Genomic DNA, 72,089 nt, shown 5'->3' on the forward strand with positions numbered 1-72,089 from the left:
AAAAAGGAGGAAATATTATTTATTTAGTGAAAAGTTCTCCTTCATATTTCATCTCAGCTTCCCAATTCTCTTTTCCAGAGGAAAACAATGCTACTAATTCCTGCTAATTTTGTGTGAATCTTTCCATCTCTTCTATGCACTTATAAGCATGTCTACGAAGTCTTTTCCCCCCAAAATGTAACATACTTTATATTCTATTCTAAACTTCACTTTTTCTCACTTAATATATCTTGGAGACTGTTCTACACCAGTAACAGAAGCTGCCTCATTCTATTAAATAGAGACATAGTAATCTAGTGCATGAATCCATAATTTATTTAACAAACGCTTGTTAGTACACATTTGGGTTTGTTTTCAGTATTTTGCTTTTAAAAGCAATAATGTAATTAATAGCCTTTTACATATGTGATTTCATATGTGTATGTCTGTTGAAAAACTCTAATACTTAAGGTCTAGGCAGAACAGAAAGAGCTGGAGAAGCAACTCATTGATTCAGTAATATGAAGGTCATGGATGATCCCCAAAATGGCAGCATAGATGGGGAGATTGTGGCAGACATATGACCAAAGTATCCCTTAGGATGGTTTTCATAAAGATTGCCTTAATAAAGGGAATTCATTGGCTCACCAACTAAAAGAAAAGTCTTTGGGCAGTTTTCAATTGCAGTTTACCCAGTTTCTTCTGCTGTTCTTTTGGCTCTGCACTCTGAATGACAGCTTTATCTTTTAGGTTGAATTTCCCTGTGGTGGCCTGATGACTTCAGGCATTACATTTCTTCGATATGTTATCATCTCTATCCACCAAATAAGATTTCTCTGCTCTCCTCTGATTGAGCTATCTTTGTTTATGGGCCACACGGAATCAATCTTCCACACGGAGGAAGAGAGAGCAGGACTACAACGACTGGCTTAGACCCCCAGAGGGTGGAGGTGTGCTTAATCCCACCTTAATCACGCTGCTGCTATTCAGTGGGTAAGGAGAGAATTAACAGGGAGGTAGCAACATTAACATTGTCCACTAAGAATGATTGCAAGATAAGAAAGTGGAAAGTGTGCACTGTCAATCTTGGGAAAGAAAGCACTCATGAAAATGTTTTCTGTTATGTTCAGATTTCCTAAAAGGCAAGAAACTCCCCCACGTACCTGGGGAGGGCAAAAGAAAAAAGAAAAAAACACAGACAAAAGAATATGGACTGGACCTGCACCAATGGGAGGGAGCTGTGAAGGAGGAAAAGTTTCCACACACTAGGAAGCCCCTTTACTGGCGGAGACGGGGGTTGGCAGGGGAGAAGCTTCAGAGCCACAGAGGAGAGCACAGCAACAGGGGTGCAGAAGGCAAAGCACAGAGATTCCCACACAGAGGATCACTGCCAACCAGCACTCACCAGCCTGAGAGGCTTGTCTGCTCACCCACCAGGGCCAGTGGGGGCTGGAAGCTGAGGCTCCAGCTTCAGAGGTCAGATCCCAGGGAGAGCACTGGGGTTGGCTGTGTGAACACAGCCTGAAGGGGGCTAGTGTGCCACAGCTAGCCAGGAGGGAGCCCAGGAAAAACTTTGGATCTGCCTAAGAGTCAAGAGACAATCGTACCTGGGTGCGTGAAGAGAGGGGATTCAGAGCACTGCCTAAATGAGCTCCAGAGACAGACGCGAGCCATGGCTATCAGCGCGGACACCAGAGATGGGCATGAAACGCTAAGGCTGCTGCTGCAGTCACCAAGAATTCTGTGTGCAACCACAAGTCACTATCCACAACTCCCCTCCTGGGAGCCTGTGCAGGTGCCACTGCCAGGGTCCCGTGATCCAGGGACAACTTCCCTGGGAGAACACATGGTGCACCTCAGACTGTTGCAATGTCACGCTGGCCTCTGCCACCGCAGGCTGGCCCAGCATTCCGTACCCCTCACTCCCCCCAGACTGAGTGAGCCAGAACCCCCTAACGAGCCTCTATTTTAACCCCATCCTCTCTGAGCAAAGTACAGATGCTCTTAGATGACCTACATGCAGAAGCGGGGCCAAATCCAAAGCTGAATCCCAGAAGCTGTGTGAACAAAGAAGAGAAAGGGAAATCCCTACCAGCAGCCCCAGGAGCAGCGGATTAAATCTCCACAATCAACTTGATGTACCCTGCATCTGTGGAACAACCCATAACTGAGGCGGCGGACATTGGGAGCAACGTTATATATTTTTTTTATTCCTTTTTCTCGTTTTGTGAGTGTGTATGTGTATGCTTCTTTGTGTGAGTTTGTCTGTATAGCTTTGATGTTACCATTTGTCTTAGGGTTCTGTCTGTCCTTTTTGTTTATGTTTTTTAGTATAGTTTTTAGAGCTTGTTATCATTGGTGGATTTGTTTTTTGGTTTTTTTGCTCTCTTCGTTCTTTCTTTTTTTATTATTACTTTTAAATTTTTTATTTTTAATAATTGTTTTTTATTTTTATTTTAATAACTTTATTTTATTTTATTTATTTTTCTTTCTTTCTTTCCTTTTTTCTCACTTTTCTTCTCAGCCATGTGGCTTACAGGGTCTTGGTGCTCCAGCTGGGTGGCAGGTCTGTGTTTCTGAGGTGGGAGAGCTGAGTTCAGGCCAGTGGTCCACCAGAAACCTCCCAGCTCCATGTAATATTAAATGGTGAAAGCTCTCCCAGAGATCTCCATCTCAACACTAAGACCCAGCTCCACTCAACAACTAGCAAGCTACAGTGCAGGACACCCTATGCCAAACAACTAGCAAGACAGGAACACAACCCCGCCCATTAGCAGAGAGGCTGCCTAAAATCATAGTAAGGTCACAGACACCCCAAAAAATACCACCAGACACAGTCCTGCCCACCAGAAAGACAAGATCCAGCCTCATCTTCCAGAACACAGGCACCAGTCCCCTCCACCAGGAAGCCTACACAACCCACTGAACCAACCTCACACTGGGGGCAGACACCAAAAACAACAGGAACTACAAACCTGCAGTCTGTGAAAAGGAGACCCCAAACACAGTAAGTTAAGCAAAATGAGAAGACAGAGAAACACACAGCAAATGAAGGAGCAAGGCAAAAACCCACCAGACCAAACAGATGAAGAAGAAATAGGCAATCTACCTGAAAAAGAAATCAGAGTAATTATAGTAAAGATGATCCAAAATCTTGGAAATAGAATGGAGAAAATACAATAAAAGTTTAACAAGGACCTACAAGAACTAAAGAGCAAACAAACAATGATGAACAACACAATAAATGAAAATAAAAATCCTCTAGAAAGAATCAATAGCAGAATAACTGAAACAGAAGATGGATAAGTGATCTGGAAGATAAAAGAGTGGAAATAACTACTGCAGAGCAGAGGAAAGAAAAAAGAATGAAAAGAATTGAGAACTGTCTCAGAGACCTCTGGGACAACATTAAAAGCAACAACATTCGAATTATACGGATCCCAGAAGAAGAGAGAAAGAAAGGGATTGAGAAAATATTTGAAGAGATTATAGTTGAAAACTTCCCTAATATGGGAAAGCAAATAGTTAGTCAAATCCAGGAAGTGCAGAGAGTCCCATACAGGATAAATCCAACGAGAAACATGCCAAGACACATATTACTCAAACTATGAAAAATTAAATACAAAAAGTATATATTAAAAGCAGCAAGGGAAAAACAACAAATAACATACAAGGGAATCCCCATAAGGTTAACAGCTGATCTTTCAGCAGAAACTCTGCAAGCCTGAAGGGAGTGGCAGGACATATTTAAAGTGATGAAAGGGAAAAACCTACAATTAAGATTGCTCTAACCAGCAAGGATCTCATTCAGATTTGACGGAGAAATTCAAACCTTTACACACAAGCAAAAGCTAAGAGAATTCAGCACCACCAAACCAGCTTTACAACAAATGCTAAAGAAACTTCTCTAGGCAGGAAACACAAGAGAAGGAAAAGACCTACAATGGTAATAAGAACAAACATAGCGATGATTACCTTAAATGTAAATGGATTAAATCCTCCAAACAAAAGACAAAGGTTGGCTGAATAGACACAAAACAAACATCCGTGTATATGCTGTCTACAAGAATCCCACTTCAGACCAAGGGACACATACAGACTGAAAGTGAGGGGATGGGAAAAGATATTCCATGCAAATGGAAATCACAAGAAACTTGGAGAACCAATTCTCATATCAGACAAAATTGACTTTAAAATAAAGACTATTACCAGAGACAAAGAAGAACACTACATAATGATCAAGAGACCAATCCAAGAAGAAGATATAACAATTGTAATATAGGAGCTCCAACATAGGAGCACCTCAATCCATAAGGCAAATGCTAACAGCCAAAAAAGGGGAAATTGACAGTAACACAATCATAGTAGGGGACTTTAACTCCCCACTATCAACAATGGACAGATTATCCAAAATGAATATATAAAAGAAACACAAGCTTTAAATGATACATTAAGCAAGATGGACTTAATTGTTATTTATAGGACATTCCATCCAAAAACAACAGAATACACTTTCTTTTCAAGTGCTCATGGAACATTCTCCAGGATAGATCATATCTTGGGTCAAAATCAAGCCTTGGTAAACTTAAGATTATAGAAATCACATCAAGTATCTTTTGGACCAAAATGCTTTGCGACTAGATATCAATTAGAGGAAAAAATCTGTAAAAAATAAAAACACATGGAAGCTAAACAATACACTACTTAATAACCAAGAAATCACTGAAGAAATCAAAGAGGAAATCAAAAAATACCTAGACACAAATGACGATGAAAACTCAAGCACCCAAAACCTATGGCATGCAGCAAAAACAGTTTCAAGAGGGAAGTTTATAGCAATACAATCCTACCTCAAGAAACAAGAAACATCTCAAATAAACAACCTAAACTTACGCTTAAAGCAATTAGAAAAAGAAGAACAAAGAAACCCAAAGTTAGCAGAAGGAAAGAAATCATAAAGATCATATCAGAAATAAATAAAAAAGAAATGAAGGAAACGAAAGCAAAGATCAACAAAATTAAAAGCTGGTTCTTTTAGAAGATAAATAAAATTGATAAACCATTAGCCAGACTCATCAAGAAAAAAAAGGGAGAAGACTCAAATCAATAGAATTAGAAATGCAAAAGGAGAAGTAACAACTGACACTGCAGAAATACAAAGGATCATGACAGATTACTACAAGCAACTATATGCCAATAAAATGGACAACCTGGAAGAAACAGAAAAATTTTTTAAAAAGCACAACCTTCCCAGACTGAACCAGGAAGAAATAGAAAATATAAACAGACCAATCAGAAGCACTGAAATTGAGACTGTGATTAAAAATCGTCCAAAAGACAAAAGCCCTGGACCAGATAGCTTCTCAGGTGAATTCCATCAAACATTTAGAGATGAGCTAACACTTATCCTTCTCAAACTTCCAAAATATGGCAGAGGGAGGAACACTCCCAAACTCATTCTATGAGACCACAATCACCCTGATACCAAAACCAGACAGAGATGTCACAAAAAAAGAAAATTACAGACCAATATCACTGATGAATATAGATGCAAAAATCCCCAACCAAATACTAGCAAACAGAATCCAGCAGCACATTAAAAGGAACATACACCATGATCAAGTGGGTTTTATCCTGGGAATGCAAGGATTCTTCAATATATGCAAATCAATCAATGTGATACACCATATTAAAATTTGAAGGAGAAAAACCATATGATCATCTCAATAGATGCAGAAAAAATTCGACAAAATTCGACAAAATTTGACACCCATTTATGATAAAAATCCTCCAGAAAGTAGGCATAGAGGGAACTTACCTCAACATAATAAAGGCCATATATGACAAACCCGCAGCCAACATAATTCTCAATGGTGAAAAACTGAAAGCATTTCCACTAAGATCAGGAACAACACAAGGTTCCCCACTCTCACCACTATTATTCAACATAGTTTTGGAAGTTTTAGCACAACAATCAGAGAAAAAAAGAAATAAAAGAATCCAAATCAGAAAAGAAGAAGTAAAATTGTCACTGTTTGCAGATGACATGATATTATACCTAGAGAATCCTAAAGATGCTACCAGAAAACTACTAGAGCTAATCAATGAATGTGGTAAAGTAGCAGGATACAAAATTAATGCACAGAAATCTCTTTCCTTCTTATACACTAAGGATGAAAAATCTGAAAGAGAAATTAAGGAAACACTCCCATTTACCATTTCAACTAAAAGAATAAAATACCTAGGAATAAACCTAACTAAGGAGACAAAAGACCTGTATGCAGAAAACTATAAGACACTGATGAAAGAAATTAAAGATGGTACAAAAAGATGGAGAGATATACCATGTTCTTGGATTGGAAGAATCAACATTGTGAAAATGACTATACTACCCAAAGCAATCTACAGATTCAATGCAATCCCTATCAAACTACCAATGACATTTTTCACAGAACTAGAACAAAAAATTTCACAATTTGTATGGAAACACAAAAGACCCTGAATAGTCAAAGCAATCTTGAGAAAGAAAAATGGAGCTGGAGGAACCAGGCTCCCTGACTTCAGGCTATACTACAAAGCTATAGTAATCAAGACAATACGGTATTGGCACAAAAACTGAAATATAAATCAATGGAACAGGACAGAAATTCTAGAGATAAACCCATGCACATATGGTCACTTTATTTTTGATAAAGGAGGCAAGAATATGTGATGGAGAAAAGACAGCCTCTTCAATAAGTGGTGCTGGGAAAACTGGACAGCTACATGTAAAAGAATGAAATTAGAACACTCCCTAACACCATACACAAAAATAAACTCAAAATGGATTAAAGACCTAAATATAAGGATGACATTATAAAACTCTTAGAGGAAAACATAGGCAGAACACTCTATGACATACATCACAGCAAGATCATTTTTGACCCACCTCCTAGAGAAATGGAAATAAAAACAAAAATAAACAAATGGGACCTAATGAAACTCAAAAGCTTTTGCACAACAAAGGAAACCATAAATAAGACAAAAATACAACCTTCAGAATGGGAGAAAATATTTGCAAATGAAGCAACTGACAAAGGATTAATCTTCAAATTTTACAAACAGCTCAATATCAAAAAAACAAACAACCCAATCTTAAAATGGGCAGAAGAGCTAAACAGACATTGCTCCCAAGAAGATTTACAGATAGCCGAGAAACACATGAAAGAATGCTCAACATCACTAATCATTAGAGAAATGCAAAACAAAACTACAATGAGGTATCACCTCACACCAGTCAGAATGGCCATCATCAAAAAATCTACAAACAATAAATGCTGGAGAGGGTGTGGAGAAAAAGGAACACTCTTGCACTGTTGGTGGGAATATAAATTGATACAGCCACTACGGAGAACAGTATGGAGGTTCCTTAAAAAACTAAATATAGAACTACCATATGACCCAGCAATCCCACTGCTGGGCATATACCCTGAGAAAACCATAATTCAAAAAGAGTCATGTACCACAATGTTCATTGCAGCACTATTTACAATAGCCAGGACACGGAAGCAACCTAAGTGTCCATTGACAGATGACTGGATAAGGAAGATGTGGCACATATATACAATGGGATATTACTCAGCCATAAAAAGAAATGAAATTGAGTTATTTGTAGTGAGGTGGATGGACCTAGAGACTGTCATACAGAGTGAAGTAAGTCAGAAGAGAAAAACAAATACTGTACGCTAACACACATATATGGAATCTAAAAAAAAAAAAAAAAAAAAAGAAAGGTTATAAAGAACCTAGGGTCAGGACAGGAATAAATACGCAGATGTAGAGAATGGACTTGACAACATGGGGAGGGGGAAGGGTAAGCTGGGGCAAAATGAGACAGTGGCATGGACTAATATATATTACCAAATGTAAAATAGATAGCTAATGGGAAGCAGCCACATAGCACAGGGAGATCAGCTCGATGCTTTGTGACCACTTAGTGGGGTGGGATGGGGAGTGTGGGAGGGAGACACAAGAGGGAGGAGATATGGGGATATATGTATATGTCTAGCTAGTTCACTTTGTTATACAGCAGAAAGTAACACACCGTTGTAAAGCAATTATACTCCAATAAAGATGTTTAAATTAATTAATTAATTAATTAAAAGTTAGTCATTGGAGAACACTCTGAGCTAATAAATACTGGGAAATTCAGACAGAGGGGCATGCCACAAGCACTTGGAAGTTTGGATGCGACTAGGTACCTGGGTCCCAACCTCTGGTTCAAGAATAAAGCCCCAAATTATGAGGCAAGGGTGCGGGTGGGATAGCTTAAATCTGAGGAGACCAGTCATAGCCAACCCAGTCTTAGAACAAGTATTTCTTAGAAGAAAGACAAGACAGACTATAAGTTACCCGAAGTAAAGTCAAAGACTATTCCGAACTAAAGTCAAAGTCTATTAAAGAGACTCGGACTCCCATGTTATGACAAGACCAGTACTAATGGTGAATTGAGAAGAATTCTCAAAAAGATGTGCAGTGGATATTTTAGTGATTCCTACCTCTGGTCAATTTTGGTTCCAGAAATTGGAAAATATATGGCTGCAACTTCAGGAAGGGATCAAGTGGTTCTAGCTTTGGAGAGATGGAAGGGTGTTGTGGTTGTGAATAGGCAGGGACTTGTCAATAAGTAGCCATAGGATGGTGGTGATGAGGCACAAAAGAAAGTAAGTAAATACAACCTGAGTGAGCTCAGAAGTGGGTTTTCCTCAGTCAAGTCTCCAGGTGACTCCTTGAGATCCTATACAGAAAACCCAGAAAACCCATGGTTCGACTTTATCCCAGAGAAATGGAAATAGTGTGTGTTGTTTTAATCCAATAAGTTTGAAGTAATTTTTAAACCAGTAATACATATCTAATACAGTGAGTGATCTTATTTGGAGTCACACATACATAATAATTATCCGATAATTCAGGTAAAATATCCTGCTCAAGAAGGTCTGAAGGCAGAAATGTCTCACCACTTTTTGGAGTTCCAAATCTGGCAATGGTACCTGTGACATAGAAAGATGTACGACTGCATCAAGGGTGAGCTCAAAGGCAAAATTTTATGGTAGGGAAAATTGGCCATTGATGCCCTTGCTTGGTTTGGGGTATTTTTGTTTGTCTTTCTCTATTTTACCTTCTTATCCAGGCACCAAGTGATACACAGTTTTTGTAGCCATTAATGAAATTATGAATGATAACAAGTCTGATGTGTTTGAGTTATAAAAGTCTTTTCTTGTTATTGACAAGTATTAGGGTTCAGATGTTAAATACACTTGTAAGAGACAGAGAAATAGTAGAGTCAGAGCAAAACACACACAGATAGAGAAAACAGAGACAGAGACAGAGAGACAGATGGACAGAGACAGAAGGAGAGACAGAGAGAAGGTAAAAGGTGACCTGGTGGCAGTAAGTACAGGTTTGGACAAGAAAGTGTGAACCACATTTGAAATGCCCTAAGATGATCCAGGTATGAACAAACCTAAGGAGGAGAAGTCTGTGAATTGGTGAAGGGGCAAAGTGAAGAAGGAAAAGACTAAGATGACATAATTAGGACTACATTAGGAAGTTACACTGGGCCAGGCCATCTAGGAAGCAACCTGGAGATAAGGGAGGGGAGAGCAGCCTGGAAAGCAGTTTTATCCTAAGCCCTGGAGTGAGACTGAAAACCTAGTGGAAGGGTCTTTATGCCTCAAAGACCATGAGCAGAGAGAGTTCAAGCCAATCTACCTAAGAAGCAAGGCCTGACTGCTCTCTAAGTGGAGAAAGAGGTGCTTGCATGAAACAGGTTCCTGGAGGTTGGATGGCAGTTGTTCCTCCTCTACTCCTTCATTCATTGACTAACCCACTCACTTAGATATTCAGTGAAGTCTACTGTACCGCGAGAATTATATTAGAGACACGGACATAGAGCTTTACAGACATGCCTCTGCTCTTCCAGAGCTTATATTCGCTAGAGGGAGACAGAGAAGTGAACAGTCTATGTGATACAATCACAAGTGCTTTGGCCATATGGCAGAAGCACACAGAGCTGTGGGATCACCTAGAAGAAGTTCCATCCCAATAGCCAATACTGATGAGTCATGGGAGGCCATCAAGAGGAAAAAACACTTAAGTGGAAAATCAAAGGGCAAGAATTTAGAAAGTAAGGGAGACGGAGGTGGTCAAGGTAGAGAGAAATTAAAGTATTAGAAGGTGTTTAGACCTTGTGGTCTAAAGCAGTGCTTCTCAAACCACTGGTTGTGAAGGACCAGTTTCTTAAATTTCCAATAAATTATCGACCAATACTTTTGTAAAATACAATAAAAAGTAATTACTAAGAAAATGAAATGACAAAGTTTTGAGTGCTCAATTTTTAGATTCAATAGACAGAAATCTCTGTCAAACTTCTAGAAGAGCGTCAAAGCACTTATTCCCCATTTTTGTACTTATCTCATTATAGAATAATAACAAGCCATTCCTGGACCAGCAAAGAGGACACTTTGAATAGCACTAGCCTATAATGTACAAGTAAAGATATGCATTACACAGAGGGGAAAAAATCAGGGAGCTCTACTGACTGAAGCACTTTCTGGATGTAGTTGGCATTCAGACTACTGAAAGTCAGGTCTAAAAATTAATTATGCACCTAACTGTATTGTAACAGATGAATCCTCAACACTCCTAACTGTTAACACCAAGGCTAATATTCTGATAGAGACAGTGAGATCCCAGCAACTGGAACAGGGAGAATTGGAAAAAGTTGGGAGAGGAGATGGGGAAACCTTCCCTTTCTACCTGTTCTTCAAAGTACTTTTATTATTTGTTGCCATGAAAACTTTTAACAATAAACCTTCTGTAGTTCAATTTGATTGACTTGGTTAAACAGAAAATCAAACAAACCACAAAAGCTCTCCCCTACACATTTTCTCCCTTGCTTTCCAGCTACCTCCTTGAGCTTGGGACTCAGCTCAGGAGCTACCTCTCTGAGATGCTCCCTTTGTTCTCCCAGATGTGTTACATCATGCCCAGGCGCTCACAAAATACTTTCACTCTCTATTATAACTAGTGTCTCAAATTTGTCTCATATCAGGATGCAACTTCCTTGAATTATTTACCACTCTAAATTGCTCAAGAGCACAATAGTTAACATGAAGTAGGTTCTCAATAAATGATTGTTGAATGAATGAATAAATGGGTCTCTAAGCCTAAGCAGGAAGTAGTGTTTGATCTTCGAGTAAAGAATGAGTGGGAGTTGTCAAGCCACCAGTTTGGAGAGGAAGGGTGTTCTAAGTGCAGGGAACCACATGAGCAATGGCATGGAGATATTAGATGACGTGTCATGTTTGAGGAGTCCCAAGATGTTTGGTTAGAGTCAAGAAAAGAGTAGGCAGGACTTCCCTGGTGGTGCAGTGGTTAAGAATCTGCATGCCAATGCAGGGGACACAGGTTCGAGCCATGGTCCGGGAAGATCCCACATGCCGTGGAGCAACTAAGCCCGTGCATGACAACTACTGAGCCTGTGCTCTAGAGCCCATGAGCCACAACTACTAAAGGCCACACGCCTAGAGCCTATGCTCTGCAACAAGAGAAGCCACCGCAATGAGAAGCCCACGCACAGCAACGAAGACCCAACGCAACCAAAAATAAAATTAATTAATTAATGTTTTAAAAAATATAAAAAAAGAGTAGGCACTTTTGATGTATATTTTGGAGAGAAGATTATGAAGCATTCAACTTATAATTAAGACCATGAAATTTTATTTAACATCTATGACAGTTGAGTTAGATGCCTCCACAGAGTTCATGACTAACCTTACCTTATTTATTTCATGATTCGTTTACACACTTATTAATTCAATAATAATTCAATCATGGCATCAAATCTATTTTTGAAGCAAGCAGGATATAAATTTTGAAATAATGTACTCAGTCAGCTAAGAAGCACACCAAACTACCCTCTACTACATGATACATTTCTTCAGCAACTCAGCAGACAAACATTATTCCAGTAAGTGAGCAGGGGAAGGAATGACCTGGCCTCCCAAAGATTTAATCAAGAGAGATTTTCTGGTTGTTTATTGCTGCATAACAAAAAACATTCCCAAACTTAGTGGCTTAAACTGACAATCCCTCATGATTCCGTGGGTTAACTGTTTACAGCTGTGCAGTTCTCACACGCTCTTATGTGGTTGTAGTCAGATGGTTACTGGCGCTGGTCATTGCAGGCTTCTTCACTCACATGTCCGGCGCCTGGCTGGAAGGGCGGAAACAGCCTGACCCCCCACCATGCAGCCTCTCCATCTGGTTGACTTGGTCTTCCTAATAGCATGTAGCCTCAGCAAAGGTAGATTTTTTTTAAAATTTTATTTATTTATTTATTTTTGGCTGTGTTGGGTCTTCGTTTCTGTGTGCAGGCTTTCTCCAGCTGTGGCGTGCGGGGGCCACTCTTCATCGCGGTGCGCGGGCCTCTCACTATCGTGGCCTCTCTCGTTGCGAAGCACAGGCTCCAGACGCGCAGGCTCAGTAGTTGTGGCTCACGGGCCTAGTTGCTCCGCGGCATGTGGGATCTTCCCAGACCAGGGCTCGAGCCCGTGTCCCCTGCATTGGCAGGCAGATTCTCAACCACTGCGTCACCAGGGAAGCCCCAAAGGTAGATTTTTGAGACAGAAAGTGAAGGCTGCCAATCTCCTAAGGCACTATGTCATTTTTGCTTTTTTCTAATGATCAAAGCAGTCATAGGATTCACCCAGATTCAAGAGGAAAGGACATAGACCTTTCAAAAGCTGGGGGGAATAGAATGCCAAAAATCTGAGGCCATATTTTTTTATCTGCCGCAGAGATATTTAAAGATTTGTACAAACTTGATACCCGCAAGGTCAGTTGTAAACACATCTCTTTGGGAAGAGTCTTCCCTGGAGCATGAACATGGCAGTGATAGATCGTTGATATCCCGAATTTGAATTCTAAGTGATTATATCAGTAAAGCTTTCCCAACAAGATTAATGGGGTGGTATTACATTGTCATTAGCTAAACCAAAATTTGATTATGCAAGATACTTGACTTTAGGGCACAGTTTGTTTCTCTTGGAGACATGCCATTTTAGCAATTATTCTTAGAATCACATTTAACTTGTGGTGATGATGACTGTGCAGGAACAGCTGACCACATGGCTGTCTCCTGGGCAAGGCTCCTAAATTAATAAAGGACATGATTCAATGTGTAGTTTATAATGTGAATTCAGCTGAAAATATTTTTCTCTTTTTCTCTCATTGCAGTTTCCTCAAGAGTTACATTCCTTTAGGAAGTTGAAATCCACTTTGAATGCTCTCACTCTATTCCTTGAATCATTTTCCAGTTGTTTTGTTTCTAAGAAGTAAAACAACTTAGCATTTCTCAATTTTCCCATCTTTCACGTGGAGTTTAATTAGATGATTTTTTAAAAGATCTCTTGAAACTCTAAGAAGAATGAGCACTCATTGAGAAATGTGTTTCAGTGTGACAAACTATGAACTACAGATACATCACACACATTTTTCCATTTAACTCTCCCGAAAGCCTTTTTTTGGAAGATATTATTATCATTCTTCCTATTCTCCAGTCAAGGAGACCAATCTCCATAGAGAGATTAACTGGCCAAGTTCTTCATACCTAGTTGAGAAGAGACTTAGGATTCAAAATTTTATCTTCCTCTCCCCAAAATCTTAATCCTCTTACTTCAAAGTGTTGCCTTCCATCCAACAAATTATGAGCCTATGATTATGAAATTATTCAGCATTTACAATGAAGCTACTTACAGTGTCAATCACTAAGGGGTTCTATGATACGTGTTCTATGTTTTTAGTACTTTAGTTTATATTCTCTCTTTTTATGCCAGAAAGACACCTTATGTACAACATTTCCCCTTTATATACCTGATCACAGAGAAAATCTATTAGGGAAATGATAATAATTATAGTTTTTATTAGCACAACTCGCAAAGGATTCATCAATGTAATTACGCTTTAAAAAATTTGGTGGGTGAAGCATTATAATTTCCTTTTTACAATTGAGCATCAGATAGGTTAAGGAACTTCTCCACATTTGCGAAGTATATAAATGGAGGAGCTGGAACTCAAACTTAGACCCTTTGACTCTAATCCTGTGCTTTTTCAAGGCTGCTGCTTGGAAGGTGTAAAAGAACCACCTCCATCCTCACACATGCACAGCTCTCCTCAGACCCAAAGTCATTACTTTAGGGAACAAAGCACAAACCCCGGAAAGAACATTGACTTTGAAGTCAGTTCAGCTGTGTCGCTCCCATCCCAACTGGGGAGGATAATCTAAGTCTTGACTTTTCCTTACCTGCCAAAAAGATCAACTGGTACCTTTCCTCTAGGTGCCTAGTGAGAAACAGGCTTCTCTCATCATGTCACAGATGTCCTCTGGATCTTGGTTTCCCACATATAGTTGCCACTGAGCTGGAAAGTGGAGCAGGATTCTCCAGACTGAAGGGCTGCTCCTCCTCCTCTGATGCTTTTCCAAAGCTTTACCTCAACCCTTCCACTGCAGGACATGGGGGATTAGATATTCAGGTGGTCTTGAGATTTCCAAAGGGCAGAGACATGTTACCTTGAGGGAGTTTTACTTCCTATCCTGGAAACCAATCTAAGTCTAGAGATGACAAAGCATCTAGCTTCCTTCTTGACAAATTTTGGAAAAATTAGAAGGCAAAGTAATACAAACTAGTATCTCAATAAATTATCCTGTTATTATGCTTTTAAATTCATATATCCCCAGAAAACAAAAATATATATGCATAAATATATGTCTGTATATATGTATACATACACACATGCACACACACACAGAGTGCCCACCTATATATTCATATATGTGTGTATGGAAATATAGAAATAGATATGCAGATACACAAATAAGTAGCCATTAATATACATATATGCAGAAGCTGAAAGTAACTATGATCTCAGATGGGGCTTACAAAGCCAGGGAGAATAATAAGCCACCAATCTGCTTGTGCAGTTTCATGGAGAGAGCCACTTGCGGGATCTTAGCCATGGCCTGGGAGGGGTTTTCTCTAAAAATCATTATGCCCTATTCACTCTTTCTATACATCTTCAGCTCCAGAACAGACTGCTCTTCCTTTGAGGAGAGCGTAGTCTGGGATCTGTTCTTCCTCAGGTACCATGCTTTGCCTGAGGTGGAGGGCACTGGCCTTTCTAGAGGTCCAATTTTACCCACTGTTAACAACTGATATTTTAAGATATAATTGTGGGTTTTAGGACTATGGGAATTCTCTGTCCTTTAGCTTACAATGTGATTACTTGGTAAATTAAAAATCATAATAATTACAAATTAAATAAAAATAGATGCAGATAAATAAAAAATTATTTTAAAATATTAGCATGTATTTGTGACAGGCACCATCTTGAATTCCTTGCATATAAACAATACCTATAGAAAATAATGGTAATATCATAAAAATAGTAATGAGAAGTTGGTAAACATTAGAAGTTAGTTCCCTTTTCAGTTGAACTTGGAGATAAAAATCACTCCATGGGAAACACAAAGACCATATTTAACCCACTTCCTGATATTGCATGAATCTCTAAAAATTTTACACAATGTGGGTTGTAGAACTAGAATTTCCTCTCCATGTCCCTTACCTTCTATCTCTAACCCCAAACCATATTTATATTTAATCAAGTTTCAGTGTTTGAAAAAGTTTGGAGATTATTCAATTTTATCATCTCTCCTGGATCCCACAGAAGAATGTCAGACAGATCACAGGAACTATTAGACAGCAAGTAGTATTTTCCAAAATTTAACGAACTATATAAACATGCAACTCCTTTAAGTTTTCTTTAGTTAAATCTCCAAAGAATGCCCAGTGGAAAACTCATGTCCATTTTGCCAAGATCTGTTACTGTTAATAAGAAACTAGCTAGCCAAGATAAAGTCCCCCAGAATGTGGCATGCTCAGGAGAATAGAGATAATGGATTTATGGAAATTAGTACTGTAAAGGCTGAACATGGCATTACCATTACTGTACTCTTGAGAAAATTTCCTGGAAAACATACACTTGTTTTATCAGTCAGGGTCCAAAGAGGAGACAGAAACTGTATAGTAATTTGAGCAGGGAAAGTTTAATATAAAGAATTATTAACTATAAAAGAGGGCTGAAGTCATGAAAGACTGGCCAGTGAGAAGTAAGGAGAACTCTGAAGAATACATGAATAACAGATACAATCTATGTCAACAGCTGAGATAGAGCGCCAAATGATTTCTCCCACTTGAAGACTTTAATCCAAACCTCACTGTAGAGGACGTGGCTGCAGCTTACTGGATGGTAGAGAAGTTGCTGAGGTGGTGCACCAGTAACTTTCTGGAACTTTCCAGGGACTTTCTAGAAAGCTGCCCAAGGGGGTGCCATGGGATACTGTTTACAAGGAGTAGCCTTGGGAGGCATTCTACAGCAAACCTAACTGAAGGAATGTCATGGAAAACTACTGGTCACTGGGTCATATCAGCAGGAGTCAGACTTGGAGAATGCACACACCGCAGGAGCTGGGCACTGGGGAGGACACACACACTGCAGAACCTGGAGAGAGAAGCACACCAGAAACAAGAAAAGAGACTGAAGAGGTCTCTTCCAATGTCCCTGCTGAGCCCACTACTGGCACAACTGAACATGATGCTAGCCAACAAAAGAGAACTATTTACTGGCATCATCTCCATTATTGTATAACAAGCACTGATGGGTAAATATGTATCTAACAAGCAATGAATTGATAAATGGCTCAGTCCGTTTCATTGGCTACTCAGGTTCCATATGTACTCTTCTACACATAGTTGAACTTTCATACGACAATGAAGCAACATTTTTATTTCCACCTAATAAGATGAAGTTATCCTTCTTGCAAGTGAAGAAGTACTTAACCTCTTCCCCAAAACGAGGAACTACACAGTCCCAACAGTAATTGTATCCATTGCTGTCTGTACGTGTTACTCCTGTCACAGAATATCTTTTACCTAAAGACTAAATGGTAAAGTTGACTTTCGACAACTTGTATTTAAAATAAAAAAGGAAAGGAGAGATAAGAAAAAATGGTTAGCATATACAAATAAACACACACAGACAATAAGCAAAGAGAAAACAGGCGAAGCTACTAAATCATCTATCTTCCCTTAACAATTCATTCAAAAGCCAAGATGTCTGCATTGTTTCCTGATATGTACTCAGAGCTTGGTTTCTTGTTTTGTGCTCCAAAGACCCGAGTTTCATTCCTTCCTCCACTACTTGCTGGCTGTGCAATCTCAGGCAAGTACCTTAATTACTGTGAGGGGCTACAGTTTCTTTATCTATCAAATGTGACTAATAGTATCTGCCCTAATTGCTCTATAGGATTGTTGCAAAGACAGACTTAAGATCATGTTTGTAAAAGGTGTAAAGCCCTACAGATGTTAAATATTTTTGCTTTCATCTAGTGCACATTTGATCAAGTGTTGAGTAATTGAAGAAAAACAATAGATCAAACCAGTTGGCATTATAATAAATTAGAACTGAGAAATGAATAGCCTAGAAAAATAAAAATAGAATGCATACAAATCTTGTAGTTTTTTTGTATTGTGTAATATTCCTCTTCGTCAAAAAACAGAAGCAAATTTAGCAAAACAGAACATAATCTGATTCGTCATCTAAACATGATTCACAGAAAACAGATCTGAAGATAAGAGATAATCATATGATCAAAGACACACAAACAAGCAAGTCATAGTCTGGTCATTGCAGCATGACAAAGATCTCAGAGGTGTCCTGAGCATCCTCACATATCTCAAACCCTTGTGCGCAGGGTTGGGGGCTTGTTCTGACTACTCCCAGCTGAACCATACTACAAGCCATTTTGTTTTGAAATTCTTAGGAAGAGCTACACTTAAGAGATATTTTGGCTTGTACGAGGACTGTGGTTTCTGTCTGTACTGATATGCCATAAATCTGCATATCTTACTGATTGTTTGATAAATTACACAAAAGAGGAAATATTGTTGGCATGAAAATGAACAAAGCGTGGAGTCAAAGCTGACATGAAATGATCTTGGGAAAGGATATCAATCCATATGTACAATGTCTCACTCAGACCATTCACTCAACATACACTCATTCTATCTATGATATTTTAAGTGATTATTTATCCTAAAGAAGATAAAATAAACTAATCTAATCATAGAGTAAGGTATTTTTGCAAGTAATTGAACCTGAAAAATCCATCCCTTCATCTGTTCCTTCACTCAGTCAATAGTTATGGATCATCTACTAAGTACCAGATGGGGAAATGGAAGGAGGGAGTATAAACTCTCCGTGCAAAAAAAATGTTGTTATGAAGGAAACAAGAGAGACAGAGAAGTAGCTTGAAGGGGAAGTACGTTCCTAGAAAGTTTCCTTTAGGATTAAAGAGGACAAGGATAAGAAGGGGAAGAAAGAGAAAAAATTTTCATTGAAAAGCTATTGATTAATGTAGCAAAAAGAGAAAATTACTAACAGATGGAGTGAAATACCAGAGCAAATGAAATAGCAATAATAAAATCTTCTGAAAGACTTCTGATTCCAGGTACAGACAAGCAACTTGCTTCTTATCATCACGTGACCACCCTGAGGCGCAAATGTGAATCCGAGGAGCACAAACATTTCTGATCTCAGGTGAATTTGAATGAGAAATCCTGGACAGTGGGAGACAATAGAGGGAGGAATGAGGTCCAGAGGATTCACATTAAAGTGGGAAAGTGAGGGTGACTCAACAGGAGTTGCAGTCCTTTGGGTCTCTCTAGTTTGGCTGCGACACACTTTAAACCAGTAGGGACCTTTCCACAGCAACCCTTGGGGATTACAGGATCCTAGAAGCAAGTAGCTCAATCATCGCACTTCCCTGTGGGACAGTGAGGCTTGAGTAAGAGCCCACTTTAAGGGCCCAAGGGTGATTTTATGGCACCTCTCCTTCCTTAAAAAAAAAAATCAGAGCTGGACAGCAGTCAACATGGTAAAATCAGATTTTGCTCAAGAGCTATTGCAATAGGGGGAGAGACTTGATATAGAACTAGGCTTGATTCTGAATACAGCATGGACAATGGGGGATTTATAGCCAAAGAGCAGTGTGGATGTCAGTGGATAGAAAATTATTAAAAGGAAGCATTAAGGTTGAGGGAGATTCTGGTTAAATTGACTTGACAGGATTCTTACTGAAGGCGGACCAAGGCAATCAAATACCTAGAGATATAGAGGGTAGGGTGTTCTGCTAACCTGACTTTAAGAAGATTCTTGCTACAACTGGACAATGCAGGCCCAAAAAAGAATGGACGCCAAGGTTGAGGCCTAGAGGGCTTAGTGGGGTCTGACTAGAGTAGGTCAAAGAGGGCCCTTTATCATCTTTCACGGCCAGTAGACAGAACATTTGCCTTGATTCTCAAGAATTGCAATATGGCTCCCTTGCACCAGGCTGCAACAGCATTGTTACAGTCTGCCCAATTTTAGCCAACAGTGACAATCAATTTTACCATCAATGGTGGTGGTGGCAGCAGACTAGCAGTGAGAGACAAATTCTGACCTCAGACAGCATCTTGTTGCAGTAGCTGGGTGAGGAGGGAGATGGTTCTCTCAGCTCCTTCATCTTCATGAAACTCCTCCCAGTGAGATAGTAATATCTGCAAATGTCTTAATGACCACTGCAGAGGAGTTCCTTTAGGGGAAAATCATAAAATGGAAATAAGAATGCTGTCCTTTAAGAAAGAAAACTGAAGAGGAATCTTAGATAATTAAATGAAATGTTTGCAAAGTGCTCCACTAATGAAAGCTATACGACAACATTTGGGCCTTTGAATTCAGGCAGAAAAAGCAAGGTAGAGCAAATATTGTACCCATGGGATACCCAAACGATACTGCATCTAGTATTAAGGTGAGGAGTGAATTTCCCAGGCAAGCAGAAGGATGATAAGAGCACTGAGACTAGGAGAATAAATCTAAACTGTGCCCATGTGTTTTTACAGTCTTAAGAAACCTGGAATGCCACACATTACACAAGCAAAGGCAAGGAGAAGGGGTCTACCACTTACAGCACACCTTCCACATTCTAAACTTTATGATCTGTACTTTACCAGCTAGTAACTTCCCCAAGGTCACAGAGCTGGTGAGCTGTGGAAACAAAATTTGAACGAAAGTCAATCTGGTTACAAATTCCATGTAGTAGTTTCATTTTGCCCTCCTGCCTCCCCTGGACCATGTCATCACATATCAAGTGTGATTTCATTTCTTAAGTAATCTCCTTCCAGCTGGAGATTTCCATGGTAAAATCTAAAAGGATGCCATGTGAAGTAAAGACCTGGTGAGGACTGTAGGGTAAGAACACATGGCATCAGACCTTTGGTGCCATGGGAAGTCTTCTTCCCTAGTCACATGGGAATGTGGGAGATAATTGTGCCAATTCTTATTCCTCGTGATATTTGCTGTCACTTAGGAGTGAGAACTTCTAGAATGTGCAAATGTGTTCAGGCCTGGGGACACTGGAGCATAATGAATGAAGACTACCAGAACTCTAGGGTCAGACTGACGAGGGTTCAGCAGCCTTTTCCACATCTCACCTGTGCTGTGATCTTGGGTTACTTACTTAACCTTTTTGAGCATCAACTTCCTACTATTTTTTAAATGGGATCAAATTCCATTTTCTACCAGCTGAGTCTTGTAAGGATTAAATGCACAAAATATACAAAGTCTCAGAGAGTGCACCCAGCACACAGTAGGTATTCACTAACTGTCAATTATCATGTGAAAATGATTGACTAAGGAGTAAATAAAATATGATGACATGGTATGGGGTGGAGCTTCCTCAACATGACACATCAAATGATGAATGCTTCTGATCAAAGACCATTGGCAAGATTTGCTTAAAACAGTTAGAAAAGAAACTCAACCTCAAAATGAGTTGAAAATTTGAAACAGAACCAAATTAAGTTGGATTTCTGAGCATAAAAGAACATTCTATAGTTGATATTAAGATGGAACGTATGGTATAGGAAGGAATGTAGCATGAGGGCTTCCACACTGTCAGCAGTGAAGAACACCAAGAGCAAGAATGGACTGGAGATTATTTAACTATTTAAGGAAAAAGTCAGCAGTCAGCACATGCCCTCACACATTAGAGCTCTCTAGCATGAGCAATTATCCCAAAGACTGTGGCAGCGGGGGAGTGAGGGACCAGAGGTTAGAAGTGGAGGACTAAGTATACCAACCTCCACTCCACCTCAATCAGAGTAAAACTGCTTTAATTTCATCTATGTGGAGGATACATACAAAGGATTTTGCTTGGGCAAAGTGTATAGCAATTAAAAAAATTAGTTGCCAAGCACTATACTGAATAACCCTTAGATTTATTATTGTATGAGTCTTTATTAAACCACAATCATGGTTTCCTGAGTTCACCAGGGGTCCCCTTTCTTATCACTGTGGCTACTGAGTGAGACTGGATATCCCTGGCTGGAAGCACCAGAAGAACTGAGGTGACAGCCTCTCCACTCAGTGCTCATACTCCCTCACCTTGGCTGGGAAAAATGGCTTGTGTGCCACCTGTCCTAGAAAATACCTCCTTTTCTGATGTCCCTTGCCTTTGCAGGCATCGGAAGTACTCTATAAAAAAAAAAGATTTCATTTCTCTTGAGAAATTCATTCACTTCCCCTTTTCTGCTTGCACTCATGTAATACTCCATTGAGATGAGGAAGTTGTGGTTAAACACTAAATTGACAGGGAGCAAAATGAATTCTTACCCATCATACATTGGAAGTCCACACGAGTCCATTACCTTGTACTTACTGTGTACAAGGTAATGTTGGGGTCACCAGTTTGAGGGCAGAGATTTGTAAAGCCCGTGGAATTCTGTGAAATCAAATGGGCTCGGAAGGAAAGAGGAGGAAGAGGAAGAATACAGCATGAATGCTCCCTCTACTTTGCCTGTTGAGTTCATGCTCTCAGAAAAGGAGGTTGGATTGCTGAGAAGGGAGGAGAAACCCTCAGGTTTTTCCCAAAGGGTGGAAAGCAAACCACTGTAGGCACAGATGATTGTATGTAGTACAGGGATAATATTGAATGTGAAATCAAAATACTAATCATGTTTCCATGGATATCATTGCTTAGAATGAGGTTATTTTTGAAGCGATTGAATTAAAAAAAAATAAAGATTAAAAAAGAGTATGGATATGTAGATCTGACAAACCTCCAAGAGGAGGAATGAAGGTAAATGCAGGTCAGGAATCACAGAGCCAGGCTAACTCTACTGTCTCCCCTTGCCCGAGTCTTCCAGGGGAACTAATGTCTGTCTTCCGTGGACTTTGTACAAATCTCTTATAGCACAAATTCAAAGTACCATGGAAAATGTACTGACCCATTTCTCCTCTCTCCACCTTAAGTGACTGGAACACTGAAGATATTAAGTAAATATCTGTTGAGTAGATGAATGTATATGTGAATGGATAATTAAATGCAATCTATCCCTGTGGATCAAATATGTTCAAGCATCTATGGGGAAAATGTTGTTAAAAGTAGTAACACAGGAAAATCTGACAACCCTGCCTCACATGAACTGGGCCATTCCCTTGTATTCTTTCACACTGATGACATTGGTTCTTTGATGTACCACAGATATATCTACCCTGATGATGTCCGCCTATCTCAGAAGGACATCAATTCAATGCCATCCAGGCCATCTATGGTGAGCACAAAGAAAAGCACCTTGCACAAGCGATTATTGGTTTATATATGCATTTCAAATAAACAGCTATTAGCTGTGTTTTCTAAGACAGAGCCTTCATTCAAAGTGTTTTTGTGTTAACATAATATGCCAGCTTAACATTACTTCAGAACCTTTATTCGTTTCTTGAGGACCTTCCAAAAATCCCATCCAGCCGCAAGAACCACTAGTACCACAAACCTGTGATAGCAAGTTAACATTTGATGCTGTAACCAAAATTCGTGGGGAATTTTCCATCTTTAAAGACAGGTATTAAGGGACTTCCCTGGTGGCACAGTGGTTAAGAATCTGCTTGCCAGTGCAGGGGACATGGGTTCAAGCCATGGTCCAGGAAGATCCCACATGCTGCGGAGCAACTAAGCCTTTGCACCACAACTACTGAGTCTGTGCTCTAGAGCCCGAGAGCCACAACTACTGAAGCCTGCATGCCTAGAGCCTGTGCTCCGCAACAAGAGAAGCCCCTGCTAGCCACAACTAGAGAAAGCCCAAGCGCAGCAATGAAGACCCAACACAATCAAAAATAAATAAATTAAATAAATAAATTTAAAAAATAAAAGCAGTTATTAAAAAAATCACCATTAACACTGACATATTTTTAGGTTATTCTGACATTTCATTAAATGTTTTATATGTCACTCTAGTAATATATTTTTGATTTTTAATTTTCATAATAGTGCATTTGCATTAAATGATTTATTCTTCAAAATATTTTTATCACAGGTAAGGTATTCAATCTTCAAAAAATTCATGAAGTAAAAGATATTATAAGGACTTCACTCAACTACTACCACACATACAAATATGTAGAGTTAGGCAGACAGGATTTGCCTTGTTAAAGACCACAGGCTTATTAGCAATGGGGTGAGAAATGATTTTGCAATTCTTTTCACTACTTCCCTCTCTAGGATGATAAACATGTTAGTGAGTTAGAGAAAATAGGTTGTTCTGTATAACACTACTTAGATAAGATCTCTACAATATGCTGAGGGCAATGTAGCCTGGAGCCCAGACAGGAAGGACACCATTTATGTATCTCCCCTTCCAACCTGGAAAAGATGACTATCCCAAAGCCTGTGATCCTGACAGGCCTCTGTCCCCAGAGAAGGGAAGAAGCCATTGCAAGGAGAATCCCCCTGAGTTCATGAGGACACCCCCTCAGGCAGATATGGGCAGTCACATATCATGCTTTCCTCCAGAGAGGAACAGAAATCCTGGAACTCCTTCTGAAGTGTGTAGACTCAAAAAGGCTGAGGTTCCCCCTCACACCTGTGGATCTGGCCTCCTCTTCCCACCAAACTGATACCTTGAAGGATTGAGAAACAAATTATGCTTTCTCATAGTTTTGGTCCTCCAAAAGATGAAAATTACTAGGAATTTGAAGGGAGTCAGCAAGTCTCCCTGATTCTATAAAATGTTTGATGATTTTTACTATTGTGTGTCAGTACCTACACAAGAAAGAAATGCAAGATAATGACAGATATTGCTGTAATACATTTACATTTGTATTGGTAAATATAGATATGCATGGATCAATACTGGAAGATGTTAAATTTTTCTTCCCTCCTTCCTTTTTTCTCCCTTCCTCCCTATCTCCCTTCCTTTCTTCTTTCCTTTCTTCCTTCATCTTCTGTTTTAATAGCAAGCTCTTAGTTTGTCATGAAAATCCTCTCTAAAATATTGTGTGAAGGAAAAGTTCCATTTGGCAGGAAGAGTTCAGGTACAGTTGGAATATGGCAATGAAAGGGACCCCTCAGAACATTCCCTGTGACCTTGACATTTACCCTTGAGGGAACTGAAATTTGGACATGGTCACAGATTTGCACAAGGTCCTTAGCCACTTGGGGGAAGATTGAAACAGGTACTGACACAAGGATTTGGGAGCACACAGTTGGTCTGGAGGTGATCCCTGAGGCATAGTCAAAGAGTAAGGAATTGAGACAGATAAGGGAGCAGAGACAACAGGGGTGTGCCCATAAGTGGGTTACCACTGTGGCCAGCAGTGGCCCAGTCCCACTTCAGACCCTTCGAAGTCCTCACAGGGCATACTTCAGAACTGTCCCACCAAAGGGCAAGGGACCTGAGGTGTTTTCACCAACATTTTCCCTCTCTGTTTGAGGATGTTCCTGAAAGTGTCAACTAGTCAGCACCTTGGCTGGTGCTGCACTGGCCCAGCCTGCTCCTGGGGCTGGGGAAAACTCAAGACTGAGAGGGATTTATGGGGGCCATCTGCTGAAGCTGTAACTTTGGTGGTGGGTCCAGGGATTTGGACATCAACGGTGTCTGCTACAGAGACTGACAAGGACAGTTCTTTCCATGAATCAGTCTTTGTAGAATCCTTTATTATTGCCCAGGGCTGGCTTGCTATGATGCTTCCATTTGGTTTCTGTAGTTTTGGAAACACTTCCGTCAGCCCACATGGAAGTCTCTGCTGTGCTGTTACTCCAGTATCTATGATTGTGAAATGAACACAACAAAACTCCCAGCTGAAAGATCATAAAAAAGAAGAGCTTATTCTGAGCAGCCTTTGCCTTTTACTAGCCTTGAACACCACCTCTAGCCTCCTGAAATCAATCTAACCTCAATTTCTCATCCACTTCCATGTAGGACTTTTGTGAGACAGGATATAATGTAGGTAAATGGCCTATATATATAGTGAGAGAGAGAGAGGAAAAGAGAGTACAAGAGAGTGATACCAACTCAGGACACATTTACAAGAAGTAGAACATATATCTAGATGGATGCTTGGCCTGGGTCAGTGGGTCAGTATATCTATATGCATGTATCAATACCTCTATTTCTGTGTCTATCTATCTACCAACCCAGGCCAAGTTTCCATATCTATATGAATGTCTATATATACCTATATCTATATCAACTCAGGCCACATTTACAAGAAGTAGAACATATATATATGGAAATTTGGCCTGGGTCAATATACACATCTATATCTATAGATCTATATACAGATTTGTCTATATAGATATAGATATGATGCCACATTTATAAGAAATAGAACACAAATACTTGTTCTTTGGTATTCTGAGAGAGTCCATAAATATACGTTACCACTTTAAGGGAAGAATGGAGTGACTCCCCCACCCACTGTCCACATGGATAGATGAGCTACAGTGAATTGGTGGACAAAATGCTTGGATTCTGCCATATCCAATCATATTCCAATAACCAACACTGGCTTTGTGTTCATTATGCTAAACATTCAGCTCTTTAAAAATATTCAGGAGTTTGGCTTTTATATGCACAAAATATAGAGACATTTGACCCTATCACCAAAGTAACATGAATAATTTAAAATGGTTTAAATAAGTAAAGAATCTTGAAAAAGATCGGTTTAACATGTATATCATGAAAATAAGGATTTATATATAAAGTTTCAAACTGCCTTTTTGTGAGGTGGTAATGTGTATTTGTGCAGAGATACTCTGCCTTCATGATGTAAGATAAATTAATATTCTGGGGTAACTAAATGAACAAATGTAGAATCCTTTGCCAGGACCCAGCCTAGCCAAGAGCTCGGAGGTGTCTTCCAGTCAGATGTAGAAGTGTGCATTGTCCTCCCACCCCTGCAGGACCACTCGTGCTCACCCACACTCCCTGTGCAGCTGGAGAAGTGAGCCAGTCACACTAGAGAGAAATGCCCTACTCAGGTGCACCTCACTTTGGAACAAAACACTCCATCCCCTTCTTATTATTTTAAAATAAATTTATTTATTTATTTGTGGCTGCATTGGGTCTTCGTTGTTGTGCGCAGGCTTTCTCTAGTTGTGGCCAGCTGGGGCTACTCTATATTGCGGTGCGTGGGCTTCTCATTGCGGTGGCTTTTCTTGTTGCGGAGCACGGGCTCTAGGCATGCAGCCTTCAGTAGTTGTGGCTCGCGGGCTCTAGAGCACAGGCTCAGTAGTTGTGGCACACAGGCTTAGTTGCTCCGTGGCATGTGGGATCTTCCCGGACCATGGCTCGAACCCCTGTCCCCTGCATTGGCAGGCGGATTCTTAACCTCTGCGCCACCAGAGAAGTCCCCCCATCTACTTCTCATAAAGTGAACATCTGGAGGAAACCCTGCCTGGTGTCTTCCAGAGTCCCAGGCAAATCGTTTCTTAGCCATTTTTTGTTTGACAGGCAATAAATACTGGGTTGCTGAGGTGGGTTAGATACTGTCCAGATACCCCAAGGACATCTACAGCTCCTTTGGCTTCCCTGGAAGGGTAAAGAACATCGATGCTGCCATTCATGCTTTTGTCCCCAGTGAGTATTGGAGGTAAAGACAGACACTTGGAGCTCTTAGGGCATCAGATCCCTCCTTAGTGGAAGGAGAGTTGCCTTTTAAAATTACTCTCAAATTGTGCTGAAACTCCATCCTCATTCTGTGAAAGGATGCAGCCAGGCTGTGTGTCACTTAGTCCCCTGCCTGTTTTCATCACACCACGCCTGTCCTTGGAAGGCAAGGGACTTGTAGGATTGAGTTCAAAAAGGAGATTTTTTTAAAAGGATGGAGGCTGAGATAAAATTTGAATCAGATTTTTAGAGCTGATGCCTCTTTAGGGATGGTCTAGTCTGTCTGAGTCTCCCATAACCCTACTGAAACAGGACCCTTTCCAGTTAAAAGTTCCTATTAATTTATACCAATGATGCACCCACCCACAATTGTTTTAAGCAGCCATTGGATTTCAGCAAAGTGGAGATAAAGGTAGCATCTACCTCCCAGATTTGTTGTGAAGATTAAATGAATCAGTACACTCAAAGCACTTAGAACAGTGACTGACACGTGAAAAGCTCTTTGTGAATGCTAAGTGTTATTTTTTGTTATTACATTTATCACACATCCCAACATATATTTTTTTAACCAGGTATGATGAAAACATGCAGTCCATGGGTGCAGGTTATCCCAGAGAGATAATTCATGACTTCCCTGGAATTGGCAAAAAAGTTGATGCTGTTTTCCAAGATAGAGGTAAAGACTATCCAGTTTCTCCATTTTGTTACCATTGACATAGCATATGTGCTGTTACTTAGATATGAAAGTAAATTGCATTCATGGAAACTTGTATTTTTTTTCAAGTGTTCATGTAGAAAAATCGCTATTTGTCTAACATGATCATTATCTTTCATTTTATTTCCAAGATTTTTCTATTCCTTTCATGGAAAAGGGCAGTACAAATCTGATCCTAAAACTAAGCAAATTTTGGCCTCCTGAATACTAACAGCAGGTTCAAGTGCAGAAATAACTGATGGTTGACTCTCACAAAGGAGCTGGAAAAAATATTTCTACTCAGCCCAAAGAAGATGTTTTTCTTAGAAACCAGATATTTCAGTATTTTATTTGAATCTCTGGGTAATAACAAGGCACAGACATATAAGTACAACCTTATTTAACCTCAGTCTGGACATATTCCATGTTAACTATGTCGTACTGCTTCATGAACTTACACAATTTAGCTTTAAGTGAGTGCTGAGGATGTCAAGGTCATAGTTCATCTTTAGGTTTTCATAGAGAAAAGCTCTTTACCAATATTCTATGATATTTTCAGTAATTACATTTCTCATAGTAACCACATTCTCAAATATTTTGTCTCTAGGTTAGGCATATTCACAATGCAAGTGTGTGGGAAAATATTTAGGATGTATAGAATTTCAAGTACTCACCCTTCTCATGGAATATGCAGAACATAAGGGAAGGAAGACTAGTTATTGATCCTCTTCACTTATTTTAACTTCAAATTAAGCCTTAAGTCAAATAAAGGAAGGAATTTATTGAGCTTTGGTTAGGGGTTCTGGAGGGAGCACTGGATTAGGTAGCTTTATGTGTTCCCTCAGCTCCATTTTGGGGAGTTATCTCCAATTTCTTAGTGAGAAAAGTCAGAGATTGATGCCAGCACGACTCTGCACCCTCACTTTTACTGCATAACTATGAGTAAACTGCTTAGATTTCTCAGCTATTCTCCTAGCTATCTTCATAAAGTTAGCTCTTATCCCTGAATATTATTGTTGGGTCTTGTCCCCCTGGTAGCTTTCCTTACAGGACACTCTGAGTGCACTTCAGGTTACATTTTGCAGGTGTAAATTTGCAGAAGTTAACTACTGCTGCTGAAAAAATATCAGTACTACACAGATTGTCTTTTTTGTTCATCCAGTCAGATTATTTACCATAGGTTTCCTGTGGTGCTCTGTGATTAACAGTGCCTCAATTTTATAGCAAATTATTTGTATAATGTTTATTTTCAAATATTGTTTTCTGTTTACCAACATAATAAATACATGCTCAGAAATTTTGAGCAAGTTGCCAATCCCACTGTGGCTCCTTCCTCTGAACCAATGCCAAGAAGTACAGTGACTTCTAGTACAGGAAATACTAGAACCAGACACAAACAATGAGAAAACTGTGAGTGAGCAGATAGACCCAACCAGCATGGTGGAGGAAATATCCTACAGGGGAGAGGCCCAGATGCCTCCAGCTGGGGACAGGCTTTGGGAAGCACACTCTACTCGTGCCCTTTCTTCTCACATGTTGCTATAGGTCCCTTGTCTGTATGGCAGGCCTGGAAGGCAGCAGGACAAGCAACTGACAAGGGGATAATGTCAGGGCAGTGACCCAATTTCATTCACAGACAAAGCTCAAGTCCCCACTATGATCTACAAGGTCCTACATGCCCTTCCCCAATTACACGCACACCTTCACCTCATTCTCTAATATTCTCCCCCTTGTTTACTCCATTCCAGCTGCATGGACTTCCTTGCTATTTTTTAACATGTGAGGTATATCCATACCTCGCTGCCTTTTCGCTGGATTTCTCTTCCCTCAGGTATCTTCATGGCTGACTCCTTCACTTATTTCCCAGCTCTGTTGAAATGTAACCTTCTCAGTGAGGTCTTTGCTGGTTTACTCTTTTTAATATTACAACCTACACCTCCCCTCCACACAAACATACACATGTTCCCAATTGTCCTATACAGCTCTACAATTTTATTTTCCATAGCTCTTATCACCTTCTAGCATACTATATAACTTAATCACTTATTATATCTACTGTTTATTGCCTGTTTTTCCTGCTATAATGGAAGTTCCATAAGAGGAAGGGCCATTGTTATGTTAACAAAAACATGTTTTGTTTGATTTGGCTTTGGCATGTTTGTTTGTTTCACTGATATAACTCAAGAACTAAGTAGGTGCTCAATAAAACATTTTAATAAATGTGTGCAGAATTGATGCTGGATGCCAGCAAAGCTGGGAAGTCAATAACAAAGTGTATAGTCAGCTTGACCAACTCCTGAAGGACTCTTCTTTCTGTCCTTCCCAGCCAAGATACTAGAGAATTACAGACATGGCAGCAGCCCCCAGAATGCTTAGAAGCTGAAAGAGAATTTCTGTGTGGTCCCTCATGGGAGGATCCATTGATGAGAGTGAGAGGTGAGAGTAACTTGGTGCAGACTTTATCACCAAACACCGTGTCCTGAGATGCTTCAATTCCACCCCAGTCCCTAAACTGGCAAAGAGAACAAGCCAGGATCCAGGTTTTAACTCATCTAAAGAGGCCAGGGAAACTACAGTCCCATGGAAACTTGAAATCATAGGAGAAATACATACTTGGAATACATATATATGACATTTCATCCAGAATATGTAAAAAGGTTCTACCAACTGTTAATAAAATGACAAATAGGCCAGTTAAAAATACACAGAGGTATTAAATTAGATTCTTCACAAAGAAAGACATATAAATGATCAATAAACACATGAAAAACGTACTTACCGTCATTAGTTATCAAGAAAATAAAATTCTCATAAGGTACTACTATAAAACCACTAAAATAATTAATATTAGTAAGACTGACAACACCAAATGTTGATGAGAAGCCAAAACATCTACAGCCCTCATACGATATGGAAATTGCTCACAAAGTTAATTATGTACTAAACCTATGACCTTTTCTACATATTTTCCCAAGCTCAGTGAACACATAATACACAAAAACCTTGTTCAAGAATGTTCATAGGGCTTCCCTGGTGGCGCAGCGGTTGAGAATCTGCCTGCCAATGCAGGGGATACGGGTTCGAGCCCTGGTCTGGGAAGATCCCACATGCCGCGGAGCGACTAGGCCCGTGAGCCACAATTACTGAGCCTGCACGTCTGGAGCCTGTGCTCCGCAACGAGAGGCCGCGACAGTGAGAGGCCCACGCACCGCGATGAAGAGTGGCCCCCGCTTGCCGCAACTAGAGAAAGCCCTCTCACAGAAACGAAGACCCAACACAGCCATAAATAAATAAATAAAATTTAAAAAAAAAAAAAAAAGAATGTTCATAGCAGCTTTATTCATGATAGCCCAAGTCTGGAAACAGAGGGTATATTCATACAATAGAATATTACATAAAAATGAATATTACATAAAAAGGAAAGTGAATGACCTGCTACTACTGGCATACCTCATTTTATTGCACTTTGCAGATATTGTGTTTTTTACAAATTGAAGGTTTCTTGTAACCCTGCATCAAGCAAGTCTATTGCCACCATTTTCCCAACAGCATTTGCTAACTTTGTGTCACTGTGTAACATAATTCTCATAATATTTCAAACTTTTAAAGTATTATTATATGCGTTATGTGATCTGTGATCTCTGATGTTACTATTGTAATTGTTTTGGGGCACCACAAACCACACGCATATAAGATAGCAAGCTTAATTGATAAATGTTGTGTGTGTTCTGACTGCTCCAACGACCAGCTGTTCCCCATCTCCCCGTCTTCTCGGGTCTCTCTATTCCCTTAGACACAACAATATTGAAATTAGTCCAGTTAATAACCATACAGTGGCCTCTAAGTGTTCAAGTTGCACGTCTCTCACTTCAAATAGAAAGCTAGAAATGATTCAGCTTAGTGAAGAAGGCATATCAAAAGCTGACTTAGGCCAAAAGCTAGGCCTTTTGCGCCAAAAGTTTAGCCAAGTTGTGAATGCAAAAGAAAAGCTCTTGAAGGAGAGTAAAAGTGCTACTCTAGTGAACACAAAAATGATAAGAAAGCAAAACTGCTTAATTCTACTATCACCATATGGCACATGTGGGGAAACATTAGTCACTTTCCTATTAATACTGGGAATAAGAGAAGGATGCCTACTATCACTGATATTTGTTCAACATAGTCCTGGAAATCTGGCCAAAAATTGACAAGAAAAATAATAATGGATATAGAGATTAAAAGGGAAGAGTCCAAATTACCATTATTTTCAGATAATTAGATCATTTACGTAGAAAAACCCAAAAGAATCAAAACTCTTTAGACAGAAGAGAAATTTTAATATTTCCAAATATAACATTAACATATCATAATCATTTATATTCCTATATACTCACAATAAAAAGTAGGTAAAATATAGAAAATAAAACACTAATGGCTACAGTAAAATCTATGATTTATCTAGGAAATAATCTAGCAAAAATAGACCTTAACCTTAATAACTAAAATTTTAAGAGCTATTAGAGATATATAAGAAAAACTGAATACCATATTCATGAATGAATGACCTAAAGATGAAATACTTTAAAGATAATCTTTTCCCCAAATTAATTTATAAATGTAATGAAACTTCAATTCAATCCAAACAGTATTATTTGGAAAACAAAAAAACTGATTGTGAAGTTTTTATGAAGGAATAAATACATACAAAGAGCTAAGAATTTTGACAAAGCATAAAGAAAGAAAGAGTCCCACCAGACACTGACATCTCACAAAACCATTATAAAACTAATACAGGAGCACAGATAGAAGCTAATGGAACCAAATATGAGTCAAGAAACATATCCTTGGCATGATAAAGGAGGCAGCACAAGTTAGAAGGAAAAGAATGAATAGTAAATAATGTTTGGAGAAAATTGGTATACTATATGGAAAAAATAAAGGTGGATTCTTTCTCCCATTCAGTGTTCATGATTAATACTCTTCACCATGTATTGGGTTGACCAAAATGTTCATTCAGGTTTCCCGAACGTTTTGGTCCACCCCATATTTCCAGCTCTCCGCCTACTGGACACATGGAAGTATTACACTTCCTGGCCTACTTGCAGTGGGTGGGGCCACATGACTAGTTGCAGACAGTGAATTGTGAGTGTTGGTGACATGCAGCTCCTCTGGGCTGGAACATTTAATTGCCTGCACAGAACCCTTCAGACATCTTTTTCCATCCAACATAACAACAGATAGAATTCAAAACTATGGCTCCTCCGGAAATCCGGGAAACCAGGTTACTACCATAAGAAGAGCCCCTCTGTCCACCAGGTTACTACCATAAGAAGAGCCCCTCTGTCCAACCAGGATGGATGCATAGCATGAGCAAGAAGTAAACATTTGTTGCTTTAAGAAACATTAAAGAATTCAGAGCTTATAATCACAGAATAATTTAACCTATCATCTTTGTTATAAACCACATACAAAATTAAACTGAATGGATTTAAGATCTCAAAGTTAAAAACTATAAAAAATAAGTGAAAAAAGCAATAGAATATTTTATTACCTTAAGATGGAGGAGAATATCTCAAACAACACCAAAAAAAGCATAAACTATAAGAGGTAAATTGATAAGTTTGACTACATCAAAATTCAAAAATTATATTAAATGAGGGACATCAAAAACAAAGGCAAGGAAAAATTGAAAGATAGAGAATATTTTTGCAACATATGAAACTAAAGAAGGATTAATATGTGGTCCATACAGGAAATTCCTCCAATTCAATGTGAAAAAGATAAGTAATTCAATAGAAATACAAGTGAAGGAAATAAGCTAGCAATTAACAAGAGGAGAAACTTAGGGAACCAAGACCATATGAAGAGATATTCAATCCAACTTTTCTTTTCCTTTTTTATTAACATTTTTTTGGAGTATAATTGCTTTATATTGGTGTGTTAGTTTCTGCTTCATAACAAAGTGAATCAGCTATACATATACATATATCCCCATATCTCCTCCCTCTTGCATCTCCTTCCCACCCTCCCTATCCCACCCCTCTAGGTGGCCACTAAGCACCAAGCTGACCTCCCTGTGCTATGTGGCTGCTTCCCACTAGCTATCTATTTTACATTTGGTAGTGTATATATGTCCATGCCATTCTCTCACTTCATCCCAGCTTACCCTTCCCCCTCCCCGTGTCGTCAAGTCCATTCTCTACATCTGTGTCTTTATTCCTGTCCTGGCCCTAGGTTTTTCAGAACCATTTTTATTTTTTTTGGATTCCATATATATGTGGTAGCATATGGCATTTATTTTACTCTTTCTGACTTACTTCACTCTGTACAATAGACTCTAGGCCCATACACCTCAATATAAATAACTCAATTTCATTTCTTTTTATGGCTGAGTAATATTCCACTGCATATATGTGCCACATCTTTTTTATCCATTCATCTGTCGATGAACACTTAGGTTGCTTCCATGTCCTGGCTATTGTAAATAGAGCTGCAATGAACATTGTGCTACATGACTGTTTTTGAATTACGGTTTTCTCAGGGTATATGCCCAGTAGTGGGATTGCTAGGTCATATGGTAGTTCTATTTTTAGTTTTATAAGGAACCTCTATACTGTTCTCCATGGTGGCTGTATCAATTTACATTCCCACCAACAGTGCACGAGGGTTCCCTTTTCTCCACACCCTCTCCAGCATTTATTGTTTGTAGATATTTTGATGATGGCCATACTGACTGGTGTGAAGTGATACGTCATTGTAGTTTTGATTTGCATTTCTCTAATGATTAGCGATGTTGAGCATCCTTTCATGTGTTTGTTGGTAATCCGTATATCTTCTTTGGAGAAATGTCTGTTTATGTCTTCTGCCCATTTTTGGACTGGGTTGCTTGTTTTTTGATATTGAGCTGCATGAGCTGCTTGTAAATTTTGGAGATTAATCCTTTGTCAGTTGCTTCATTGGTAAATATTTTCTCCCATTCTGAGGGTAGTCTTTTCATCTTGTTTATGGTTTCCTTTGCTGTGCAAAAGCTTTTAAGTTTCATTAGGTCCCATTTGTTTTTTTTTTGTTTGTTTTTATTTCCATTTCTCTAGGAGGTGGGTCAAAAAGGATCTTGCTGTGATGTATGTCTTAGAATGTTCTGCCTATGTTTTCCTCTAAGAGTTTCATAGTGTCTGGCCTTACACTTAGGTCTTTAATACATTTTGAGTTTATTTTTGGTGTATGGTGTTAAGGAGTGTTCTAATTTCATTCTTTTACATGCAGCTGTCCAGTTTTCCCAGCACCGCTTCTTGAAGAGTCTGTCTTTTCTCCATTGTATATTCTTGCCTCCTATATCAAAGATAAGTTGACCATAGGTGCGTGGGTTTATCTCTGGGCTTTCTATCCTGCTCCATTGATCTATATTTCTGTTTTTGTGCCAGTACCATACTGTCTTGATTACTGTAGCTTTGTAGTGTAGTCTGAAGTCAGGGAGCCTGATTCTTCTAGCTCCGTTTTTCTTTCTCAAGATTGCTTTGGCTATTCGGGGTATTTTGTGTTTCCATACAAATTGTGAAATTTTTTGTTCTTGTTCTGTGAAAAATGCCATTGGTAGTTTGATAGGGATTGCATTGAATCTGTAGATTGCTTTGGGTTGTATAGTCATTTTCACAATGTTGATTCTTCCAATCTGTGAACATGGTATTTCTCTCCATCTGTTTGTATCATCTTTAATTTCTTTCATCAGTTTCTTATAGTTTTCTGCATACAGGTCTTTTGTCTCCTTAGGTAGGTTTATTCCTAGGTATTTTCTTGTTTTTGTTGCAGTGGTAAATGGGAGTGTTTTCTTAATTTCTCTTTCAGATTTTTCTTCCTTAGTGTATAGGGATGCAAGAGATTTCTGTGCATTAATTTTGTATCCTGCTACTTTACCAGATTCATTGATTAGCTCTAGTAGTTTTCTGGTAGCATCTTTAGGATTTTCTATGTATAGTATCATGTCATCTGCAAACAGTGACAATTTTACTTCTTTTTTTCTGATATGGATTCCTTTTATTTCTTTTTCTTCTCTGATTGCTGTGGCTAAAACTTCCAAAACTATGCTGAATAATAGTGGTGAGAGTGGACAACCTTCTCTTGTTCCTGATCTTAGTGGAAATGGTTTCAGTTTTTCACCATTGAGAATGATGTTGGCTGTGGGTTTGTCATATATGACCTTTATTATGTTGAGGTTAAGTTCCCTCTATGCCTACTTTCTGGAGGATTTTTGTCATAACTGGGTGTTGAATTTTGTTGAAAGCTTTTTCTGCATCTATTGAGATGATCATATGGTTTTTATTCTTCAGTTTGTTAACATGGTGTATCACATTAATTGATATTTGTGTATTGAAGAATCCTTGCATTCCTGGGATAAAACCCACTTGTTCATGGTGTATGATTCTTTTAATGTGTTGCTGGATTCTGTTTGCTAGTATTTTGTTGAGGATTTTTGCATCGATATTCATCAGTGATATTGGCCTGTAGTTTTCTTTCTTTGTGACATCTTTGTCTGGTTTTGGTATCAGGGTGATGGTGGCCTCATAGAATGAGTTTGGGAGTGTTCCTCCCTCTGCTATATTTTGGAAGAGTTTGAGAAGGATAGGTGTTAGCTCTTCTCTAAATGTTTGATAGGATTCACCTGTGAAGCCATCTGGTCCTGGGCTTTTGTTTGTTGGAAGATTTTTAATCACTGTCTCAATTTAAGTGCTTTTGATTGGTCTGTTTATATTTTCTATTTCTTCCTGGTTCAGTCTCGGAAGGTTGTGCTCTTCTAAGAATTTGTCCATTTCTTCCAGTTTGTCCATTTTATTGGCATGGAGTTGCTTGTAGTAATCTCTCATGATCTTTTGTATTTCTGCAGTGTCAGTTGTTACTTCTCTGTTTTCATTTCTAATTCTGTTGATTGGAGTCTTCTCCCTTTTTTTCTTGATGAGTCTGGCTAATGCTTTATCAGTTTTGTTTATCTTTCAAACAACCAGCTTTTAGCCTTATTGGTCTTTGCTATTGTTTCCTTCACTTCTTTTTCATATTTTTCTGATCTGATCTTTATGATTTCTTGCTTTCTTTCTGCTAACTTTTGGGGTTTTTTGTTCTTCTTTCTCTAATTGCTTTAGGTGCAAAGTTAGGTTGTTTATTTGAGTTGTTTCCTGTTTCTTGAGGGAGGATTGTACTGCTATAACCTTCCCTCTTAGAACTGCTTTTGCTGCATCCCATAGGTTTTGGGTCATTGTGTTTTCATTGTTATTTGTGTCTAGGTTTTTTCTGATTTCCTCAGTGATATCTTGGTTATTAAGTAATGTATTGATTAGCTTCCATGTGTTTGTATTTTTTACAGATTTTTTCCTGTAATTGATATCTAGTCTCATAGCATTGTGGTCAGAAAAGATACTTGATACAATTTCAGTTTTCTTAAATTTACCAAGGCTTGATTTGTGATCCAAGATATCTCTCAGTCCTACTTTTCAATCAGGGAAATACTGATGTAAACAAGATACAAATTTATATCCATCAAAATGGCAGAAATTAGAAATTCTGATAATATTAAGTGCTAGGAAATAGATGGAGAAAATAAACATTCATTTACAGCTGATATGAATGTTCATTGGTACAACCATTGTGAAGCAATATCTGCTAGTATTGTAAGAATGCCTAAGCTCTAACCCCAGCAATTCCACTCCTGGGTATAAATTCTGACCATGGTCCATAGGAGACTTATAGGTGGATGGCTATTAAAGAACTATTTGACAGCAGGGAGGTAGTAGCAACCTGGGTGGCCTTTGTTTAGTGACTGACAAATAGGATGTGAGCTATCTATATCTATCTATCTATCTATCTATCTATCTATCTATCTATCTATCTATCTATCTGTATTATTGGAATACTATGCAGCAGTGAGAAGCAGTACACTAAAGTAACTTTAGAACAGCAAGGACTGACCTCAAAGATGAAGTGTTTATCGAACATGTAAGAAACAGAATGAAATATAAAGAACAGTGCCACTTAAAAAAAATAATAAGATCCACATACAAAACAACAGTATATATTTTTCAACAGTATATGCAGAGTTAAATGAACATTTGGAAGGAAAACTAGAAGGAAATATATTAAATACTTTGAGGCAGCGGAGGGTATTTGAGCTGTGGATGGTAAAGGGAAGAACGGTGAGAAAAATAATAAAAGGAGTCTATATAGACTAAGGAGGATAATGTGTCATGAACTGAGGGCTATGTGTAACAAAATTTGAGTTAAAAAAAAAGAAAGAAAAAAGAAGGGAAATGGAAAAGGGAGGAGAAGGGAAGAGAAAGAAAGGGGAGGAAAGGAAACGGGAGAAAGGAAAAGGAAAGAAAACTTGAAAAATACTAAATATTCCAAAAATAGAACACAAATCATCTGTAATCTTACCACCCAATGATAAGCACTGTTAATATTTTGGGCTATTAACTTCTGGTATTTTTAATGCTTATGTTTTTCTTTATAAATATGAAAATATCTTGTGCCTACTTTTTTATAGCCTGAATTCTTCACATAGTAAATATCATGATATTAAGTAGTCCCTATGTATGTATTAACTGAAAAAGTACTTACTCATCACCTACTATGTAGATGCTCTATTGTAGGCATTTTGGATACCTCAGTAAACAAAACAATGAGAGCTGTTTTCGTGGGGTTCAAGGAAAACAGATACTAAGCAGTCAATATAATTTTTTAAAGTATATAGGAAGATGACACATGTCATGGGGGAATAAGAAAAAGTTCACAGGAAGAGGAGAATGAAGAGTGCTGGGGAGGGGGAGTCAACTGAGTCACTGATTAATTAGAATAGTCAGGTTAGGATTTATTGGCAAGTTGTCCTTTAAGAGAAGACTTAAAGAAGAGCAGGACCTAGCCATGTGAAAACCTGAGGAAGAGTGTTCAAGTAGAGGGAACAGTCAAGGCAAGGGCCCTAAGATAGAACATGCATGATGGAATCAAGGAAAAGCAAATAGCTGATGAGGCTCCGGCAGAGCAAGGGAAGCCAAGAGTAGGAATTGAGGTAAGAGATGGGCCAGATCAGAAAGGTCCTTGTAATCCATTGAAGGACTTTCATTTTCACTCTGGGTAAAATCAAAATTGGGACCTCTTGCAGCATTTTGAGCAAAGCAATGTATGCTCACTGCTGTGTTGAGCATACATTGTAGAGTAGCCAGAATAGAAACAAGAAGGCCTATTGTCCTGGCAAGAAATGATGGTGGTTCAGACCAAGGTAGCAGTGGAACAGAAACATGAAAGAAATCATTTCCATACTTCCTTCTCTTCTCTGCACGGATATCAATTTTCTTGCAGGTTCTTCTGTACCTCATTCCTGTTGATGGTAGGTAGTCATCAAGTCTTCAACCGTTATTTGACAGACTTAAAATATTTTCTTCTACCAGCAAATTGTGCAAATTGCCCAAAGCAAATTGTGACATGTATGACAGCCACTGTGTGACCATAGATGGCCCTATCAGTGACCTTCTAAAACTGCTACCCACAACATAACATTAAGATGTTCTTCTGTTAATGGAGTACAAAATTGTGTGCTTAGGGAGTGTGTGGCCACTCTGTGGAGTTTCTCATTCTGTATTCTCACCTACAGCCAACTATCATTTTAATGAGCCTTGGCTGAGTCTCCAATGCTCAGTTCTCCAACTAACCTGCCTCGTTCAAACCCTCGCTAAATGAGATAACGGCCATCTGTGTTCACGTTTCTGTTTCAGACTACTGACCTGATCAAACAGCTCACTGCACAGATGGACTCTGGGCTCCCTCTAGTGGTTTTACTAGAGGGAGCATGACCACCACTAGCTTGGCTAAGGGTGACAGGTCTCTTCCATGACTTGATTTAGGCCTTGTTTACTACTCTACACCAGCCTAGCCTTGGAGAATCTGACATTTTACACTCAGGACACACTGTAGTCCTGGAAAATTCTTCTATATCTAATAACAATCTTTAATCTTTAGCATTAAGGCATAGAAAAATGTCTGGATGTAGATATCAAAACTTTAACAGTGGTCACCTCCAGAGGAGGGGAGTGGAGTCAGGTGGGGGGTTTGGGGAACTTCACATTTACTTTCCATACTTCTGCGTGTTGGAAATTGTTTTCTTTTTTTTAACAGCATATTCCTGTATTACTAGAATACTTTTAAAATAAAATAAATCTTTTGAATAGCCCTTTGTGGTTTATAGTCTGCTTTTCATCTATTACCTCCTTAGAACCCATGGCTGTCCTGTGAGATACTTTCCTATTCAGTTGTCAGAGAACTCTTATCTATTATTTTGCACTATGTGCAGACACTTTCCATGCAAATCTATATTTAATCGTCACAACATTCATACTGTGTAGGTGCTATTGCCACCATTTTACAGGAGGAAACTGAGGCTTACTGATGTGAAGTTGAGTTGTTCAAGGTTCCACAGCTGTAAGTGGCCAATCAGAGATGTGAAATTGAGGCACAGAGATAAAGGAACTTGTCCAAGGTCAAGTAGTGGTAGAAAGTGGTCAAACCCAGGTGTCCAGACTTCCACTCCACATACAAAAGATAAACTAGCTGCCTGTGAGGGCCCTGGGACTTCAGTTCAGGCTCCTCTGAAGTTCTGTCCTCATGTGCTAGGCAACCACACTTGCAGAATTTGGAGGAAGGAAGGGTCGGAATATTCCTATGGGGACCTTAGTGTAACATTTGAACTAAAGAAGCTACTAAGGTAAAAGGTGACCTCCGGGGTCTCACTTTGTTGAGCTTTAATGGAAAGAGTTTGGAGTCAAAATTATGAAACAAAAACTGAATTCCCAAATCCACTTACATTACACACCTGCTAGCCACGTGACCTTGGGTAATTCACTTAACCTCTCTGATCCTCGATTTTTGTATTGCTTTAAAAACCCATACTTAAGAGATTTACATTAAAGTGATCTTGCAAAGGCACTTACTACAGCCCCTGATTTATAATGGGTGTTTAGTAAGTATTCACATTGAAAGTCAAAATGGGGACCAGGGTGGTGTAGGTCATTCTGGGATTATAGGGCATGATCTCCTAAAGGATTTTCGAACCACATGCAGACCCACAGATTCTCAGGTGCCCTTCTCTGTGCAGTCACTCCACACATTTACTGGCCACCCCCATCTCTTCCCATTGAAAATTATTGCCTGTGGTAGGCACAGTGACAGCCTCAAAGATGTCCACACTCAAATCCCTGGACATCTGTGAATATGCTAATTTACATGGCAAATGAGACTTTACAAGGGTGACTAAGGTTAAAGACCTTGAACTGGGGAGAGTACCCATGTGGGCCCAATCTAATTACCAGAGAACCTTTCCCAGCTGTGGTCAGGGAAAGATGTGATGACAGAAGAAGGGTTAAAGAGAAGCACTCATTCTGGCTTTGAAGACGGAGGAAGGAGGCCACAGCTGAGGCACCCAGGCAGCTTTTAGGGGCTGAAAGCAGCAAGGAATCCAGTTCTCCTCTGGAGCCTCCAGAAGAAAACAAAGCCGTGCTGACACCTAGATTTTAGCCCAGTGAGACCCATATCAGACTTCAGACTATACAACTGTAAGAGAATACATTTGCCTTGTTTTAAGCCACTAAACTTATTGTAATTTGTTACAGCACCCATAGGAAACTAATACACAGCAGTATGTAGATAGCCAGTCACCAAAAGGCCTATGTGGTGTCTTTCTGATATTCTAGGTTTAAAAAGTTGAGAACCATTGATAAGACAAGGGAGAACAGTATCAAGTGGAGTCCCTAAAGATGTGAGACAGAGTTTATTCAGATGAGTTCTCCACTCCAGTGGTGCCAGGCAGGGGGTAGGCTGGGCCAGGAGTGGACAAGGAGCAGGGGTGCCATGTGAGGAAGCACTGGATGAGGCCTCCAAGAATCTGAGTGTGAAGGGAAGAGTGCGAGGACGGTGGTGATGAGAAGGCCATTGTTGTGTTTTGTTTTGTTTTGCCCTGATGGCATTTACAGAGGGGAAGGCGTCAATGAGGGAAAAGAAAAAGAGTGGGGAGAAGGTTTAAAGAGAACAGGCTCTGGTGTAGAAATACAAAGAGAGATCCATGGACACAAGGAAGGGCAGTTATCAGGAGTCTGGGATGAGGGAAATCAGATTTTTGTGAGAGAAACTGAGGTAATTTGCCTATGGTAGGAGGTAGTATCTCTTGGTATAGCAAGGCAGGCATGAGGCTAAATAACCGAGAGTGGAGAAGATTCAGGAAACACACACCTCAAGAGAAACGAAAAATGAGACATCTCAGCCACAGAGCAGGACTGCTTGAGGAGGGAAGAGAATTTGGGCAAATTCAGTCAGCAGTTTCCTCCCACCAGAAACAGAGCAGCTTGGAATGGAAATGCCTATCATGTCGTGGTCTGTTCTCATGGGTCTCTATCAAACGGGTATGTGTACAGTTATTGACTATCGCTGGGTCACTTTTTTTCTCCTTTTTGTCTTATCCTCAACACCCTCCAATTGGGAGGGGAGTTGAAAAGGAGGGGGGAGGTAAATGGAAATGTTTGAAGCTAATAAACAAGGTAGGGATTGGATCCTTGTTGCCAATTGTAGCTACCCTCTCACAGGCCTGGGCCATCACTGCTGCTCAGCCAGGCTTTACTGGCCTCACCTGCCAGTTGAATGTACTACCACAGCTTTTGTAAGTCACGTCCAATTCCTTCAGGCTCAAGCCCTGACCTGGCTCCCACCTGCCATCCTCAAGACAACAGCTCTTATATTATCCAGACAATAGATATTATCCAGGGCAGATTCCCCAGTGCATGTCTGTGATGTGAGTGGTTGCCCCAGAGATGAGGAGTGTGGTGACCCAGGTTCCCGCCTGTCTTCCTCAACCTCATTTCTTCACCACCCATCCTTGAACAAAGAGAGATGTCTCTCCTCTTCTTGTAGGAAGACCTGTGGCCACTACCAGGGCCAGGTCCTTTCACTAAAACTTTTATCCCACCCTTTAATTGTTCTCCTCCCCACCCTAGTCTGTCCTAGGCACTGCGACCAGGTTAGCTTTATTAACTCAGTTCAGATCATCACTAGGCCCAGAAACCAACAATGACTGCTTTTTATTGACCTTTTTGATATTCAGTCCCTGCCCTTCCAACATCTGGTTCCAGCCTACCTTTCCAACCTGCTTCTCTTTATGAATTCTATCCTTACAACCCCAGTACCTTGTTAGTCTCCACATATAAACCAAGGTTTCTGTGATATTGTGATTTATAAGAAATATATACTTGGTTATTCAGAGCCACAGTTTCTGAGTCACAGCTCACAGAACCCATGGGATTTCCTAAGTGTTGAGAGTGATAAAGGTGTCTTTTGTTAATGAGGTGACTTTTGGAAAACACCTAAGAATGGAGGCTGGTCACTAAACTATACAACCATGTGATTAAATGTTGGAACTCTCAGCATGACCCACTGACCTCTGGGGAGAGGGGCGGGGGAGGAGGGTTGGAGGTTGAGTCAGTTGCCAATGGCCAATGATTTAATCAATCATGCCTATGCAATGAAGCCTCCATAAAAACCCAAAAGGACAGAGTTTGGAGAGCTTCCAGGTTGGTGGCCATGTGGAAGTGAGTGCCCCTCCCCACATACCTTGCCCTATGCATCTCTTCCTTTGGGCTAATTGTGAGTTACATCCTTTTATAATAAATGAGTGGTTTACTAACTAAAATGTTTTTCTGAGTTCAGTGAGCTGTTCTAGAAAATTAATCAAACCCAAGGAGAAGGCCGTGGGAATGCCTGATTTATCGCCAGTTGGTCAGAAGTACAGGTGATAACTTGGGCTTCTGACTGGCGTCTGAAGTGGTGGGGTGGGGGAGAGTCTTGTAGAACTGAACCCATAACCTGTGGAATCAGATATTCTCTCCAGGTAGTGTCAGGACTGAGTTGAATTCTCAGAAACCCTGCTGGTGTCCAAGAATAGCTTGTCGGATTTGTGGCGACCCCCACCCCCACTCCGAACACACATACACACACATTGAAATTGCGTCTCAGAATACTAAGTCTCTCATGTCTCTGCCTTGGCTCTTTGTTTCTTCTAATTCCACCCTCATTACCTCAATATCAATACCAAAATTCAGTCCATTGTTTGAAATTTATCTCAAGGCCACTCCCTCCATGAAGTCTCTGCTGATCTCTTCAATGAGTGTGATTGTGCCTTCTCTTGAACCCTTAAGGTGTGGATGTTCACGTTCTTGCGTATGTTCTCTATACTCTCTTACAACGGGGTTCTTAACTCATTCTCAGAATCACTTGGGATGCTCCCTAAAATTATGTATGCCTGTGCCCCACCCCAGAGATTCAGACTCAGGGGCTGGAGTGGAGCCCACTTATCTGTTGTTTTTTTTTTTAATACTTATTTATTTATTTGGCTGAGCCCAGTGTTAGTTGCGGCACACGGGTTCTTCCTTGCCGCATGCGGGGTATTTAGTTGCAAGCATGCATGTGGGATCAAGTTCCCAAACCAGGGATTGAACCAAGGCTCCCTGCATTGGGAGCTCGGAGTCTTAGCCACTGGACCACCAGGGAAGTCCCACACTTATCTGTATTTTTAATACAGACTCTGATGTAGAGCCAAGACAGAACCATTGCCTTATTTTGAATTTTTCCTCACTGAGAGAACAAAGGGGAGATTACCAGGAAAGATAAATGGAAAGGTATGTTGGAATCAGATCTCTGGACCTCAGTTTCCTTATCTTTAAAATGGGGATAATAACCCCTTCTTCCTTGCATTATTATGAACCTTAAGGGAGATAATATATAGACAACATCTAAGGCTGAGTCCTAAGAGTAAAGACACTACACACATTCCCTCACTTGACAGGAAAGACTGCCAGCTTAGTGCAGTGTTTAGTACATGATGGCTTGTGTGATTTTTAACTTAACCATTTATACTCTGTGGGGTGTGTAACTTACACACATATGTTCCCTGGCTGCCCTGAGCTCTGGATGCTGAAGGAAGCTGTATGGAAGTTACTTCATCACTCAGTGGCTTAACCTTAAAGCACTTCTCTTTCTGGAAAAGAGGAGCTTTTCAACATTGCTAACTCCACTTATAGAATGGACATAAGAATGATCATGGCCATAACTTCATCACACTCACAATACAGGGAAGAGGGCAAAGGAGGGTTTACACGGAGCTCCCACATACACTGTCTCATCCAATCCTCCTGAGGCCATACGAGGGAGATGTTAAATGTCCCAGTTTTATAGATGTGGAAGTTGAGGCTCAGAAGAACTTAGACGATTTGCTAAAAGTTACATAAGTAAGAAGTGGCAGAACTACAATTCGAACCCAGTTAGTATAATTTCACATCTGATGCTCTTTACCTTCACCACAACTGACCCCAACAATTATCTGTTCATTTGATCAGGGGGTAGAGACGTCCATCCTGATCATCACAGTTCAAAACTGCTTGATGAAGAAGACATTTTGCCTGTGAATGAATCAAAGTTCCACCTGCGTCACTGGGTAAACTTCTGTACTTAGCGTGTGCTGTTTCCTCTACCGCTCACATTCCCCATTGGCAAACTCCCACTCAGCTTTCAAGATTCAGGCACACAGGAGCACCTCCAGGTAGCTTTCCCTGCTGCCTATGCCCATCCCAGCTAGCTAGACACATTCTTCTCCTTTTTTCTTTTTTTTAAGCTAAAGAGAAAACAAACTATATCTATGCAATCAATTCCTTCTTGTTGGGCCGAAAAAGCAAAACTAAGCTGTAAAATTACAAGTTGCTACCTCTGCTGTGGAACAGCACATTGGATGATCAGACAAGGTTGCTCTCTACAGGGGGTGGCATTATGGAGACAGAATGGTCCTCCATTGTCATTCATTGTCTCTGTCCGAAACTAAATTTCCACCGTCTTTTTTACTTGCTCTGAAATTCATATTATGGGGAACAAAGACTTCATTAAAAAAAAAATGTTAGCTCGTTTGTCTTTTTTTTTTTTTTTTTTTTTCTAGTAAGAAATTGGCTTAAAAGGCAAATGGCCCCTAAGTGCACACTAAAGTGAAAATGACTAATAGCTGGTCTTTTCCCAGAAGCAGGTTTTCAGAGGAGAGAGAGCCTGAGAGAACTCTGGGTTCCAGGCACCAGAAGAAGGGAGGTGCAGACACTGTGGAGGTGAGGGGAGGTCAGGTGTAGAGAAAGAATTCAGAAAGCAGAAGGCGGAGGCCCTGAAAACAGGTGTGGCTTTCTCCATCACTGTACTGGAGCTGGACCTGTCATCGGGGATCCAAATCCAGGAATTCTGGTTTGTAACACAACATTTACACAAACACTAGAGAACTGAGTTTACCAAAGTTTGGGATTCTTGTCTAAATTGCTTCCCATTATGTTCAGGAGAAAGTACATTTATAAACTTTATAAACAAGGCAGTGAATCAAAATAACTCAACATAGGGTAGACCCATATTAAGGCATTCTCATTTAGGAAGAAAAGGTTTTTTCACTAAAGATCTAATGCAGAGGAAGCCACATCATGACTAAGTTGTGTACCCAGGGAGGGTTAAAATGATCACGACCTTGGAACTGCTTGAACCACTTGGAAAAAACTAGCACGTGAGGACAAGGAATAGATCCCCAAATCTCTGCACATCCACATTCTACTTTTCCTTTGAGGACAAGTTCAGATGCTACATCCCTCATGAAGCCTTCCCTGATTCTACCTAACCCAATCATTGCACTTTCCTCCAGACTCCCACAGTATTTCATCTGAACCACTATTAACTTATCTTCAATAATCTAGTACCCATCACAGCACTTGGCATACAACAGGTGTCAGGAAATGTTTCTTGAGTGAATGTAAGAATCTATATCATAAACATTCATCTGCTATCCAGATAGGTTCTAACCCAAGACATATTTCTTTGGATTGTTTAAAAAGCTCCTAGGAGACTTCAGGAGGGAACTGAACCACCTACCATAGCATCTCAAATAATATATTAACACATGTTATACATCATACATGTTGACATATACATTTATGCACAGGAATACCTGCCCTTACAGAATACAGTTGGCCCTTGAACAACATAGGTTTGAACTGCATGGGTCTACTTATACCTGGATATTTTTCAATAGTAAATACTACAGTACTACATGATCAGCATTGTTGAATCTGCCGATGTGGAATCATGGATACAGAGGAACTGAGTATACACAGGGCTGACTATAAACTACATGCAAATTTTCGATTGCACAGAGGGTCAGCACCCCTAACCCTCCCCCTTGTTAAGGGTCAACTGTATATATAAATATATGTAAATGAATATATACAAAGACTGTGTATGGTAGCAATCTACATGCACATAGAGTCAGAATAAGTGGGACCAGGTGACGTGATTTGAAAGCAGGCCCAAGGGCCTCTGATCAATACAGCCGCTACGTAGCCGCATTGCCTGAAAGTCCTCTCAGGGTCTTTTCCCTTGGGAGTGTACAAGGCATCTCATGCTCCCTCTCCCTGTCTTCTCCATGAACACAAGCCAAGGCCTCCCAGTTGTTACAGCCCTGGAGCTACTGCCCCATCGTGGGCCAGCCGGGTGCTGGAGTGGAAGACTAGAAAACAGGGTCTGATGTAGCAGCTGCCAGCTCAGCCTCTAAACATACCCCCCCCTATTGAATCCTGGCTCCTCCACAAGGTTAGCATGTGATTTATATAAGCCATCTCACTTGTCTGGATTTGCTTTTTATCTGCAAAATGCAGATAATAATAGCATCTACCTCCCAAGGTCTTGTGAGGATGGACTGAGGTCACATACATACAGCATGTAAGTCTCGGACATAATAAATATTTAGCAAATGATCATTATTATCATTACCATCAGTATTGCTTTCTTTGTCTCTTACATGGAAAATCCAGCTTGCAGAAAACACATTGACACCAAAACCACAACCTCCAGAAACTGCTGTAGGACCCCCATATACATCCAGCTTTGTCACGACGCACACAAGCACACATGTTCCTCACCTACAACAAGGGTGGGTAGGTGCAGAGATTCTCTAGTTAGGCTCCTTAGTCCCAAGATACCTACCACTAATCAAACAATATTCTACTGCATAAATTAATACAGTCTCAGCATCTGACATGCCCAGAAAATGTAACTGTTTTTCATTAACTTCAGAATTAGTCTCCTATTCCTTTCCCTCGACCAGACAATTTTGCAAAAGTAAATATCTAAACACCCCCAAAACAGAGTAGCAAATTGTACTTTTGTTCCATTAAAAGACTCCCCTATTTGGGGGTACTAGATCACATTATAACATTGCAAAACTGTCAAGAGTGTAATTAACCCGTGTTGCTTCACATTCCTGATGTGGCAATTGTTTTAAGACAGGGCTTTATAAGGGACCAAATGAAAGCAGTGAGTGACATGTGATGCTCTGAACTTCAGGGTACCCATCAGAAGAAGGGGCAGAAGGCAGGCCAGGAGAGGTAGTTTTTGAAGACAAGGCCATGTTCAGTCTGAAGATGCTTCCACTTCTGTTGTTACTCCACGTGCAGCTTTCCAAGGCCTTTCTAGTACATTCTGAATCCCTACAAGAGAAAACTACAAAAATTGTTCAGGTAACTCAACTATCAATTAGGTGGGCGGTTGATTTGCTGGTGATGAGGAAATTGTTTGGGTTCTCTTCTCTTTTTAGTTAAAGCAGCCTGAAAGGATTATGTGAATGATTTGTTTGAGGTTAAACGTCTGGTTTCAATGATTTGGAGAGTTCCTTTTTTTTTTTTTTTTTTTTTTAAACATCTTTATTGAAGTATAATTGCCTTACAATGGTGTGTTAACTTCTGCTTTATAACAAAGTGAATCAGTTATACATATACAATATGTTCCCATTTCTCTTCCCTCTTGCATCTCCCTCCCTCCCACCCTCCCCATCCCACCCCTCTAGGTGGAGAGTTCCAAGCTGGGCCCTCTGAAAGCCGGGAATGCAAACAAGCTGGGCTCTTCAAACCCTCAGAAAATACTGCTGCCGAGCTGCTGCAGCTGGGGAAAACTTTTAGAAGGAATGGTTTTAATTATAAAATGATTTTCTTTCTCACTTACCTAAGATTTTCCCTTCTAGTGTATCTGTAACACAGTTACTACACGACTGGTGCTTTCTATATGGACTTGTCTTTGCAGCCAAAAATCTCAGGTGTACATAGAGCGCGAGGATGGGAAACTATAAGGAACTAGAAATCAGTTCATAGCGTAATCATATTTCCTAAAACCAGGTTATGGGGCTGTTTATAAACTCTTGAAAGCACTGTAAAAGCAAAACTGATAGCTTTTTTCCATTGTTTCACAGTATGAAAGTCAGGCCAAATTTGTAAAGAAACACAAGGGAATGCTGTCAGAAGTTTGTCGTGCACAATTTTCTTAGCATGACAGTTTTAGAAAAGCATTCCTTCTTGTTGATTTTTTTCTTTCACTTAAAAAAATATATTTCTTACAATGATAACAGTAACCCCTGGGCTAATAGAAGTGATTAAGTACTTACTCTGTACAAAGCGCCCTGCTCAGCATTTCACAAACATTGTCTCATTTCATCCTACAACAATCCTATGAGGGCGGATTATTATTTCCACTTTAGAGACAAATGTGAATCTGAAGTCATCTAAGTGATGTGTCCAAGGACACAAAATTAATCTGTGGCAGAGCTAAGATTTGAACCCAAATCTATCTGATCTCAAAGCCTGTGTGAGCACAAAATTGCTCTGTCCTGTGTCACTTGCCAAGTGCCACTTAAGGATGCTTAGGGTGAGAGAAAGAAGTTTCATAATTGGCTCGTTAACACCCCTCAGAAACTTCTTAATGAGTTTTGGCTCCTCCCAAAGAGTTACTGTGGTAGATAAAATGCTAATGACAGTGATGCTGCTGTTGTCCCAAAACATGCTTGGAATTCTTCTTGTGAAGCTGTTAATTCTCATTTGAGAAGCAACCTGGTGAATTGGGACCTGATTATCTTCTTGGCAAGTTCCTTATTTCTCTGCATCTTCATGTCTTAATGTGCATGATTAAACCTTCTCTACAGTAGTGAAAAGAGGATTAAAAAAGAGAATCTGCATTGCTGCAACTAATACTTCAAGGAGTCAATAAATGCTGATGCTGTTTTGTTTTTTTTGTTTTTTTAATAAAAATAAGAAGGCAGTCTCCTGACTGTGTACTAGCATTTTGCTTGAGGATGTAGAACTCACCCCTTATGAAATACCTGTTTTTATGCATAAATATTAACTGTAGCACTGAATGGATGGACTGTTCTTTCCAGTAGGCAATGTTCTCTCCAAGTCGACCAGAAAATTTGTGCTTTTATCTTTGTGACTATCAGGCTATTCGTTTTGGTTTGACCTCTGCAATAACTTGAAAAGGAATGCAAAATGCACAGAGAACAGAAGGAAATTTCACAGCAAATCTCTTATATGTTTGGCTTTTTCCAGAATTACCTAGAAAAGTTCTACCAATTACCAAGGTACAAATATCAGTCTGAAAGGAAGAACAGCACTAGTGTGATTGTTGAGAAGCTTAAAGAAATGCAGCGATTCTTTGGGTTGAACATAACAGGGAAGCCAAATGAGGAAACCTTGGAGATGATGGGAAAGCCTCGCTGTGGAGTGCCGGATACTGGCAATTTTATGATAACCCCAGGAAACCCCAAGTGGAAACAAACTGACCTGACCTACAGGTAATATATCTAGAGTTTCAGAATTCACTCATTCAGCCCATGTTCACTGAACTCTTATGACGTGTCAGACACTGTTCTAGGATTTGGAATACACTAGAGAGAAACAAATGAATAAATATCCCTGCTCTTATAGAGTTTAGATTCTAGTGAATGAGTATGAGGATGAAAGGGTAAAGATCCCATGGGTTCTTTTCAATCCAAAGCCTGCTATTTTTGTCTTCTTTCTCGATCAATCTAAAGAGGACTATGGCAATGTTAGGCTGTCTCTCTTAGAATTCACTTTAGGACCCAAAAAAGGCTTAATCATTGCTGGAGAGAATCTAGCCCCACCATTCATGCATCTTGATGATAATAACAATAATAATGATACCCAATGTTTGTTGAATACTACTATTTGCCAAGTAGTGAACGAAATGCTTTACATACATTTAATCTCACAACAACCTTATGAGAGGGGTACTATTCTATTATCCTCATTTTATGAATAACGAAACTGAGTTTAAAGACATGTAGTAACTGGTCCAGAACCTACGTCTGTCTTCAACCCTAAGTCCTGCACCCCCTCCTTGCACCCTCTTCAGTGGTAGCATATCACATATGCACAAACACCAAACTAGAGCAGTTCAATCTACTGATGGACTGCTGTTCTAAACAATAATGAACCCTTCACACACCTTCTCATTTTGAAGGATTATTAACTATACCCCAGACTTGTCAGAGGCTGAAGTGGAAACAGTTCTTGAGAAAGCCTTTAAACTCTGGAGTCTCGCTTCACCCCTGAACTTCACCAAGACCTCACAGGAAGAAGCAGATATCAAGATTGCCTTTCTCCAAGGAGGTAGGCTCCAAGCAGTCATGCTCAATTTTGCTTTCCCTGGCTAAACTGAGACTTGGCAAATACCTAATACAAATCGTTTTATTTCAGATCATGGAGACAATTCTCCATTTGATGGACCCAATGGAATCCTTGCTCATGCCTTTCAGCCAGGCCCAGGTATTGGAGGAGATGTTCATTTTGATGCAGAAGAAACATGGACCAATACCTCCAGAAGTAAGTTAACCAAGGTTATGTCCACATGCAGCTTCTAAATGAACTTTTCCACATTAGAATTTGCCCTCCTACACACACACACACACACACACACACACACAGCCAAGTTATTGTAACATTTCACACTCACACAAACTGATCATCTAAAATTCTTGCTATCTCAAGATACTAAGTTAATTTAGGTTTAGAAAAAATCCTGAAGCTAAATTCTGACCTTGTTTCCTAAGGCAGGAATCAGAAAACAACAGATCATGGCTAAGTCCTTCCTGGTCCTATTTGTATAAATAAAGTTTTATTGGAACAGGGCCACATACTCTTTTGTTTATGTATCATTTATGGCCACTTTCATACCACAATAACAAAGCTGAGTGGTTGACACAGAGACCATACGGCTCATAAAAATCTAAAATATTTACTATCTGGACTCTTATAGAAAAAGTTTGCTTACCACTGCTTTAGGGTATATATTTTAATATTGTGAAATTTAATGATGTTTGAAAAAGATTCCTATTTTTGGAAATTCAGAAATAATTGGTTTATTTAGAAAACTGACCTATTTAGGAAGGAGCAACCATCTAGTTATTCTCGTTCATCTAGTGATTTCATCTTCGTGGAGCTCTTTTTCAATGATATGTTTCCATATAGCAAACTACCCCTTTCAGGAGAAGACTCAGAGTAAGAAGAAGACGACTTGAAGGGAAGAACTGAGAATAAGGAGAGGTATATTCAGACCATTTGGTACTTTACAAGGCTACAGGGTAACAAGAGGCCACAGAACACTTTTTAGAAAATAATAAGAAAGGAGCCTTTTACCATTGCTTAGGACCTGTTCCTCCCACCATTTTCTCAACATAAATGTTCTGAGTGTTTATTCTACCTAAGTCCCTGTGCTAGGAGCTGTGAGTACCCAAAGATAATAAACACTCCCCATGACTTTGCATTCTTATTGCCCTCCCCACTAGTTCAGATGGTCATTACCTCTTACTGGAATTAACTGGTCCAGATTCCCACCTGGACTGTTCACCTCCGATCTCGGCTCCCTCTAATTTTCCCCAGCACTGTAAGAAGTTTTGTCCTTGGAAAGCCCATCTTTATATTTGGAAAGCCCAGGGTTTACATTTTCTAGGCCAAATATGTCCACATACCTTCACTTGACACTGAAAGCTCTTCGAGATCTTCCAAACTCATCTTTCATGGCTTGTCTTCGTATTTCACACACAGCAGCCACATGGCACATTCACTGTTCCTAGATCACATCATGTGCTTTCCAACTGCCCTACATTTGCTCACATTGCTTCCTCTTCCTGAAACGCCTTTCCCCACACCCTAAGCCCCACCTTTCAAAATCACTCTTTCCATGCTACGTCAAATGCCACACCCATCCTGTCTTTCAGCTGGAAATGAAGCCTTCCTCTCAGAATAAAAACAGCCTTGATTTTTTCTTCTCTAACTGCCCTCCTCTTTATTCTGTTCATTCTATTTGTTTGCACACATCTCCCCTTTTAGTCTATGCACCATGACAAATCTCCCAGAGCCCCTTGCCCAGTACTCCAGACACTCAAAGATGTTTTTTAAAGCATTTACAAATGCAAAATGGAAGGATGTGATGATCAAGAAAGAAAGTCTTGGCGCATGGGTAGAATATTACAAGGCTAATTATCATCAGGAAGTTGAACATGGTGGTAAGAACACAGGTCTTGCCATCATACTTGGGTTCAACCCCAGCTCTACCACTTATTAGTTGCAAGGCCAATATAACAAGGTATTCAAAAATCTCTGGGCTTCAGTTCCTTTATCGTAAAAGTAATCTAACAATTCTTCATAAAAATGTTGTTAAGATTAAATATTATTACAATTCCTAGCATATAAGAAAGTGCTGTACAACTATGATTGTTTTTTAGTAGACATGTAAGAAAATGCACAGTGTGTTTGTGAAATGGCACATAGACTAGCTGGAGTGAAGGAGTCACATCAGAAATCTAGTCTTCAAATGTCTGCTGGAGCCTAATGGAGTAGTCTTGGACTTGGCAAAGGAGCTCGGGCTTTATTTGACAGGAAGTGCAAGCCTTGAACGTTTTTAAGCTCCCAGTAAAGAAAGGCACTATGCTCATGGAAGTTAAAAGATAAGAGTAGGAAGCAATAAGAAGCAGCGTTTGTCTCTTTCTGGTGGAAAATTCCTGAAGCTTCCTGGAGAGCTCAGAATCAAGGAAGAGCTGGTGCTGAGTGGTCAGGGAGCCAAAGTGAGTCAGCTCTGCATCTGAGGCCACTCTTGCTGCCTGGCAGACTGAGACTCTCCTCATGGGGCTCTGGGCCTGGGAGACTGGAGAGGGTTAGGTGTGGGTGCATGGGAGGAGAGGGCTTCTGAGAGTCATGAGACCTGTGATGACCCTGCCATCATTTCCCTGAGCCTCAGGCCCATGAAATATGGGAATTGGAATAAGGGCAGCAGTCTTTCTTGGTTCTAAGATTTGGTGAGGAGCTCATACTCACCTAATCTTAACCTATAACCCCTACCTTGATTCCTTCTAATCTCCATTTCTTCGTGTGCCTGAAGAGAAAAGGAAAAAGGCAGGCATGGGAAAGGCTGTTTCTCCAGGCAGTTTTGGCTCAGAAGCTGCATTCCTTGAGATCCTATTTCCACCACCCTTCAATCTACTTGGAGCCATTCACCACACATGCTTGCATTTCAGATTACAACTTGTTTCTTGTTGCTGCCCATGAATTTGGCCATTCCTTGGGGCTGGCTCATTCCTCTGACCCTGGTGCCTTGATGTATCCCAACTACGCTTTCAGTGAGCCCAGCACCTACTCGCTCCCTCAAGATGACATCAGTGGCATTCAGGCCATCTATGGTAAGGTCATCTGAAGAGCAGCAGTACCTGGTGAGACCTGGCCATGTCAAGGATGTTCATTGCAGTCTTGGCTATGGTCATCGAAGTTAGAGGGCACCTGGGAGTCCATCAGGAGGAGAATATATGGGTAAAATGTGGTGGATGCCTGCCATAGAGTAATGTACAGCACTGAGAAGCACTGAATCAGATGTACATAGATGAGTCTTTAAAACATTGTGCTTCCTGGAAAAGAAATAGAATGATACATATTACTCAGTGTATGAATTACACAATACATGAATCTACACAAATTAAATATGTACATAGACAAAACAAGGTATTTTCAAGAAACATGCTAACAAACATATAGATAGATAGATGATAGATATAGATAGATAGATAGATAGATAGATAGATAGATAGATAGATAGATAGATAGAACATATCCAGATTGTTGTCTGTGGGGGAAAGAGGGGAGTGGGGATGGAGTATGGAGAGAAAGAAACATTTTTTAAAGACAGGACTGATACTTTTCAGGGAGGGATATAGTGGCCTTTGCCTCTGTCTAAGTATTGTCTGATAAGACCATTGCATCTCTCCTTCCTCTTGCCCTCCTGCCCCCTAGTGACTGTAAGAACAAGAAACCAGAGAAGAGGTTTGCAGCTCTCTAAAAATAAAAAAAAAAATGTTTTAAGTGTTGATTGGAAGGGAGTGTCGTGGAGTCGAATTGTGTAAAACATTCTCCCTCTCTGGTGGGACAGCAGTACAAAACCAAGCATGCCAGGGTCCCACAACTATGAATTTTATTCATGACAGTAGAATTTTCAGGAACGATGAGACCTGGTCTAACTGCCTCTACTCCCCAATTCCTTTTCCCCTGAAAACACCTCCCTTCCTCACTCGCCCATATTTGAACTGTTAGCAGCCTTTCATTCTACAATGGGAAAATACATTAAAATTTAAATACTTATAGAAAAATATTTTGCTAAATTTTGACTTAGATTTATGCTGTGGGGACCTCTTTCCAGAAGGTGGATTTTAGTGAGAAAGGAGAAAGTAGATACTGAGTGACTAAAAATGCAGAAAGAGGAGACAAGAAGGGAAAGAAGCATGGGATTCTAATTTTAAACTGGCATAGGGGAGGGGGAAGAATTCAGATTTCTTTATTTCACAACTTAGCTTGGAACTGTCCCTAAAGCCACCATTACTCTTTTATTTTTGTTTTAATTTTTTTTTTTAATTGGGGAATAGTTGTTTTGCAATGTTTTGTTACTTTCTACTGTACAGTGAAATGGAGTTCCCTGTGCTATACCTCAGGTTCTTATGAGTTATCTATTTTATACATATTAGTGTATATATGTCAATCCCAATCTCCCAATTCATCTTACCCCCCTCTTTTATTTTTTAATTTAAAAAAATAAAACTTTTAAGAGGGCCTAATGTGTGATTACTTTAACGCCTTATAGGATAGTCAGCTAGCATTTCTTTTCATATGAAACCCTTCACCAACCTGAGAAGTAACTGAAATACACCAAAATTCACCCTGGACTCATGCTTATAAAAAGCCTTTTTACTTTCAGGACCTTCGAGCAACCCTGTCCAACCTACTGGACCAACCACACCCACAGCCTGTGACCCCAGACTGACATTTGATGCTATCACTACACTCCGCGGAGAAATACTTTTCTTTAAAGACAAGTATAAGAATGAACTATTCCTTCCTTTGACTTCTTTCACTGGCATAACTTAAAACTGGATTCTAATTAAGTCACATATTACACATTACTCAGCTTTTCCTTTGAATTCTATGCATATGAATCTCGTTGGAATTGATAGTGCTTTCTGGGTAAATCAAAACGTCCAGGAAAAGAAAAAAAAAAAGCTAAAACATTTGTAAGCATTTAGATGTTTGTGATGATGTAAACAGACATGGACTCTAGCTGTTGGGAACTCTATAGCTGGGTTTACCCAACACCAAAATAGCATTCAATTCCACCCAATTCATTCAAGTGAATGGAAACTGTCACCTAATAAGCTGCAGGGAAAATCATCTGACTGAATTTTTCAATTTTCCATTGGCTATTCTGTGATTGTGTACTCACAGGCTGAGTGTACTTGTATTGCTTTTGCTAGAATATTCTAAATATTCTCATCATATTGTAGCAACAATAATGAAAGAGACTAACAAAATAAAACTTGTCAATGTGTGAGGAGGGGGGCAATGTAAAATGTAATCAAATAAGGTCACTCCTATCAGCTTCTCTGAAAACTGTAAAGTACTCACCAGATGGACAGTATCACCATAAAGCGCTGGCCATATGCTGGTCACTGTGCTGGAAGCATTGCCTTCATTGTATGTTATATCCTCCCAGCAATCTTATAGGATCAATACCAGCCCAAGACTCACAGAAGCTGCCTGCTTAGACTATTGTGTGTGGTTTTCTCCCTTGTGTTCCATAGGTACTTCTGGAGAAAGCATCCTCACCTACGAAGAGTTGAACTCAATTTCATTTCTCTCTTGTGGCCATCCCTGCCAAATGGTATACAGGCTGCTTATGAGGATTTTGACAGGGACCTAATTTTCGTATTCAAAGGTAACTGCCTAAGGTTTTCATCTTATTTTAGTTCCTCCTGAAGGGAAGGGCAGGACTTCTTTGTGGTCCCTTCCAGGTTCAAGGAGATGAGTCAAGGAGAATGTTAGGCTGGCTGGGCTTTTGTCACGAGACCTGGGTTGGGTCGCATCTCCACCACTAAATGCTGTATGAACTTGAGTATGTTGTACCTTCTTCAAGCATCAGTTTTCTCACCTACAAAATGAGAACACTTGATTAGACCACCTTTAGCCTTCCTCCACCTTCATCCCAGATATCATTTTCTAAGATTCCCCAAGGCTCTAGTTTAATCTCTGTATAGAAGTCACATGAGATAAGATGTTCAAGTGTGGGGCCCTGAGCGTCAGGCTAAGAAGTTGGAAATGTTTTAGAGGTGCTAGGAAATCCTAGAGTTATCATAGCCCAATGGTCTTGACTTTACCACCTCTATCTTTTCAAGACTATTTTTTCCATTTTCATTTCTATGATGAATTTATGCAAAGATTAAGAATTGGTATACATTTTATAGGAATGGTAAAACTTTATCTAACATATAACCTGAATCATTGGCAGGCAATCAATACTGGGCTGTAAGTGGCTATGATATTCAGCAAGGTTATCCCAAGAATATAGTAAACTATGGCTTCCCATGCAGTGTCCAAGCAATAGATGCAGCTGTTTCCTACAGGGGAAAGACATACTTCTTTGTAAACAACCAATTCTGGAGGTAAGATAAACTATTTTGTCCATTAGAGATTGAAATCTATGTTTCTTTACCCTCTCTACAAACCATCAATGATCAGGCATCTGAAGGTTTAAAATATCTAGGTGGTCTCTGATAAGCATTCTTTTTCACAAGATGATTGATGTCGCTATGGCTTTTGAAAATTTTATAAAGTTAAGATGTCTGCACAATGATATTGAGGATTCTATATCCTGAAACAGAGCAAACTTTAATAAAGCACTAAAATGGGATGCAAAGAAAGAGTTAGGCTAATTCTCATTTATTCATTAAATTCTAAGAGTTAAATTCTACTACACTCAAGCAAATGTTTTACGGAACTTGATTCCCAACTTGAAATTATTATTTATATTTATTCAGATAGAGAGAGACTATGAACCAATTAAGTAAAAGCCTTAGAACATATAAGTTCTCCTTTTTGAAAATAACACTGCCCCAACAATCAGAAGCCTGTTTTCATATTAGTGATACCCATATATTTTATAAATATGTATGTACCCTTAGGTAGAGAAGTTAACCACTGTTAGTTTCCCAGTAAATAGGACATTGTGAAGAACAAATGAGAAAATATGTGTGAAGGCATTATGTAAATTACATACAATTTAAAGAAAACTATTAATCACTGTACACTGTATTGGTCTTAAAATGTGGGACAATTTTTTTTTCTCATCAGATATGATGACCAAAGTCAATCCATGGAACCAGGTTATCCCAAAAGCATAGCAAGTAGCTTTCAAGGAATAGAAAGTAGAGTTGATGCAGTTTTCCAGAAGAATTGTAAGTAGAAAAAAAAAAAAAAACTTAATAAATTAAAAAAATTTTTAAGTAGCTCATTTGCATTGCAAAGTTATATTAGGACAGGAGTGGGGTCTTTTTAATTGAAAACATCTAAGATCTGCTACAAGCTAATTCAATACATTATATCTTTTTTTTTTCTTCTTATAGCCTTCGTCTTTTTCTTCAGTGGACCAAGATATTATGCATTTGATCTTGGTACTCGTAGGATTACTAGAGTTGAAAGAAGCAATAGATGGCTTAACTGTAGATAAAGCCGAAGCAAAATCAAGTGCGTTTGTGTCCATTTTCTGAATATGGAAGGGAGCTCTAATCTGCATATCTATTACATTGTGTCCTATTTATACTTTTCTCAACAATAAGTAATATTGTTTGCTCTGACTGTATTCATTGGACCGATCCTCACTGAAAATACGTTTGGAATATTCCACTGTTTGCAGAGGCTGATTTTGTCTTATATTCCACCTCAGTTTAGTGAATCCATCACAATGAGAAGGAAATTAAGCCTTCTTTGCCACCTCAATATTCATTATTTCCTCACTTGCTTATTTGACTTCTAAAATGCCCATTTATTCTTGTCTTTTAAATATGTCTTAAGTGTAACTGCTACATGTAATTTACCACTGGATTTTGGTTATAAGTAAGGATTATGAACAACATAAATAGTACACATTGTCTTTTGCCAAAAATGTGGTGCTAGTTTCCACTCTTGGAAAGAAATGTTGTTGATACTTGTTGTGGATTGAATTGTGTCCCCCAAAAAAGGTATGTTGAAGCCCTGACCCCAGGTACCTACAGATGTACCTAATTTGGAACTAGCATCTTTGAGGATGTAATTAGTTAACATGAGGTTATACTGGATCAGAGTAGGCCTAAAAACTGATGTTCTTATAAGAGGAGACATAGACACACAGTGAAGAAGGCCATGTAAAGATAGAGACAGGATTGGAATGACGCATCTACGTGCCAAGGATTGCCGGCAACCACCAGAAGCTGGAAGAGGCAAGGAAGGATCCTCCCTAGAGCCTTCAGAGAGAAGAACATGGCCCTCTTGACACCTTGATTTTGAATTTGTAACTTCCAAATTGTGATTTTAAAAATTTCTGTTGTTTTAAGCTACGAAGTTTGTGATACTTTGTTAAAGCAGCTCTAGGAAGCTGATACAGTACACCAAACTTATGGAAATGAATCAGTACAGAAATACAGACTTGCAACCCCAGTAAAGATTACTGGCATCTTCCCAGCGGAGCAGCAAAAAGGAGGGGTACCACTTCCTCTCCCGCCTCCTGGCTTCTAGAGTTCAAGAAAATGGGCCAGTTCAATCTGTTGTTCCTTATTTCTGTTTTTCCCTGGGATCCTCAGGAGGACACCCTCTATAGATAACCAGGGCTTGCCGCACAAACAGAATAGTGTTGGGCACAAAATTCAGTAAATCTCATTTAATTGAATTAAACTGAGCTTAGATGCATAAATTTGCTAATGGTTCTTTTCTGTTAAGAACTTTAAGATTTGTGGTATCATAATGACTAGTCTAGACATTAAAATCATCATAATGTCATATCTGCAGTTGTTAGAATGTAATGTAGTGTAGCTTATTATACAATAAAATATGTGAATTGTAAAATATATTTATCACTAGCACATCCTTTTTTCTTTTTCTGTTAAAGTTTGTAAACCCCACAGATGATTAATTTAGTATACTTTGATACTTTTTTCTGGTTCAAAATTTATGTATTAAATGATTTCAAAATAAATATTTTAAATGACCGACTTGTGATCTACTATCATTTCTTAAGATACTACCACATAGTTCATCTAAAGTATAAAAAGGAAATTTCAATATATTTTCAGCCATTTTACTTTATCAAAAATATTACAACATTGATATTAAACTTTTAGATATTACTTCACAGGTTTATGAAATATTTTATCAATATTCTATGTCCTCAAAGATTCCCTCAAGTATACATTATTCTCAACTTATTTTACAAGATAAGAAAATAGAAACTAGTATATACTATAATTTCATTTATTCAACAATTAATCACCTACCTGTTCCAGGTGCTGTGCTAGGGAAAGTGAAAGAGGTGTATAAGCAATTCATTGTATCAATGTCAAAGGGCAAAAGGACCTGTAAGAACTGGATATTTCATTAAGAGTCAATTCCAGACTATGGCATTTTCTAAAACTTCTTATGAAATCAGTTTTTAGAAGCACAAAGATGGGAGATTCATCTCAGAACACCTGCTAGTTGCACCAGTTAGTTATTACAGATTCTTGGCCCAAGCCTCATCCGTACATTTTCAAGATAAGAACTGAGTTTATGTTATTTCTTTAACCATATTTCACAGTCATAGGAAGTGAACAGCAATACAAAGTATAGTAAAGAATTTTTTAAATTAGCCCTTTTTTTGGTTTTCTTCTTGACAACATGTGGTATTTTTTGGATGTTACGTTGAAGTTTTATGTGAGGACAAGAGATTAAAGAATCCAAGCTTAAAACTTTAAGAATGATATTACTTTTATCTTAGGTTGAGTTTCCTAAAAAGCAAAGACTAAGACAAGACTTTGGTGCAGTTACTTTATTTGGGACATGGTCCCAGGAAGCAAGAGTGAGGTAGCAAGCAGAGTGAAACAGAAAGAGGGAAAGTCAATACAAGTATGTGTTATTGAGGTTTCTACTATGGGCAGCTGGGGCTCAATTCCGTCAGGACCTCCTGAGAAGCTTACAGAACACCTTTCAATTGTTCAAATCTCCAGTGGATCGGAGGCTGGATCCGATCCAACCTCCAATTCCCTCCTTCAATTCCCTCCCCCACTGGGTAGCTCTAAGGAATTGACCTGTAGGCTCCATGGCAGCTCAATGCCCTGGCTAGAAAGCAGAAAGACACCAAGTCTGTGGTTAAGGTTGGACTTTGTCAGAGTAAGGTGAGTTACACAAGCCTGTCCACCACCATACAACTAAAATCAGAGGTGTACTGAGGGGATCGTGACATGGGGCACCAGAGGCACCCCCTATAACTTTGTTGTTGGGAGATTAAAATGATGGGAAATTGGAGATGGCATCTTTGGAGAAACTTACTCACCCAAGAAAAAAGATTTACAGATACCAACACTATAGAAATCTCAATGGGACAGAGACTGCTAGTTACCTATATGTTAACACGATTCCCCCCTTCCTTTGTTGCAGTAAGACTCCAATTTCATTTGAGGTAGCAATGCATCCAGCTAAGAGACTACATTTTGTAGGCTTGCTTACAGCTAGGTGTGGCCATGTGTTTAATTTCTTGCCAAAAAAGTGTAAGCAGAATACTCTATGGGCTTATGGAAAGAGACTGGGTACTTACTTTCTCTACGTTCCTCCTTCCTGCTGCCTGTAATGCAGATACAATTGCAGAAGCCACCTGGACCATAAGGCACTGGCACTGAGAAGGTGGTGTAGCAAGGCGTCTGCTGCCTACATCCCTGATGATGTGGTGTTGTCGTACAAGCCATGGACTGCCACATCTGGCCTTCTCTTACGTGAGGAAGAAATCAGTTTATTAATCATCTATTATTTGGGGTTTTTCCATTACATTTTGACCAAATCTCATTCCAGCTAATACATCACATGAAGTGTCTGGAACCCGTCCCACCTCCCTGCAGTAATGGTCATTAACTGGCAAGCCCTGCCAGTGCACACATAGTTTCCAGTCAGCTTTCCTGTCTCAATCTTAAACAGATTGCAGAGTACAACATATCCAAACATTTTTTTAAAAAGTTTCTAATGTCAAAAACAGACACCAAAAAAAGAAACTTTGAAGAAATAGAGACAGTCCTGGGAGCAAAAGAGAATGTCAAAATGAACAAACAAAAAAAATACTTAACATTCTTTAAAAATAAGACATATTTTACATCCAAAAAACATTAAAGAGATACAAAAAAGTAAAAAATAAAAGGATACTCAGATAACTAGAAAGAGCTCTTGGAAATTAAAAATATAACTGAAATAAGAAATTCAGTAGGTGAGCTGGAAATAAAGTTGATGGAAAATAGTAAAGGATATATTGAAAACACAGGGATTTAATCCAAGAGTTCAAGTAGATATGTATTCCAGAAAGAGAAAGAGGAAACTGGGTGGAAAGAAATTATCAAAGAAATAATAGAGGAAAGCTTCCTTGAATTGAAGTTTTCATAATGAAAGAGCTCTCTTACTGCCAAGCAATGTTAATGCAAAAAGACTCACATTAAGAGACATCATTATAAAACTTCAGAATATCTTGTTAAAGAGATTTTCAAAATTTTTCAGAAGAGAAAAGAAAAATATCAGGAATCAGAATAAAAGTCTTTTCAACAACAATACTAGATTCTAGAAAACAATGGAACAGTAACTTCAAAATTCTAAGGGAGATTTATTTCAGCCTGATATTCCATAACCAGAAACACTCTCAGTCAAGTGTGAGGATGGAATAAACGGCATTCTAGATACGAAAAGATTAGAAACATGCATTTTCCTTGCACACTTTCTTAGACCCTCCATCCCCATTTCCCATGGCTGTCTACACATATATTTGCTCCAGTCAGGACAGATTTCCTACAGCTCATTTCCGCCATGGTACCTGTCTCCTGTGGCCTCCCTCCACTCATATGCCTTCTCCTTTCTGCTGTGAAAACCAAATCTTCTACACGTTCTTCAAGAGCCAGTGCAAGCTCCACTTCCTTGAAGCCTTTAGGCCACACACATCTGCAGTGATCTCTCTATCTTTTCACCCTTCTCAGTCTCAAGAATCTTCATATGCATTTTGCTACTTTTCTCATTTTATCTGGCATTAGTCTCTGTATATGTCTGAATTCACCAACAAGATTGGAACAGTATCTTAGTGTGACAGGCAAATAGAAAGTGCTTGGTAAACATCTGATGTTTACCCAGTTAATTAGGATAATCTGATTCCTGAATCAATTGTCTTTTCATGACACCATACTTTTTTTTTTTTTTTTTTGAGAAACAGACATGGCTTGTTTATTAGAAGGCAGAAAGGATCTGTATCAAGAGCAAGACAACAGGTGAAATTGTATTCCTCAGAAGAAGCAAAAAATTACAATTTTGCAAACATAACAGGTGATTTCAAAAAAGATAAAAATTTTTTACTAAGAAAATTATCTTTTTATACAAATATTTTGGGCTTTCATTCAAAGGAAAATTATTTCATAAACTCTCAAGAATTTATGGATAGGAAAATCTTCAACTTTGCAAGGACAAAAGTAACTTGGAGGCTGACTTTATATTATTTTGAATTCAATAATGAACAATAACTGTGTTTACCAAACAATTGTAGATCATGATTGCAAAATCAAGTCAACCTAAGAAAAAAAAAAGCATATCATGACACACCCCATGGCAAATGTTCTTTTCTGTTTTTAATCAAAGGATGATACAAGCCAATTCATGCCACGTCTCACTATTATTTTCTAAATTCTATGCAAACAGGACGAGGCTTCAACTGCAGAGAGAGAGGAATGAAGAGCCTTCTTCTATTTTTGGTCTTTGTAACATTTTCTTCTGCGTTTCCCACAGACCGAAAGATGGAAAATGAAGAAAATATGCAACTGACTCAGGTACTGTCTCAATAAATGTTATTAATGACTATCAATAAAAATTTTACTTTCTTGATTGTATTGGGACTTAAAAAGACAGCTAGTTCCTACCAAAGAGTCCTGAACTTTCTTGTGAGGAGCTGCTTTTCCTTTCCTTGGCTCTAAGGACATCAAGGAAATTTGAGGGGTGGAGAGTGGGGGTGGGGTGGAGGACAGGCAGGATTTGCTACAACTTTAAGCAATAGTTACAAGTGAAGAGATAGTGAGAGTAGAAAGGGTCAGCCCTGCAAGAATGGAGGTCTCCATAAAAGCATTTGAAGACCAACCAGGAGAACCCAACTACATTTTGGAGTCACTTATCCCTATATGTATGAAAAACACATTGTTTTGGAGATTCCCTCTAAAAATCAGTCCAGTTTGCCATATTTGGTGAAATTATTTACATTTGCAAAATGGATAATCACATCTCCTCTAGAATTCATTTCAAGGAAACACCAGAATGAAAGTAACAGCAAAAATATGTAAGACACAAGATAATTTAACACAGAGAAGAAGCTTGCTTCTCTTCTGTGGAAGTTTGGAGTCTCATGGCCTGTATGGGTTTAGCCAGTTCTGGTCACACATAGCTCAATGAGTTCTTGAAAACTGAAAACACAGGGTGACTTTTTGCTTTCCTCTTTGTTTTCTTCCTCTCTTCTTTCTTCTCTCACTCCTTCCTTTCCCTTGTTACTTATTTCCTTTTTCCCCTCCTACTGCCAAAAAGGATTTCAGAAACTTTTGTTTCCTCCTGAGATGGAGATCTGCTCTCCTGTAGTCTGTGCCTTTTTTTGTCTTTTTGGTCAGGCATATCTCAACCAGTTCTACTCTCTTGAAATAGAAGGGAGTCATCTTGTTCAAAGCAAGAACAGAAGTCTCATAGACAGCAAAATTCGTGAAATGCAAGCATTTTTCGGATTGCCAGTGACTGGAAAACTGGACTCAAACACTCTTGAGATCATGAAGACACCCAGGTGTGGGGTGCCTGATGTGGGTCAGTATGGCTACACTCTCCCTGGGTGGAAGAAATACAATCTCACATACAGGTAATGCTTTGCCCCTAATCTAAAGGAACATGAAAATAATCTCCAAGGAACAAAAATAATAATAGTTTATTTTACCGAGCACTTCCTGTGTGCACGGCACTTGATAGATTTTATTTATTCTGTCCTCCCAAGAAATTTGTGACATAGGCATCACTGCTATTACCACCTTAAACACAGAGAAACAAAAGCTTATTTACCATAGGCCGTTTTACACAGCTCTTCTCAGCAGACTGGCTCTGGCAGATATGCTCTAATCTCTAGCCTCTGCCACCTCTATAAAAGCTCAGGACCAGGATCACTGCCTTCTGATTGCAGATGCTTAAAGGTACAAATGAAGTGTGCTCAAGGGAAAATGGGAAGACCCTGGAGCACAGCCAGTTCATGTCAGAGATGTGTGTAAGTCAGATTGTCAAATCTAAGGTGGACCCCAGACATCTCAAGGAAAGGGAGCTGGCTTATTGGCAGAAAGAAGATGAAGTGCACTTGTGACCTGAGATAGAGTCAGTGACTTTGACCACTGCTCTAGATCCTTCCTGGTTGGCCCCTAAAGAGTCTTTCTGATAGTTCTTCCTTCATCTTGCTGAGCCTTAGGGATTGAGATAAAAATAGGTTCATCAAGATAGGGAATATATACAAAAGGAAGATCTTTTCCTGAGTAACAAACTCTTTGTGGCTCTCAAGTGAGACTCTTAATATATGACACATGCATAAGACTGATTTCTACAAGCCGTTTGAGAAAATAAATCTCAGTTCTTTTTAGAAGATATTTATAATACAGTCATATACATAGCAAACACATACATGAGATTAATGATCTCCCACTTAAGGTGTGATCTTAGGGAATTCAGTTAACCTCTTTGAGCCTCATTTGTTAAAGTGTGATGATATTACCTGATGAATAGGACAAATGAAAGACTGAATTATATAGCGTACATAAAAGTACCTTATTTAAATAGTAAAGTAGTGTACAAATGTATCAATAGCACCATACCAAAAGTTACTGCCGCATATAATTGATGACATAGAAATTATTTTCTTTCCATAGTATGTGTTTACATGAATGTATAACCACCGATTGATATATTTTTGTTAATTTCTAAGAATCGTAAACTACACTCCAGATATGGCACGAGCTGATGTGGATGAGGCTATCCAAAAAGGTTTAGAAGTGTGGAGCAAAGTTACTCCACTAATATTCACCAAGATTTCCAAAGGGATTGCAGACATCATGATTGCCTTTAGGACCCGAGGTAAGGTTTTCAGCAGAGAAAACAATACGGCTATTTTCATCCCAGGAGCTTTGAAGAGGCTGATCTTTTTTCCCCCCATGAATTGTATCTCAGTCCATGGTTGGTGTCCTCGTTATTTTGATGGCCCCTTGGGAGTCCTTGGCCATGCCTTTCCTCCTGGTCTGGGTTTGGGTGGAGACACTCATTTTGATGAGGATGAAAACTGGACCAAGGATGGAGCAGGTGAGCCCGATTTTCTTTATGAACAAAATTTTGTTATTCATACAAATTCCTAAAAGGAATAGCTTTGCAACTAGTTGCTTTTTACTTCCCAATTTCCCTATGATTTTTCGTATTCCAGATGACATTGATGAAAGTGTCCAATGTCTATTCAAACAATTGTGCTTGTCCAGTTTAGAGCTTTATCCACACAACATCTTCATAAAGTTGTTAATCCTGTTATGATCAGAACATTCTTCCCTTACTCAGATGTTCATTCATATACCCACAATGCCTGAAGAGCCACTATGTGCCTGGAACTGTGCAAGGTGTTGTACAGACCGCAAAGTTGTACTAGAAAAGTTCCAGCTCTTCAGAGGTTCATGATCTTGTGTGATGTATAAGGCCTAGACCCACTCATCACCATACAAGGCAGCCTGTGCTGCCTGTTATACCCATGGCAGAAGTCATCTCTGGCTTGAGGATTGAAAGAAGACCCTGGGGAGATGGTGATTCTGAGTTGGTGATTGAAGGATGCCGTGTGGGTTCATGACCCATAGGAAGTCTGTTTATATGCATGAACCTCTTCTAACTCTTGCCTGTCTGCCAAGGTATTAGACCCTGGTCTTTATATTTGACTTATTTCTTCAGACTAAGTGCATTGATTTTATTTCTCCTAATGGGCCTCCCTGGCACTAAAATAAGAGATATTTTATTACTTTTCAAACAAAAAACAAAATTTACTATAGTAAAAATATGTGCCTCAAATGAAGGAGCAGGTTGAGTAGACTCTAGGGTTCTCCCACTCTTTCTTTTCTATCATTGACTACAGTCATCTTGGGTCTGGCATCTGGTTTCCCAGGTCCCAGGAAAGTGGAGGCTGTGTGTCTCTGGTAGATGGTAAGCGAGGCCACAATTCAGTCCTGACCACGTAACTCCAGACAGTCTGTGGGTCAGTTTTACAGTTTCTGCAAAACTGAAAGCCAGTGACTCAAAATGATGTGTGGCCACTCCTTGCTAAGTCTGATCATGTGATGTAATTGTTCTTCCAAGAGCTAGGAAACAAAGAGGGTAAAGAACTCAGTGCTGGCTGAACTTCAGGCACCAGAGGAAGTCTGGGATTGGTTGCTGCCACTGCCATGTGAGTTACATCAAAGACAAGAAAATGAAAGAGGTAGGGTGACACCATGACCCAAACAACAGAGTAGTTGAATGGACCACGTCTGTATCTCCTGCTGAGACATGTCCCAATATTTCTCTGGATTTGGCCTAAAGGCAGTGTGGATATGTCCAATCAGGCAGTGATAGGAAATATGTTAGTGCTCACCAAAGTCAGAATGACTCCACTTTGTCAGCCAGGCTTTACTTTCATATCTAGAGGTAGATATGAAAGTTTCACTGTCATTTCATCCCTATTAATTCCAATACTTAGTAGTAAAATTACTATTAAGCATACTGCAACAGGCCCCTTGCCAAAGGGGATGTGTGGGGTCGATTATGAAAAAGTCCAAAGTGATCTGGGCCCCAAGTTGGCAAAACTTGCTTGAGCAAAGCAGAGGATAAATATAGCCCTCCACCAAGTTCTGGGTGGATAGCCAGGCAACAATACTAAAATGGGTTATCTTCTAACTAACTACTTTACTACATTCCCTCAGCTTTGAAATTTTTGGCCCTGGGGGATGCCCAATCATATAACTCTTACCTCACTGACGTAGAAGGGAAAATGCCTTCCTGTTCTCTAATAAAAACGTAAAATCTCAAGCATACGTGACCTCCAATCAGATTTTTTAAATAGAAAATTTGACAGTAATGTATAATATATGATTACCTTCTTTACGTATATGTAAGCTGTCTCTATGGAAAGGGCACAAAAGTCTTAGTATAACTTCCTTAAAAGCAATAGACAACCGTCATCTGCTAATCCCACTGTTTCCTAAGGGGAGGACAGTCACTGCGTGGTGATGTCAGAGGAATTTGAGCACATAGAGGGGCTTTCCTGAGAATCTCCCAAAGTGAGGTCAGTGTCAAGCCTGTATGTGAATGTAAATGTTCTACACACACATGTGCACTAAACAACTGAAACAGACCTCAGAGACCGCTACAGATGCAGTGTTGGGATGGAGAAGAGCAGTGGTCTGTGGCTTGGCAGACCTTACTTGCAGGAAGATGACACACGTTATCTGTAATAAAGGTGAAAACACCTTGCAAAGCACCTGCCTTTAGCAAACATTCAGAAAGTGTTTGACACTGATGATTATGTTGGTGATTATTAGTATTAATGATAATGATGATGATTAGATAGAGTGATTTCTAGGAGAAGGAAAAAATATTCACAAAGGTACTGATGTATTATGTACCAATTTATCTATTTAGTCACATCTCCAAGAAGGCAGCAATGTTGTCTTTTTTTTCTACAGTATCATACAGCCTATAATATTGTCAGCACATGAGAGATACTCTACAAATATTTGATAAATGAAGTCACGCAACAATCCTTTACTCAACATCTACTCTGACCCATGCTCTGTGATAGAAATGGAATATACAATAGTGTACAAGACACAGACCCTGCCCTCCAGGGGTTTACAGTCTAGAGGACACACTCTTATCAAATGGCAATTAAAATTAGTATGATCAACAGTGGGATAAAGGTAACTATGGCAATGTAATAGGAGCACATAAGATAAACTCCAGCCCATATACAGAGGTCAGGGAGGAAGTGATGCCAAATCTGAGACCTGAAGGCTCTGCAGGAACTCTGAAGGCAAAGTGGAGTAAACAGCTCTAGACAGAATAACCCAATCAACCCAAGTATTAGAATTGTGGTGGAACAGAAGGCTAAAATGGTGAATACGATTCAGATTAGAATCCTATATAGAAGGTCTTGAAAGCCACGATAAATGTTTGGACTTCATTTAGATGATCTGAGTTTGAATTATTTTTTTAAAGAGTCACTTGCCCCATCCCTGTCCAACAGCATATGCAATGATATTGCCAGCCAGACAAGGGGCAGCAGCAAAAGCCAGAGCAGAAAAGCATGAAAGTCCATGAAATAATTTTTTGCCATTACATGTTTGTTTTGTGCAAACATCACTGGACAAAGCTCCATCACGAAAGGCTCAGCCTTTTCCTTAGTGTCCATAGGCTTAGTTGCAAGTCCAAAGACAGTCTTTTATATACTTAGAAACTTACAGACTGTGGGAGAGACAGAGAAATAAAAAGACAACTCCAACCATACATGGTACGACTTCTGGTGTGGTAAAGTACAGAGTACTATGGTCTTGTATAGGAGGCACAGCTAACCATTCTATCATCCACATAAAAACCTGGATATCCAGCAACCATCACTAAGCAGTTTCTCAGTCACCAGGAATAAAAGATGATTAAGACATGTTCCCTGTACTGAAAGGGTACACAGCTTGGTGAAAGAAATAGACAATGCAGTACTTATCTGCAAAGACAGAACTAAGCACTGAGTCTACAGAAGCCGAGAGAAGTACAATTAAGTCAGCCTGGATAGGAGCTGGGGGATAAGAGAAGCCTCATGTGGGAGATGGCTCTAGGGGGATTCCTGAGGAATACATAGGATAGCGGGGAGAAAGGGGGGTGAGAAAGTAATACGCTGGGCAGAAGGGATGGAGATATGGAGACAAAGAGATTAGAAAGAACATGGCATAGATGAGAAATGCAAATGATTCAATATGGCTAGCTCACGGAATGTGAAAATAAAATATAAGGCTGGGAAAAAAAGCAGGGACTAGTTCATGGAAGGTCATGTTTAGGTATTTGGACTTGATCCTACAGCCAATGGAGAACCTCTGAATAATATAGGTAGGAGAAACATGATCACATTCAGCAGCCTAAAAACAACCAAAGACTGATGGCTTCTCTCTCTCTCTCTCTCTCTTTTTTTTTTTAAATACTATCCATTTCTGAGACACCTGTTTCCTGCCATCTGTTAACTCTGGGTTATATTTCTCCATGATGTGACTAATACCAATTATCAGTCTTGAAATATTTCCCAGATAAATGATGGTGAATATGTTATAAGAATTATCTGCTGTTTGGCAAGCTTTTTCTTCATTCCCCTCAGTTACTTCCTAATCTCAGATGCAATCATTCTCCTTCTGAATGACTAATGTACTCATGTTTTCCCTGTTTTTGTTAAGGATTCAACTTATTTCTTGTGGCTGCTCATGAATTTGGTCATTCACTGGGGCTCTCTCACACCAATGATCAAACAGCTTTGATGTTCCCAAATTATGTCTCCCTGGATCCTAGCAAATACCCACTTTCTCAGGACGATATCAATGGAATACAATCTATCTATGGTGAGCAACAAATCTGAATATATGTGAACTGAATTGAAAGACTTCCAGGAAGGAAGTTGAGAAAATCACTTCTTGAAATATTATCATGAAGAAAATATTCTCTTGGGTAAGATCCTTCTGTAGGTATTTCCACATGCCTTCTTAATTCACTAAGGTATTTCTTTTCTCATCAAAGGAAGTCCACCTAAGACACCTGCTAAGCCAAAGAGACCCACTGTACCCCATGCCTGTGACCCCGATTTGACTTTTGATGCTATCACCACTTTCCGCAGAGAAGTAATGTTCTTTAAAGGCAGGTAAAACCATTCCCTTAAACACCTCAACTTCCTATGAAGATTTTTCTTTTTAAGAGATTTGGGGATAAGAGAGCTGTGGGGGTAGTGAGAATGTGTGCCTTTACTTTTCATTTTATAACTGCCCATACTTTTTGATTGTTTTATTCTGTGCACATATCTCTTACTTGTTTGATAAATTAATTTTTAAATGTTTTTAAGCAAATTTTTAAATTGCCATTGAAACAGAGTCTACTTTCAGTGACTTCTTAGCTAAAATAATACACCACTCCTGATGGTGTGTTGCAGGTGGCTTATACCATTTCAGGATCCAATTGTTAAATTTTCAAGAATTTTGTAAACTAGTTCATATCACTTTGGTAGCTTGAAACTGGCCATGGTTGGAGTATTTACACACTGGAAATCATCAAATGATAAAAATTAGGTTTTTTTCCTACCTGGAGAGCCAATTGTTAAATACACATCAACAGACCATTCCTTGAAGCTGAATCAACAAAGTGTTAGCCGTGGTAGGAAATCTCTTCTCTCACTATGTATAATTTACTGCACTTAACTTGCAACATGGTGTGTCAGTTATGTATACCATGACCATATTTTCAGAACAAAGTATCAAGACATACACCATCTGACAAGGATATAGGGGCAAAAGGAAAGAATATCTGAAATCAGACTCCTGCCACCCCCAACTATGTAGCACTGTAATGACATGCTGTCACTACCATGCTCTTAATAGCCAAGGCTGAGAGACCACTTGTCAGGGATGGGTAGCCAGCATGGGAAGGAAAATGGACTATAAGGACTTTTCAAGCCCTCCTTATAGGCTCAGAACTTTACAGCCAGAAGGGAAATCTGAGGAAATATTTAGCCATGCCAATAATAACATTTCTTTATTCTAGCAAATATCAGCACCAAAA

The 72,089-nt window shown here is 39.4% G+C and overlaps 2 protein-coding genes across 3 annotated transcripts in view; both read left to right on the plus strand.

The window, feature by feature from the left end:
• Positions 1 to 28,015: 28,015 nt before the first annotated feature.
• Positions 28,016 to 58,701, plus strand: MMP8 (matrix metallopeptidase 8). 2 transcript variants are annotated; one of them, XM_068554787.1, is made up of 10 exons: positions 28,016 to 28,086; positions 50,189 to 50,437; positions 51,127 to 51,275; positions 51,363 to 51,488; positions 54,179 to 54,340; positions 55,900 to 56,017; positions 56,780 to 56,913; positions 57,484 to 57,637; positions 58,326 to 58,429; positions 58,598 to 58,701. In XM_068554787.1, exons 1-10 carry the CDS (start codon positions 28,016 to 28,018, stop codon positions 58,699 to 58,701), a joined length of 1,371 nt encoding a protein of 456 aa, XP_068410888.1. The 2 variants fall into 2 exon arrangements, with proteins under 2 accessions (XP_068410888.1, XP_068410887.1); XM_068554786.1 differs by lacking the exon at positions 28,016 to 28,086 and adding an exon at positions 48,228 to 48,338 and having other exon boundaries at positions 50,193 to 50,437.
• A 5,242-nt stretch (positions 58,702 to 63,943) lies between these two features.
• Positions 63,944 to 72,089, plus strand: part of MMP27 (matrix metallopeptidase 27) — an 11,456-nt gene continuing 3,310 nt past the window's right edge. Inside the window, exons 1-6 of the mRNA XM_068554577.1 lie at positions 63,944 to 64,042; positions 64,865 to 65,103; positions 66,205 to 66,353; positions 66,447 to 66,575; positions 70,721 to 70,882; positions 71,058 to 71,178. Coding sequence (XP_068410678.1) covers positions 63,944 to 64,042; positions 64,865 to 65,103; positions 66,205 to 66,353; positions 66,447 to 66,575; positions 70,721 to 70,882; positions 71,058 to 71,178 — 899 coding nt within the window. The remainder of the gene's footprint in view (positions 64,043 to 64,864; positions 65,104 to 66,204; positions 66,354 to 66,446; positions 66,576 to 70,720; positions 70,883 to 71,057; positions 71,179 to 72,089) is intronic.

This window comes from Eschrichtius robustus, chromosome 11, assembly GCF_028021215.1.
Source record: "Eschrichtius robustus isolate mEscRob2 chromosome 11, mEscRob2.pri, whole genome shotgun sequence".
NCBI classification, from domain to species: domain Eukaryota; kingdom Metazoa; phylum Chordata; class Mammalia; order Artiodactyla; family Eschrichtiidae; genus Eschrichtius; species Eschrichtius robustus.

Excerpts from the sequence above, each read along its gene's own strand:
- MMP8 (XM_068554786.1), top strand. The coding sequence starts at position 48,228 with ATGTTCAGTCTGAAGATGCTTCCACTTCTGTTGTTACTCCACGTGCAG. Across the intron at positions 56,018-56,779 it reads ATACTTTTCTTTAAAGACAA|GTACTTCTGGAGAAAGCATC; the intron begins GTATAAGAATGA and ends TGTGTTCCATAG. Across the intron at positions 57,638-58,325 it reads GTAAACAACCAATTCTGGAG|ATATGATGACCAAAGTCAAT; the intron begins GTAAGATAAACT and ends TTTTCTCATCAG.